A 71,295-nucleotide genomic window follows, 5' to 3' on the forward strand; every position below is an offset into this window, starting at 1 on the left:
TGCACTCTGAGTTGATGGTAGCTGGATCTCACATCGATCTTTGAGTAGTAACGAGAACCTTATAGCTAGTTGAACAGGTCATCGATCCTTAGGAGTGGATATCAGTTCTTGATGGCAAGTTTGTTCAACTCTCAATAGTCGATGCATATCCTAAACAATCCATCATTCTTTTTGACAAACAATACTGGAGCTCCTCATGGACAGAAGCTTGGATGGATAAAGCCTTTGTCAATAAGTTCTTGGAGTTGATTGGATAGTTCTTATTTCCGGCGGAACCAAACAATAAGGAGATCTTGCTACTGGTGCTGCACCTGGGACTATGTCGATTCAGAATTCAACATATTTGAATGGAGGTATTACAGGTAGATCTTTTGGAAATACATCTGGTTAGTCGCTCACTTGCGGTATGTCTTTGAGTTCCTTACCCTTGTCTTGCATATCCGCCACGTGGGCCAAGAAAGCAAAGTATCTCTTCTGCAAACACCTTCTTGCCTTCATGCAATAGATGATTCTTAGATTCTTTCCTGATATATCTCCGTAACTCACGAGAGCTTCATTGTTGGGTAAAGGTAGTCAGATGACTTTTTCGTAACATAAAATCTTTGTTGGATGAAGTGATAACCAATCCATTTCAATGATCACATCGAAACTTCCAATGGTCATAGATATTAGGTTGACATGAAAGACATGGTTATACAAAGTGAAAAGGTAATTAGTGAGTATTTCTGAGGTGCTTTCTAACTGGTTGTTTGCTACTTCTACCTTGTAAATTTTTTTAAGTTTGCATGATTTATGGTTGATCATGCTTCTAAACTTATGGTGAATAAAGCTTCTATCGGCACCAATATCAAATAATACAAAAGCATAACTATTGTTGATAGGAAGCGTACCAGTAACCACAGTTGGTTTCTGACGAGTATCTCCAGTGCATATCACAATGATCTTCCTTGGTCACCCTGATTCGTCATTTTTGGTGAGTCCTTCTTGAAATTCCCTGATTGATTGCATTCAAAGCAACTTCGGCTTCCTCCTACAACAGTGGTTGAGGTAGTGTTGTTAAGGGCCTTTATGCAAAACTTAGAGGTGTAACCTCTTAAGTTACAGATGTTGCAGACCATACAATTTCCGACATGGTGGAAATTGCACTTGGTATAGTGAGGTAAAGTCCTAGAGTATGGATTTGATTGAGTAGGAGTGTTTGTGATTGCAGCGTACACATCCATAGGTTTTGGATTGGGTTTGCGATGTTTGAAGTTTCCCTTTGACTTGTCATGGAACTTCTTTTTTTTTGTATTCCCATCCTGGTTCTTTTCAATTTGTAGGGTCATGGTACCTTGAAGGTTATATTGCTCAATTGATATGTCAATTGCTTAGCACTATCACAGATAATGGGTCTGGATGCAGTAACCCGACCTTGAACTAGTGAAGCTAATCCCCAGATGTACCTTTCGGTATTCTTGTAATCCAGTTTCACCATTCATGGGTAAATATTTGCGAGGCCGTTATATCGGGAGGTGTAACCAGTCATCTCCAATCCCTCATGGTAAGGTTTCAAATTATAGAGAGTGATCGGTTCTAGAAATCCTATAGATTTCCAAATTTTAAATAGAGAATTGAAATCCTACCGATTTCAAATGATAGAGAGAGAAGTTTGGATACTACTGAATGATCGATTGGGAACTATGGTTTTCTCTGCTACCATAGTAGTGGAGCTATTGGTTCCTTGTTCTACTTCAAGTTTAGGCTAACTAGGAAAATATGAACGTTATCCTAGATTTTAAAGTATTTTTAAAATGTATATGTTGTTTTTGGGTTGATATAAGGTTTCTAAGGTAATAGGTTTCTGTAGCGAACTTTGAGAACAACCTTCAATCTCTAAAACTTTCAACCATTGTAGTCTGTCAAACTCCTTGCTCAAGGTTGTTTGTGCACTGGCCTGGCCATAAATAACATAGGCATACGTTCTAGGTTTATTTATGGTATGGCTTATGTACGATACTAACCTTAGTTGAAGCGTTTGACCTAAAGGGTTGAGTCGGTAGTTTTAGTTGGAGGTATGTTAGAATTTTATTAAGTGTTCTCATCGCGGCTTAGAGTATATATAACTCTTATATATTATTGTTGGTGGGGTTTGCAGTATTATTAAAAAAAAAATTCACTCCAAGACTACCAAGTACGGACGAGGGCCAGACAAGAAACATCGGAGGGCAAGACCATTTTAGCAATTAATCCATTCTAAAATCCAACAATCCTATGCAACCCTTCATACCAAATTTCCTATATACCGTAAGTAGCCAAGAAATAGTGTAATTAATAATAATACTTTTATTTGGAATCTAGTTGCTATAGTTGTATTCCCCTTTCGAGGATACGAGTTCTCTATAGCCAACTTAGCTCTGATACCAATTTGTCACACCCACGGTCGAGGCGGCGAAACACGCTGGTTTGTGCGAATAAGTTCATGGATCATAGGTAAACTGAATATATAGCACAAGTACAACAATAAACAAAATAGCATTTGTGTTCCATCTTGATATTTCAATACAAGGTTTTTACAAATAATAATAGTACATGACTTGCCATAACAGATAGGCATATAATACAACAACAAGTAAACTAGGATACCTATTGTAACACTAAATTTTAAAATAAAATTTTAATTTTTAAAACCACACAAAACACAATCTCACATTTCTCAAAACCCAAATGTATAAGTTGTTCAAAACACAAAGACAACAAAACGTTCGACATTATCCCAGAATCCTCAAAACATAATCTCAAGCTAGTTTGTACAATCAAGTCGACACCTTCCCGCGATCCTGAGAGGTACCTAAAACACATTTCAAACAACACTGTAAGCACAAAGCTTAGTGAGTTCCCCAAAATTGTTGGATTAGTGTCTAAGTCCATAACTATTTTGGTATGTACTTGACCCGATTATGAGCATGGTCCTTTTGGGTTGCCTTCACCATAGCAATATGTATGATGAATTAAGGTGAGAAAGGTTTAATTATGATTTATTAATATATTATGAGAATAATATACTAAAGGAGAAATCATATTGTTTAATTAATATTAGTCAAGAATTAATTTTGTGGCTAAAAGAGATTAATTAAACTTAGGGGACTGGAATTGTAATTATAAGATAATTGCAATTAGGCTATGGATCACCTTGGAATAATAGGTTGGACGAATTCTATGGAGAAGACCATTAGAAATCGTCCAAGGCATGCTCCAAAAGGGGTCCATGGGCTGCTTAGGGCTTAAGCAGTAAAATTATGGTTTCCTTGTTAGATAACCCTAATTGCCTACCTATTTAAGGAGCCCCTAAGCCCTAAAAACGGGGTAACTGATTCCCTTAGGGTTTCAGGACGATTTTTGGTGCTCCTCTCTCTTCTTTCTTCATCCGAGTTGCTTAGTGGTGTTTGTGACTCTATTAGAGGTGCAACACTTAAGGCACTAAGCTTTCTGAAGCCAAGGATTAGATTGTTATTGCTATATAACAATCAAAGGTTAGATCTAAACCCTATTTTATGTTAATATGATTAATTGTATGCTAGATCTAGGGTTTATAGCTTTGGATATTCAATTGCATGTTCATTAGACAAACTAGATCCAAAAGCTATTAGAGTTTGCATGTACACCATAGGAATGATGTATGCACATAATCCATTAGTGGTATCAGAGCCTAGGTCATTTTTCTAGTTGAATAGATGCAAAAGTGAACTGCCAAAGGATCAAAAAGTCGAAATTTTTGCTCTCTGCGCCGCCGACTTAGCGAGTCCATCAGTGGACTCGACGAGTAGGCTGAACTCGGTGAGTCCAGGGTGCTGTTGACGGGATTTTCGATTTTTTTGAGCAGATTTTGTGAAGGATAATTACCAAAACTCGTTTTTATTGCCTAAAATCGATTTTTTATGTTTGGAATGTTTATCCTTATCAAAATTAATGGATTTGGTTAAATATGGATAATATAGGATTATTATTAGATAAATATTTGACCTAGTAAGTTTGAAAAGTTTCAATTTGCACTCTTTAGGTTTTATAGTTTAAATTTGAACTTGAAAGTTTTGTTTTTGAAATTTAAATAGGTAAACCCTAATGTTTTGAAAAGTTTCAAAACTTGCCCTTAAGTTTTGGAATTTAAAAGGTTGATTAAAAGTTTAATTTTGAAATGTTAAATTCTAAAACCCTAGTATTAAAGTTCAAATTACACCCTCATGGTTTTGTTAAGTTAATTAAAAGTTTGATTAAAAGAGAAAGTTAATAAAACCACCTAGTATTTTAAAAGTGTAAAATACACCTTATACTATATATATATATATATATATATATATATATATATATATATATATATATATATATATATATATGTAACATTAAAAGTCTAGTATTATTTAAAAGTCTAGTATTATATATATATATATATATATATATATATATATATATATATATATATATGAGTAAAGAGTCAGTCTTACCATTATTAGGTCTCATTCACGAAGCTGGTCTATAAGGGGTGTTTAAGGAAATTGCCTATAAAATGGCGATTGAATGGGTATCCACTCTTACCCACCGCACTCTTGACTAGTGGAGGATCGTTAGCCAAATGGGTAGGATATGACAGAAACATTCCATTATAAGTATAATGAAGTACAAAGTAACTAAGTGCTTTTACAAATTCCCAAATCATAGTTACTTTAGGAAAAATGTGATATTGTATGCTAATCCATGGAATTACACTTCATACCCTTGTCAAACGTTAGTGGAGCGTGTGTGGTTAACCGGCACACTAATTTGGGGATGACATTGGTAGCGAAGGGTGACTCGATGTTTTACATAGATCAATGGAGCGTGTGTGGTTAACCGACACATTGATTAGGTGATAGTAACATTGGGTGCACCACGTACATTCGCATGGTTATCCATACCTTATTTGTGATCCTCGGCATCCTAGTCATAAATGAAGGGCATAATCGAGATTTAAACATGCAATTGAAAAGTTCAATGAATCTAAAAAGATCTAGGAGTTTCAATTCATTTAAAACTTAAACTTATTTTTTCGTTTTTCATGGTGGAAATTGGTAAATCATCATTTACCTACCTTCAAATGTTCTACAACTAGATTACGACATCCCTCTTCTAGGTTGTAGAGTATTGTGTTGGACCCTAGCCTCGATGTTTCATTTGGGTGTTACATCAAGGATTCTAATCAACTTAACTTGATTTTTCTCCCGTTTTGTAGATGTCTAGTTTTGACAATCATGGTCTTCCCAAATCCCATGGAACAAGCTTTCCAAACAAAGATGATATTCCACGATATGATCGAGGAACAAGAAATCATGCTTCACTTCCTCCACCTCCTCCAATTGTTCTCCCTAACCCGCAAGTTCGATGGCTTGAAAAGTTCAAGCTCACTCAAACCCTTTTGGCAAGTAAACACGAAGATGGGAAACCTGTGTGTGCACACATCTTAGAGATAAAGTCACACATTTATAGGTTAAGGATATTGGGTATCGAGATTTCAAGTGAGTTGGCTGTTGACTGGGTTCTTCAGTCACTTCCTGAATCATATAGTGAGTTCGTTAGAGAGTACTATATGATGGACCACGATGTGACCCTCGTTGATCTAACCTATTTGCTTATAGCTGCTGAATCAACAATGATTTGGCGTGTTGGTCAAGAAAATTTGTCTGGTGAATCAAACTCCCAAACTTCAATGGACATTGAAAATAGTGACATTGGAGATCTAGAAAAGGTAAACTTTGAGATAGTTCCTTGTGCCATTCCAAAAGAGTCCATTTGCTTTTATTGCCAAGAGAAGGGGCATTGGACTATTGGAGATGAAGCTGCCCTATTTACCTGAGAGATCTAAGAGATGGGAGAGTCAAGACGTATGGATTTACTTCAGGTAAAATCCATTAACTAACTCTTTTAAGTTCATATTCTAGATTCTTAATACATGATGTGATAAGATTACATTTTGATGTTTTGTAGGATCGAAGAAAAGAGAGGAAGCTTAAGGGAAGAAGTGAGCTGAATCTAATCGTGAAAAATGGATTTCGATCGCATTGCTTGAAAATTGGATTCTTGAGCTACTACTTGGAGTTAGAATAGATTGCTAAGAAATATGTAATAACGTAGTTTTTCAATTGAATTGCATTGTAAGGACAAATTTTTCTACAATAAAATGAATTTTGATTTTATCTTATTTATTTATCCTTGCAATGGCATGTATAAAAAATTGATGTTTGAAGGTTTCTATTATTAGCAATAAAGTATTTGATTCTAATTATGTTTTTTGTGGAAATGTCGAGAATTTACCAAATAGAGAGAGTTTCTCATCGTCCAAGTTTCAATTGGACAGAAACTTGGAATCATACAACTTGGTTGCGTGATGAATGAGAGACTTCATATTTTGAAATTAGACCAATTCTTTGACAAAGTGTCAAGTGAAGGACTAGGAGATCGAGTACAGTAGGTTGTGTGTTGATCAAGTCCACCACAAGAGTGACAAAGATATTCGTCATGATTTACTAAAGTTTAGTAAATATGATTATACTTATAAGATTAAGTATAATTCTGAGTTGATTGAAAAGGTTTCAATGAATAGCAGAACGAATAAGAAGAATCGAGTAGGCAGAAAGATAAAAGTTTTTCTATTCTAAGAAGAAGGGAGAGTACCTTTTATTGTGTTTTATGATAAATCTTAATGATTAAAAACCATATCTCAGTTGATCCTCTAAGTGAGTCTTAGTGCATTTGTATGTCTAAGAAGAGGAATCAAGAATTGTGGAAATGGTTAAATCAAGAAGTCAATCATACTTCATTCCAATATCAAGTGTTAGAGTTATACTCCAAGATTGTGAATTGAGTGACAAGTCTTAAGAAGGTTTATAACACTCAACAAATGTGGAATTTGGAAAAGTTTTCTTATTCTTGCACATTTGAAATTGGTAAGTTGTGCTGTCTTGGATAAGACAAAGACCAACTAGGACCTATTATGTGAAATGTTTGGTCTTAATAATAACTACACTAACTCTTGAATATTTGTTTGTCAATAAATGTTTCTTGACAAGAGAACCTTATATGTCAAGGAATCAGTGGGAGTTTTAATGATCTTGAAAAAGGTTTCAAGAACAAATCAAGAATAAACCTTATCATCACTAGCACACGACTGGAGGTTTACAACCTATCGTGTTGACATTATTTTGTTTCTTTGTCATTCCAATTGAGTTAATTATGCATGTGAGTTCTATGAGTTCTCATTTGAATGCATAAAGACAAAGCACCTTGATCAATGGAAAGTACATTGATATGAAAGGGTGAGTTGCTTGGAAGACATGGTGGGCATTCATGTTACCATGAGGCAAGAAATCGAGATTGAGCACGTTCGGTTTATATGAGTTTGGATTCGTCGCAAACTTTGGTTTTGGTAAATTCACATGGATAGGAACACATACACTTTAAAATCTAAGTGTCATTAGGTTTCCCTCCTTCATGAAAATGATTGTAAGGAAATGCTTTCATTAAGAGAGATTTTAAGAAGATTGCAATTGTGAAAATTGTATTCTCAAATTCGATTATGATTACGGCATCCCTCTTCATAGTTCGAATTGTGAGATTTGGAAATTAGTTTGAACATTTGGGACTTAGTAACATAAGTTCTGAATTTCTTTAGACACACATGTGAGCTTTCTAAAGCAAAGGTGTATGAGGTTAAGAAGCTTAGATAAATGCTTATCAAAGCATCAGGTATTTAGAAATATGAACTTAAGGAAATCAATAAACATTGTTTTCTGGAAGTTCAAATGTTTTCTGAATATATGTCAAAGCTAGTGGGAGCATAAGTGTTATGCTTGTATGGTAATAATCACCGTGTTATTGGGAGCATCATTATTATTTCATGTATTGCAAGTTAGCAATATTAATTATAGAAAAACAAAGATTCACTTTGCCAAGTTGCAGGGGTTGAAAAGTTGTTTTGCTATAATTAAGGGAGATAATATTATACTTCATTTCAAATCTAAAAGGCTTAGATTGTGGAATTTTAATCAAATTTAGTCAAATATATATGAATGTTATGTTGGAATGGTTCAACATGAGGAAATTTTATACATGGAAAGGATAATTGCATTCTCAAAATTTGGTTATGATTACGGCATCCACTTTCATAATCAAAATTGTGAGAACATGACAATTAAAAATATTATAGCAAAAGACTGGTAAAGTATCACGTCTTTATGTAAGACAATATGAATCGTGTCCCACACGCTTCGGGTATATGATCGATTGCATATGCTATAATGTTTGATCATTCTAAAATTTCCAAATGCTTAGCGCATTAAGAGGGAAAAAAGACTAGAACGGTTTTGGCTAAAAACCATTTTACCCCTACTATCTTTATATACTGAAAATAGTGAAATATAACAGTTAATATTCCCTATTTTCCCACTGATTTGTAATTATTTTACCCCTAATGTCAAGGAAAATTGAAATTTTTTGTCTCATCTTACCTTTGCTATCTTCAATGGGCTGTATCCTTATCTTATTTGTTGTATTTCACTGTTTTTCCCCAGATTTTTAATCAGGAGAAAAGAGTTATTTGAATATGGTAAAAAAAGTATTAATGGTTTAATTTATAATAATTTGGTGGCTAAATTGATAGCAATGGTGATATTACAAGTAGAAGCACTTACAGATCTTTTAAGGCCAATGAAGATTAGTCAATCGTTTTTCTTAAAAGTTACTCAATAATGTTTAGCCATTGGGAACCCTTTTCGGTTTGTGCACACACTCACCATCATTGCTGTTAACGGCCAAAGACATATATAATTGTCTTTTTTTTAATACATTAATATTAATTTTCTACTAATAATATTATTATAAAATGGCGAAAGATAAACCATATTTAAGAAACTAAAAGTAGTTAATAATATGTAAAATGTTTATCTGGTTATTTTACACGTATAAGCAAAATTTGTCACACTGAAATCAATTTATCAACTTATTGCATTTTACTATTGGATTAGTTAGTCTAAACATTTTCCATAAAACTCTGTTTTGATAGCGGTTAAATTAATATACATTTATATAATACAAAACATAAGTTGTAAATCTGAAACACTTAAAAAATGTTGATTAATTATGCCTAATTTTATGTTCTCATTTGTTTTATTTCTATTTGAAGTAATGAGCCGGGTTTTTTAGGCCCGATATTTTTGGGAATGGTCTCAGTTTTTTTTTTGGCTCAGTCGTGCAGTCGTTTTCTATGTCTTTTTTTGTTCGGTTCCGGGTTTTTTCGATTTGTTTTGATTTTTTTTTTCGATTTTTGGATTTATGTTTCATTAACACCAAAATGATATATTAAGATTTATTAAAAATGATATACTTGAGTTTAGCAAAAGAAAAAAGGAAAGAAATTAGACGATGTATGATTAAAAATTGTGTAATTACTATAAAAATGATATTTTTATAAACTTACTTTAGTTACCGGCCTTCTTTGAGCCCAATCTCGGACCGGTCTTCTTTCGGTTTCGGAACGATCCGGTTTTTTTTGGACCGGTTTCGACCGGGTCTTTTTGAAAACCGATCCTTTTACGGTTCAGTCTCATTTAGAATGGTTCGGTCTCAATCTTTTTTCAGGTCCGGTTCAAAACCAATTTTTTTATGCTGCTCTAAACGACGCACATCGAACGTCGAACAGGGCCCCTCCTTAGCAGATTGCAGTCATTGCACCAAAAGCTATAATTTCATAAAACTGGGCTTCAACCCATTGTAAAACAGCCATACAAAGTTACAAACTTTCAAAGCTTTTCCAAGCTTTCATATTGCGCAATTAAATCTCTAATTCCAATATCAATTAATTTTGAGTAGCACTATTACTAATGTGAGTAGGAAAAAAAACATAAATTAAGCTTCTTTAAAATTCAAGAAAATAGCAAAAAAAAAAAATTAAAATTAAAATTTCTAAGGAAACTGAAGGGTCTGTAGTTTTTCGTTCATTGATAAATAAGAATAAAATACTTTTTATCATAAATAAATTCCAGATTTCCAGTTTATATTAAACTATATTACCATACGACATTTATGCACCAGTTAAAAGTAAATCATAAATTAAATTTTTGAGAATCATAAAAAATGATGACACAATATATGTAGAATGACAACATCATTTTCATGGATTAATGTTTCGAATTATCGTCAAGATTGACTTATTAACAAAGAATTAATCAATGTTTATATTTTTATAATAATATAAAATGTGTAAGGGTTTTCTTTAATTAAAATCTTATGCTACAAAAATATACCTTATTATTTGATAAAAAAAAAGAATACTATTTTAAATTAGTAATAAAGAGTTGTTAGCATTTATAAATAAACAATCATATCCATTAATTAAGTCTCTTTATTTTATTCAAACTACTAAAAAAAAAGAGAGAGGGAATAGGATTGACAAGTGCATATTACATTTGGAAGCTATATATTATGGTTTTTTTTAATAAAATAACAAAGATTATAAATAAATAAATAACATGTTGTTCAAAACAAATAAATAAATAAATAACATGTTCTGCTTATTTAAAATTAAAAAATCGTTTTTATAAAATAGCTCATCCATTTAATTATGATTATTAACATAAAATTTTCAATTTTTATTTTTGAAAAGTAAGAAAATCTATTTTACATGGGGGATTTTAATTTATTTTTATAAGTAAAAAATATGTTCGTTCAATTTTCTGTTAAAAGGAGATAATTATAGTTGTCTCCCCCTCTCTTTCTCCCTTGCTACATCCCAATCCCTAATAATCTCCATACTTTGAATCGATAAATTCGTGTTAATCAATCCTTCCTCTATCCTTACATCCAACTGAAAAACCTAATTCTGCAGATGCTTTCTATTTCTGGATCTCTCTCTTTTCGGATCTCTTATTCCTTCAATCTAATCAACAAGGTACAATCTTTCTCTTTTTGATATTCGGTTTCTCTTCTTTTAACTGATTCTTATTCCAAACTGGATAATTCCTTAACTTATACTCCTTTTTCTTTTCCTAAATCGGTAAGGGTTTCAATTGGTTGATCGATTGCTACAACGAGCCTGTATAGATAATTACATATACATATGGGTGTAGATGCATAAACCGTGATGAAGTAGAAGTTTACACAGGGAATACGATTGAAAGAGAGTTTGATTCTTCGGATTAGGCTGTGGGAAATCGGTAAGTATGTTTAAGATCATTAAAGGGATGAAAAAGGGTTCCAAACCCGAAGTGATTGAACCACCTCCAGGACCTAATGCTCCATCTGATGTGACTGTAAACCATGCTTCACGTTCGGCCATACCCCCTGCTCAGCTCACCAACACCAAGTCACAGGCTATCAGTCGAAACCCTGCACCTCAGACTGGTGTGATCGAGGTAACACCTTTGTTGAAAGACGTCCCAATATCTGAACGACATGTGTTATTTATCAGAAAGGTGAATATGTGTTCTGCTTCTTTTGATTTCTCTGATCCATTGAAGAAAGTTAAAGAGAAAGAGATCAAAAGGCAAAACCTACAAGAACTTGTTGAGTTAGTCCAGTCAGGTTCAAGTAAGATGAACGAGATCATGCAGGAGGAGATGATTAACATGATTTCAGTGAATATCTTTCGTGCTTTACCTCCTCAAGCATTTGAAAACACCGGAGCCATTGATGGTGACCCTGAAGAAGATGATATGTACTTAGAACCTTCATGGTCTCACCTGCAACTTGTCTATGAGTTGCTTTTAAGATACGTGGTGTCACCCGATACAGATACTAAAGTAGCTAAACGATTTATCGATCATTCATTTGTTTTAAACTTGCTTGATATGTTTGATTCAGAAGATCCAAGGGAAAGAGAGTATTTAAAGACCATACTCCATCGTGTATATGGCAAATTCATGATTCATCGCCCTTTTATAAGAAAGGCAATAAATAATATCTTTTATAGGTTTATATTTGAAACAGAAAGGCATCCTGGACTTGGTGAATTATTGGAGATTCTTGGAAGTATAATAAATGGATTTGCTGTTCCAATGAAAGAAGAGCATAAGTTGTTCCTTGTGAGGGCACTTATTCCACTTCATAAAGCCAAATTCATTAATTACTATCATCAACAGTTATCTTACTGTATAATTCAGTTTGTTGAAAAAGATTATAAATTGGCTGATGTTGTGATTAGAGGGTTACTGAAATACTGGCCTGTTATTAACTGTGGTAAAGAGATTCTGTTTCTTGGTGAATTGGAAGAAATTCTTGATGCAACACAACCTGCAGAGTTTCAACAATGCATGATTCCTCTTTTTAGACAAATTGGACGATGCATTAATAGCCCTAATTTTCAGGTTTGTTATTACTTATTTATTACTCATAATAATCTTTTTATATCAGAAAAGTTTGTTAATTTCAAGATGACTTGTAGGTTGCAGAAAGGGTGCTTTTCTTGTGGAACAATGAACATATAGTGGACTTGATTGCACAGAATCGAGACATCATTTTACCTATCCTCTTTGAACCCTTGGAGAAGAACATCAAAGGTCACTGGAACACTGCTATCAATGGATTAACTGGAAATGTAAGAAAAATGTTCATTGAAATGGATTCAGACCTTTTTGAAGAATGCAGTAATCAGTTCTTGGAAAAAGAAGCCATGGCCAATAAAATGCTTGAGAAACGTGAGTTGACTTGGAAGAAACTTGAAGCAATTGCATCAGAAGGTGGAGGTGATGATATGGTTATGGTTAATTAAATTACATTTTTTTCCCCGTTTTTACCCTTTCTCCCACCTGGAGTTCTTGCTACTTTCTAACATCCAAAAGGGCAGAGGTATGAGTCATTTTCTCCTACAGCCTGACAGAGCACAACGGTTTGCTCTATTTTTTTTTTTTTTCTTTTTTCCATGTTTGCCCTTTTAGAGTAATTGCTATTTTTGTTGAAATAGAGTTATTGGGTTGATAATAAGTAAAGGTGGTCATGATGTTAACATCATCATAGGGATGTTTTCAAATTCTATAACTTTCTCTTATTGTGGTCAAATGAACCACATGTCATATTTTTTTGTGAATACAAATTCCTATCAATGGTTATACCGTTAAATCTCAATTATCTACACATAATTTGCCATATCATTTAATACTCACTAGTGAAAACTAACAATACACTGGAGTCATTGTCATGAACAGTGATAATACAACTAGTGAAGACAAAAAAATGGTGGTTGGTATTGATGAGCGTGCTCCACCTGAAATCCTTCTACTGCCAGGACCACCACAAAAAGGTATTGTCCCGGGACCACTACCTTGTAGGACGCCAACTGCAGGTGGTGGTGATCCTGGTATAAACCCATACCCAGCTCCTGGGTTTATACCAGGATCACCACCCCCACTACCACCTCCTTGTATGTTGCTGGGAACACAACCGGCACCATAAGGTGGTAGGATTCCCGGAGAGAATCCGGCACCATAAGGTGGTAGGGTTCCTGACGGTGGATTCTCGCCACTTGGTTGACCCACAACAGGTGGAGTGATCACCGGAGGATCACCGCCATGTGGTGTGATCCCACTCGGAGGAACTTCACCTACACTACTGCAAAACAAATAGTAACATATCAAATAAGAAAAAGAAAAGGATAAAGTAAATAAATTTGACACGTAAATTTAAAACATATACCTTGGGGTGCCTACAAGAACACCAGCATGCCTAGTTAGTTGGTTTATAAGGTAAGCCGACATTGGTGGAACACTCGAGGCCTTGGCATACTGAACCTCGAGCCCTGCACCCGAAGGGACAAAAAATGCACCATTTACCATCAAATCCCCTTCCGACCTCCAATTCCACCCCTTCCATTCGTCACCTTTCGCATTCATTCGCTTTGTCACCTGTTAAATAAAGTTGCACACAAACACGGTCTAAAAAACAAAAACAAAGACAAACTGGTCCGTTGTATATTGTACTAAATAGTACACAAAGCAATTATGTACCTCTCTGCGATCATTAGCCATGGCAACAAAGCGGTTGCCCTGGCTGTTAATGGTGGGAGCAGCACTCCCACCAATGGCATACAATTTCCATTCGGTATAATCGTTGTTCACAACATGGAAATACCCATGTCGGCATCTTGGCATTCTCTCCACTAGCCCTTCTCCGAAATGATTGAATGCAACTGTCACCTATTCATGCAGTTACTATATATATAAGTCTTGTTATCTTTATAGAGTATATGAAATATGATAATTACGATAACAGTGATAACAACTTACTTGCATTCCAGCATCGGCTAGATAATCATCGGAGTGACCTAACAACATGACCTTATCATGATCTGTAAAATAGTTGTTTGTTATAGTCACAGCGGTGGACCCCTCTGTGACATCAACTAATCCATCTGTACACCTGGCAAAAGAACAATGGTCAATCCACAAATTCCTCACCCCCTTGATCGTCAATCCATCACCGTCCGTTTTCCCACGGCCCACAACATCCGATGGACTCACCCGTATCTTAGCATTCCCTGAGGGCTCACAGTCGTGAACATAAATCCCATGAATGATAATATTCCCAACATTCTCAATCACAATACACCCTTTCCCGGTAATATGGACAATGGCCCCACGTCCATCGATGGTCTTTGAACTGCTGACAATGAGCTCGTTTTGAAGATTTATGTGCATGTCTTTTGCAAATGTGATCCAAAGAGGCTCGGTTTGTATGACCGCATGTCGGAGTGTCCCCGGAGGTGGTTTTTCAGGGTCATCGGAAGAATCGGTGACAATGTAAAAGCGGCCTCCTTTGCCGCCCATTGCTCCTTGACCAAATCCGATAGCACAGTCAGCGAGACGTTGGCGATTGTTGACCCAGTTTGGGTCACATCGCCAGCAGTCGTCGACTGGGTTGCCAGTTTGGCAAAGAGTTTGATCTTTTGATTGAGTGAATAATGGGTTTGTATCGAGCAATCTTCTTCTTGAGGTTATTGAAGCGTTTAGTTTTCTGTACAAGGGTCAAGAAACATAAAAAAGTTAACTTTTTTGTGAAATATATAAAATAAAGAAAGAAACCCAGATTATATAATATGACATTAAGCAAAACCCAGATGGGAATTTTCTTGAATCATACATTTAGATGGGTTAGTTATGGTGGAGCTTGCTGAGCATACCTTTGAAGTTGCAGAACAATGGCTTCTGGGTCAGGGTGTTGATGAGGGAGGTGTGCCCATGTTTTAATGAAAGTTGAAGTTAGAAAAGTTAAAAGCAAGTAGATGAAGAGATTAGTAGGAGCCATTTCTTGATGAAGATATGCTCCTCCTTTTGAAATTTCGTATGATATTAAGGTACCAAGGCATCTTGTCTTGTTTATATAACTATGAGAAAATCAAATATTTTAATTGAGTTATTCGGGAGATTTTTGATCATTAATTGAATTACAAGTAAAGAAAAAGATTTCGGTGTTAATTAAGTGATAATTTTCTCTCTCCCATGCATATCTCCTTCAAATGTATTAACATTCTTATCTTGTTAATAAATTATCCTTCGTATATGGAGTGGGACGAAAATTATGACAAATGGGAACAGAATCGAGGTAAATCGATTTTACATTTTGGTAATAATTTAGCGTATAACGTATCCTTGAAATGTACCTTAGCTTCCATATAAATGCACATACACACATATATACATATAATATACACATCTTTAAGCAATATAAAATATATACATTTCGAATGCAATCATGATTTGTATCTTTACCAACTTTGATCTTTTTCATGTCATGTTTTTCTTAAGTAATTGGACAGATTTAAATAATCTACCGAGTGGATCTCGTGTATTGTATGTCATTGAGGTTTCATTGTTTCAATTGCAAATTATATATGTATAATATACCATATAAAGCTAAATAAGTAATGTTCTATCAGAATATATCGTCATACATACATGATTACATGTATGGTGATACGTATTTGATCTGCAAAGATTTAAATATAAAAATATAAAATATTTAAAATGTAAATATGAATTGGGATTTGGTTTTCGTTTTCGTTTCTAATTGGTGGAATTTGGCGGCTGTGGATCAAAGATTCTTTGCGGGAAACGAAGTATGTTTCTTGATTCAAATATTCCCATTTGTTATTATAATTTATACTCTTTTGTAATGGAGGGAAATTTATAAAAGGAAAAAAGAAAGGTAATTTTGAGGATACCAAGTAGATACCAACTTTTGACAAATCTAATTGTGACATTGCCCCTAAATTATGGCCGTTTGAAGGGAGACGTTATTTTTGACTTTTATGTTATCTTTGTTTGTTAATTTTAATTTTATTCTATACTTTTTTTAGATAAAACGGAATATATATTATAACAGCCCATTATATCTTCAAATTTTGAAAATGTGTATTCAATGTTTCGTGTTGAAAACAAGTAGTTCGTTAGTTTATTTAACATTTATAACAAGGGATAATTTACATTCAACATGTTTCATGTCAATGGCAAAGTTTAGTTTCTACAGACTTTTGAGCCTAAATTATGGATAATGATGGTTTTGCATTTGGTCTTTATGTACATTATGTTTTTTGTAAATAAATAAATAAATAAATAAATAAATAAAGGTGTTGGTCATAACAATATAAGTAATGTTATATGCTTTTATCTCGATTGTTAACTTTTTCCGTACACAATAAGACTGATGTTTTTAATTTTTTTTTTTAAATAGACTCAACAAGGAGATGAGTCGGATGACTTAATTGACACAAAAACTAAAGGAAGAATAACAAAAGTATTTAAAAGAGAAGTGTTTATTGAAGAGATAATGACTTGATAGGGTAAGATACTTTTTGAAATGAATACATTTAGTCTTTTTTTTTGTAAAATAAACCCTTATACTTTATTAATATGTACACATTAAGTCATTTTCACCGGATTCTACAGGTTTTGCTGACGTGGAAGGGTTTATTTTACAAAAAAAAATAAGGACTAAATGTGTACATTTCAAAAAGTATCTTACCCCTATCAAGTCATTTTCCCTTTCTTTTATTTTGTTGAAATGAAATACCCAGGTGACATCCACATATCCACAATGAGATTTTTCCAACTTTTATTCATCATGAAAAAGAGGGAGAACCCCGATCTCCGGCGACTCCTTTGTGTGTTCCTACACATCACTGGTAGCAAGGAGGAATGATGGCAAAAACAACAAGGTCGAAGGGGGAGGCAGGAGGAAGTAGAGACGGTAGTTGGCGGCGATGAGCTGCTCTGGTAGCCCCCTCGTCGATTCTTTCTTCTTTTTCTGGCAACATATCTCAAAGATGGAGGCAAAGAGAGACAAATCAGAGAAACACAACAGGTAAAGGGTGTTTGGTTGTTGTTGTTCGACCGAAAGGAAGAGAGACGAGAAAGAGAAGGGTCGTCGCCCATTTCTTGTTGCTGGAGGATCACCCACCTCCGGTGACTAAGTTAATTAATTGCTATTTAGTGCCACTTGTGCTTCCACATCAGCAAAATCTGTAGAATCCGGTGAAAATGACCTAATGTGTACATATTAATAAAGTATAAGGGTTTATTTTACAAAAAAAAAGAATAAGGACCAAATGTGTACAATTCAAAAAATATCTTACCCTGTCAAGTCATTTTCCCTAAAAGAAAATTCGTAGATGACCGGTATACCGAATACACAAGGATTGCATTGTTACAAAAAATAAAGTATAAGAGTTTATTTTTACAAAACAAAATAATGACTAAATGTGTACATTTCAAAAAAGTATTTTATCCTATCAAATCATCTCCCATTTATTGAATTTCAATAAGACTAAAAGAGCTCATATATGTACATTTGTTCATTTTATTCTTCTAATTGATAGAAAAGTAGTTTTCCTTTTATACCCTTTCCTTAAATCAATAAAATATAAGAAAAAAATAGTTTTTAATTACCAAACATATAAAGAGAAAAAAACGGGTGTTTGTTTCTTTTTCTTTTTTTCATTTCCTTTTTTTGTTTTCTTAATTTGTCAATTGCTTTTTTATTTCTTTTTGTTAAAAAAAATCATTTTTTCTTTAGTTATCACTTTATAACGTCAATTGTCTATACATCGTCACGTAAACTTCAAATATTTATGTTTTTAGAACCCTACTATGTTATGTAAAATTAGGTGTGAGACTTATGTATTACATGAGTTTATTTGAAATAAAAATTAAATATAAAATTCTAAACATTTAAGAAGTTTGAATCTATAAGAAAAATGAAAAAAAAATATTGAATTATAAAAATTCAAGTGTTTTTTTTTCTCTTTTAAATTTATAGAAATAATTTAGATAAATAATTAAAAGAAATTAACAAAACTTTAACTTTGTAATTTTGAAATTAGAAGGAAAGTTCATAAATGAAATTAATATGCATTTATTATTACATTTAATATTATGTGGAATTTAATAAAATGGAAAAACAATAAAATGACATGTGGAATAAAAATTAATTTAAAATTACCACAAAATTACATGTGGCAAAATAAATGAGAATGTGACATGTGGCAAAAAGATCTTTATTTATTATAGTAGATTCAAATAAATCATATTAATTTTTAACTTTGAATTCGGTGTCAATAATTATCACTCACTCCTTATCATTTTTTGTTGTAGAATTGATTTATATACAAAATAATTAAAGAGAAAAATCACGAAATAACCAAAATGGAGGGGGTGTTTTGAGCATTTAACCATGAAAATTTGAGTTTTTGGAAAATGACCACTAGATCCTCAGAGAGGTTCTGCGGATCGCTTTAAACATCTGAGGAACCATGAATATAATCGAGGAAATGACGTGGCATTACTAAATGACAAAAAACATCGTGGGTATAATGATTCCGCTGAGGTGGCTCTGCGGATCCATTTAACACCTCTGCGGAAGTTTAATATGACTGAGGACGTAGTTAACAGATCTACAGACCCATCTTTATGGATCAATGTTACACCTCTGTTGAATTCTTGATTTCTCTGTGGAAATGGTAGTTATAGTCTTGTTTAAGCATTAATTGATGATTATATATGTTTTTTTTCAAGTTATTATCGTTTTTTTTATGACTTTTAGTGACCAGAAACGATTTTTTTTTTCACTTTTGTGAATGCTTTAATCACTAGAAGTCGTTTTTTCATTGTCTTTATGGAGAGTGTTTTGTAAATATGAGTTTTATTATTCTGTGTACGGGAAGGTTGTGGCAGTTAATTAATGGAAATGAGGTTTACATTAGAAATAATGTGAAAAACTATGGTTTAAATTTTCTTCTCAACTTTGACCATCAGATGTTATTACAAATGGTTAGAATAAGGTTGGTGTGTTCAATAGTTATATATCTTTGTCTTTTAAGCACCCAGAGTGTAGGTATGTCATGGAGCTTGCAGATGAATCAGATGTAGTTCACCTGAGACATGTAATCTCTAAAACAAAGCAGACAGTGCATTTGTATTTATCGGTGGTAGGTGAAGAAGTTGAAGAACAGCAAGTGGTGAACATTCATTTTATTGGAGCCAAAAGTAGTAGAGGTCGGGGAGAAAGACAATATGGTGGAAACCAGTCTAGAGGACGAGGAAATGAGTGAGAGTAGGTTATGAAAAGAAAGCTTCACTTGGTGATAAGTTTGTATCAGATAGTGATAATTTTTTATCAGATAATGATAATGAACCAAATTTGCAAATGACAGAATTATAACAACAAATTTTATTTGAGTTTGGAGAAGTACTTGATTTTGATGATCAATTATATGATGAAAAATCAAATGAAGGTTGGTCGGAAGATGAGTACACGCAACGAAATTTGTTTTTAATCCTTGGTATTGTATTCCTTCTATTTCTGATTGTCCATAACATATTCTTGAACCTGGACCATTTCACAATTTAGTTCCGAATGATAAAATATTTTTGAATCAGACCTATAACACCAAAAAAGACCTAACAATTTCTGTTAAATTCAAAGTGGTTAAAGAAAAGTTTCAGATTAAGGTTCAAAAATCAAGCAAATCTTGGTACGAGGTTGTTTGTTTGCAAGAAAACTGTCATTGGCATTTATATATAGTTGTCATTAAAGGAACTAAAATGTTTGAAATTAAGATTTTTAATGAGGAGCACACTTGTTCTTCATTACGTATACACTTAAATCATAGGCAAGCAACTAGTGAAGTTGTGGGAACCATAATACATGACATTATGGGTCAAGGTAGTTTGAGAGTTTAGAGGCCTAAAGATATTATTAGAGATATGTATGTGTTACTGGAAATTAATTTGAATTATTCACAAGCATGGCATGCTAGAGAATTTGCTATGGATTGATAACAGAGACCCCCGAAGAAAGTTTCTCCAAACTTCCAGTTTATTTTCACAGCTTGAAGAAACATAATCTTGGGCCTGTGGCGTACATACAAACTGATTTGGAGGATCGCTTATTGGTTGTGCTGTAAATAAATAAATTAAATTTAAAACTTTGTAAATATATAGTGTTTATAAACAAAATAAAATTTTAATATATTCATGCTTTTTACAAAAATTGTTGCAGATACGTGCTTTCAAAGGGTTTTGTAGAAAAATTATTATTATGGATGGTGCCCATCTGAAGGGAAGGTACAAAGGCACCATATTGCATGTAGTAGCCATGGATGGCAACAATCGAATATTGACAATTGGGTATGGAATTTTCCCAAAAGAGACTATGAATTCTTGGACATGGGTTCTTGAACAACTACATGAATGCATTGGTAATTTGGAAGGTCTGACATTGGTAATGGATATGGATGCATCAATTGTCGTAAGTTTTCAAAATGTTTTTCCAAATGCTCAACATGGCTTGTGTGGTTTTCATCTAATAGGAAACATAGTGCACACCTTTGGACAAAAAGAAAACAACAATTTTGTTTTGGAAGCTTGTAAGAGCTTACAAGACCACTGAGTTTGAACAGTATTAAGGGAGACTTTATACTCTTAGACCAGATGTAGCGATGTACCTTAGTCAAATTCCACGTGATAAATGGAATAAATCGCATTGCCCTACCATGAGTCCATGAGGTACGATTACTTGACCTCAAATAGTGCAGAGTGTATGAATGTTGTATCAAAACATGTAAAGAAGTTACCTATATTACCACTTCTTGAGTTCTTCCGCACGCTTATGCAGAAATGGTTTTACCAACGTCGAGTGGCTGCAGGTATGACTAAAATTTTGTCATATTGTAAGATAAATGTCATATATAATGATATATCATTGTTTTAACAAAAAAAAGTACAACAATAATTACGAAGTGGGCCGAAGCTATGGTTAAAAAAAATAAAGACGGGATAACAGATTGGTTGGTATCTGGTGTTGACAATGCAACATATCAAGTCCATGACTTCAAAAGTGGCGGCATAATTGATTTGAGGCAAACGACTTATTCTTTCAATTATTGGCAACTAATTGGTTTGCCTTGTGGTCATGTGATAATGGTTTTAACGCACTTGAAAAATGAAAATTGTGGGCATATGGCTATAGATGCTTATAAAATTGAAACGAATTGAATAACGTATGAGGAGGCTGTCTACCCCCCACCAGAACGTGGTGGTTGAGAGGTTCCTAATGACCTTATGGTTGTTAACCCTCCTGTAATGGAAATGCGTCAAGCGGGTAGACCGAAAAACATCAACCAGTGAGGAACTGAAAATAAGAAGATGTAGTAGATGCCATAATATAACACATAATGCAAGGATGTGTAAGGAAATTGTACCAAAGAATAAAAATAAAAGTAGAAAACGTAGTGGGGCTTCAAGAAGTGGGACAAAAGCAGCAGAAGACGAAAGGACGCAAGCAACAGAAAACCAATGGAAGTAGGAGGCATAAATCTAAGGGACGCACGAGAAAAAAAACTAGGGATACAAGCAATAGAAAACCAAGGGATGCAAGACTCATAAAACCAATAGATGAAATACGAAGACGGAGCATACTTTTCGTGGTTCGATTTGAATGAGTGAAGTTTATTATGAAGTTTGTCTAAGACAAAAAAAAAATTAGTATTCCAACAAACTTTTTCATTATTGTTTCATCAAATTCGCAGCAAAGTGGTGTTAATTTCGCAGTGTTGTTTCATCTACTCTGTATCAAATAGTGTTAGTTCCGCAGTAATAATATTTTATTATATTAAAATTACGGTTTCATCAGTAAGGAATTTACTATAAAATGACTTTAGAATGCGTATTATTTCATCTACTCCGTACCCTTTCTTCGATTTCATTTTTCTGAAAAAATACCCCTTATATTTTCACTCACAATGGGTTCTAGACCATGGAGCGATGAGGAGAACCTACGTCTAACTGGTGCATATATTAATGTGTACGAGAGCATCAATGTGAATGATCTAAGTTTTTGCACTCCTGGTGTTGTCTTGTATGTTTTGGAGAATATGAGGGAACGATTTTTTTGGGGTATGGAGGAGGGTAAAAAACGTATCCATTGGGTTAAGTGGAACTTGGCTCTAAACTCTCTTGATTAGGGTGGCTTGGGTATCAGTAGTTTATATGCTTTTAATTTGGGTCTCCTCTATAAAGGGAAATGGAGATTTTTTAATGAGTTGGAGGTTCTATGGGTGAAAGTGTTAAAGTTTTTACATGGAGATGGGGGAGGTTTTTCAAGAGGGGGATTCAAACGTTATGTCTATTAATCACCTCCATGCGAGTGGTTTGGTGCCTTTAAATGTTATGTCTAGAGTGATCGGGAATGGAGCTACTATTCGGTTTTGGCATAATGTTTGGTGCTTGGTGATAACATTGTCATATGATTATATCAAAGAGAAATTACAAGGGTTCTCAGAGAAAAACATAAAGACTACAAGGAATAAAGCGGATATAAATACTAGCTAGACAGAAACCCTAATGGGCTAAAGACAAAAAGGGCCCATAAACAAGCGGGCTAATAATATAGATTAACATCCCCCCTCAAACTCACAATGCCGCAACAATAAGCATTGAGAGTTTGTCACATAAGAACCGAAACCGAGAAGCCGATAAAGCCTTCGTAAAAATATCCGCAAGCTAAAAAGTTGATGAAACAAATGGAAGCGAAATGGTCCCAAACTGCAGATGATGACGAGTAAAATGACAATCAATCTCAATGTGCTTCATCCGCTCATGAAAAACAGAATTCTTCGCAATTTGTATCGCACTTTTATTATCACAATTCAAGGGAGTAGGTGAAGAAATGTAAACTCCCATATCCGCAAGCAGCTATCGTAACCAGATAATCTCGCATGTAGTTACAGCCATAGCACGATATTCAGCCTCCGTGGAAGATCTAGAGACAACATCTTGTTTCTTGCTCTTCCAAGAAATAAGAGACTCTCCAAGAAATACACAAAATCCAGTGGTAGACTTACGATCATGACGATCACCATCCCAATCAACATCACCATAGGCACGTAACTCGAGAGAAAATGTCAAGGAAAACAAGAGAGTCTGAAGCTGAGTGCCACGAAGATATCTCAGAATACGAAGAACAGCTCCCCAATGAACAGAAGTAGGTGCAGTAACAAACTGACTGACAATATGAACAACATGAGCAATATTTGGACGAGTGACTGTGAGATAAACCAAACTTCCCACCACAGTACGATAAAGATTCGGATCAGACAAAGGAACACCATCAGTAGGAGAGTATCGAGCATTGGTTTCAAGAGGGGTATCAACAGTCCGATTGTCAGAAAGTCTCGACCATGTAAACAAGTCAGATATATATATTTAGTCTGGGAAAGAAGGTACCCTTTCTTAGACTAAGCGACCTCAATATCCAAGAAATAACGCAACAAGCCCAAATCCTTCATAGCAAATCGACGAGCTAGATCATGCTTCAAAGACTTAATACCACCATGGTCATCACCTGTAATAATCATGTCATCCACATATAAGGACAGAAGAATCCGTCCTGCACTCGAGCATCTAAAAAACAGAGCAGAATCGCGATTACTCTGGACAAATCCAAGAGAGGTAATCACTGTGGAGAATTTCTCAAACCAAGCACGAGGGGCTTGCTTGATCCCATACAAAGTTTTGCGAAGCCGACAAACCTCGCCTGGTCGATGCTAAATTCCTGGAGGAGGGGTCATATAAACCTCTTCATGAAGGTCACCATTCAAAAAGGCATTCTTGACATCCATTTGAAAGATCTTCCATTGTCGAACAGATGCAATTGCAATCATAGTATGAACTGTCGTCATCTTTGCAACTGGGGCAAATGTCTCCTCGTAGTCAAAACCATACTGTTGGGAATACCCTTTTGCTACAAGTCTAGCCTTATATCGTTCAACAGAGCCATCAACTTTTGTTTTTATCTTGTACACCCAATGAAAACCTATCGTATGTTTCCCAGGAGGAAGAGAAACCAAATCCCATGTATGAGTCTGATGAAGAGCAGTGAGTTCTTCAGCCATAGCATTCTGCCAAAGAGGATCTGAAACAGCTTCTTTATATGATTCAGGTTCAGACAGATGATGGATGCTTGCTATAAATGAAGCAAACGGTCCTGAATATGTAGAGTAAGAAAAATATGGTAGCTTGGTGGACTTGAGATGACGAGAAGATCTCCTGAGGGGTGGTGGTGGGGGAGGATCCTCAACTTCAATAATCGGAGGATCAGGCTCAGGAACAGGTGGAGTCGAGGCACCCTCTGAAGAAGTGGGTGTGTCATGTGCCGAGGGATCATGTGGCATAGATGAGTCTTGAGCCTCTATATCTTCATTAAAAGGATCAATACGCAGAAGATCAGACTTTGTTACACTGTGGGCTATAGCAGGAATCGAGTAGAAATGAATATGTTCCAAAAAAGTAACGTGCCGAGAAACATATAACTTCTGACTCACATGATCATAACAACGGTATCCTTTCTGACCAATCCGATACCCCAAAAATACACAAATAGCAGATTTCGGCCCCAGCTTGTTCCTTTCAACATGAGGACAAAGAACAAAACAAGTACATCCAAAAACTCGTAAGGAAGAGTAGTCTGGTGGATGACCATATAACTTCTCAAAAGGAGATATTCCTGAATTCAATGGAGTAGGGATACGATTAATCACATACACAACAGTTAGGAGTGTTTCTCCCCAAAGGGCACTAGGGACCTGCGCAGACAGAAGCAAAGAGCGGGCAGTCTCAACAATATGACGATGTTTTCGTTCTGCCACCGTTTTGCTGAGGTGTGTCAGTACACAAAGACTGGTGTATGGTACCATCAGAAGCAAGTAACTGAGTGAAATCATTAGAGGTATATTCTCCCCCTAAGTCACACCTGAAGCACTTAATCACAACCGAATGTTGAGTTTTAACAAGAGCTCTAAAATTGCTGTAAATACCAAAGAAATCAGATCTGCGTTTCATAAGATAAACCCATGTATATCGAGTATAATCATCTATAAAAGATACATAATAGGTTGACCCACCCTTTATGGATACTGGTGCAGGACCCCACACATCAGAATGAATAATATCAAAAGGAGCAGTAGAACAAGACATACTTTTATTGAAGGGTAAAGCAGAAAATTTTGCTAGTTTGCAACCACTACAATCAGAAATATCACAAGAGTTTAATGACCCAAAACACCACTAGATGCTAAGAAATTCAACCGTGATACAGACACATGTCCCAAACGAGAATGCCAAAGATAAAACTCAGACGACAAAGGACTCAAACGAAAAGAAGATAAATCAATGCTGGAAGCAACAACTGCAGATACTTTGAGGACCTCCAAGACATATAGTTCCCCCACCCTACGGCCGATCCTAATCACCTTCTGGGTGTGTTGATCCTATATAACACAAACATAATCAGAAAAGAACACCCAGTTACCAGACTTGCATAACTGACTGACTGATGCAAGGTTCAAAGTAAGTTTGGGAATGTAATAAACATCATGAAGAGTTATATGAGAGACAGAGACAGACCCAACACCCTCAACTAGCATAGATGTATCACTAGCAGACTTAACAGAAATGGATGACCCTTGTAACAAAGAAGTAAATGATGACAAATGAGGAGTCATATGATGGGTTGCACCAGAATCTAAAATCCACAAAGATGAGGGAATACCTGAAGTGTCAGATGAAGAAGGACCAGAGTGAGACATAGATGCAGACATGGCAATGGGATTAAAAGCCAAATACTGTCTAAAGCTCTCAAACACCTTGGGATCCAATGTAGATGGTGACATATGTCCAACAGATTCTGTGTCAACTGGTGGAACAGCAGCAACAGCAGCAAAGTGTGGAGGATGAGGGGTCCATGGAGGAGTACCAGAAGAACGAGACCGATGCTTCTGTTGACCAGACCTATTTTGTTGCCCTGACTGAGATTGACCAGATTTACCCTTGTTGACTAACAATGGACACTGAGCTTTCCAATGATTCTTCTGTTTGCAGAATGCATACTCATCATAATCGACTCTTGAAGGTTATCGAGATTGACTGGAGGAGACAGCAAGCACATCAGGAGCGGGAGTAGGAGTAGAGGTTGCTTTAAACCCTTTATCTTCATGGGACTTGATACGAGTCTCTTCTGCAATTAACTCATGGACAACTGAATCAACTGAAGGAAGAGGAGAGCGATGAAGAATTTTTCCACGAAGACCTTCAAAATCAGAACGCAAGGCCATCAAGAACTAAACCAAGCGTTGTTCTTCCCTCCTAGAAATGTAAGGCTCAAAATCTTTTAACTCTTTAGATTCAGTAAGAGCCAATTGATCACAGAGATCAGACATAGTAGCATAGAAATCTTGAATGCTCTGGTCATTCTGTTGAAGGGCACGAATATCATATTCCAATTGGTATTGTTTAGCAAAATTGGACTGCGTATACAGTCTCTCCAAGTGATTCAAAACTTCCTTTGATGTATCATACTTAGCCAACTGCATACCAATGGACTGAGTAACAGAGTTATTGATCCAAGTAATAACCTTGGAGTTATCAGTATCCCAAGCATCAAGCAACATATCAAAATTCTCAGTTTGAGGCACTGAGGGTTTGGCTTTAGTCCCAGTGACATAGCCCCAAATATTCTTCCCACGAAGGAAGTTCTTCATAACGTAACTCCAATTCGTATAATTCTTTCCATCCAAACGAGTACTAATTGACTGAAGGGAATCATCCTTTCCAGTCATGTTGATAGTGAATGAATAACCACAATGACAATATAATAATCTGAGAATGAAAGGAGTAACAAACCAGTGGAAGCAATCGAAGCAATTATGAACCAACAACAGCAACGAACCAACAGTAGCAACGAATGGACAGTAGCAACGAACCAACAACAACAACGAATCAACAACAAGAACAAATCAACAGTAGCAACGAATCAACATATCAAAAAAGACGAATACCAGTGATAATGAACGAAAACGGCATGATACAGTAACAACGTATCAAACCTCATCTTTGATACCATGATAACATTGTCATATGATTATATCAAAGAGAAATTACAAGGGTTCTCAGAGAAAAGCATAAAGACTACAAGGAATAAAGCGGATATAAATACTAGCTAGACAGAAACCCTAATGGGCTAAAGACAAAAAGGGCCCATAAACAAGTGGGCTAATAATATAGACTAACACTTGGATCTTCCTATTATGGTACAATTTTGTAGACTGTTTACTCTAGCTTCTAATCAGAATTCTTTGGTTAGGGAGTATTGGTCTTCGTTGGGCTGGGTTTTTACTTGGCGTTGGGATATTAGAGGAGGGGTTGAGCAGGAACAACTTGCGGGTTTGATGATTTTGTTGGAAGGTGTTCGGCTTGGCGTAGAGTCAGACAGATGGGTGTGGGCCCTTAATAATTCGAGGTGCTTTTCGGTTAAATCGACTAGGTAGTGGATTGATGATTTGAGACTTCCATTGGGTAACTTTCCCACTCGATGGAACCGCCTAATTCCTATTAAAATTAATGTGTTTCTTTGGTGTGCGTTGTTGGATAGGCTCCCTGTTAGGTCGAAGCTGATGGAGAGATGGGTGGAGGTTGAGTTGGTGTTGTGTCCTTTGTGTCACAATGCTCTAGAAGATGTGTTAGATTTGTTTATTCAATGCATAATTACGACTCAAGTTGGAGACGGGTTAGTCTTTGGCTTGATTTGGATATCCCTGTTTTCCCCTCTATGAGAGACTTGATGGACTGGATTGATGCGAGGCCAAATGTTAGACGACAATGGGCGATTGTAGACTCGATGATTTCTGTGGTGATTTGGGTGCTTTGGACGTTCCGTAACAGTAGTGTTTTTTTAGTAGCAATAAGCCTAGGAAAGATAGGATCTTTGATTCTATTGTCAATATTTCTTTTGGTTGGTTTTCATGTCGTAATTCTAAGGCTAGGACAAATTGGAGTTTGTGGCTTCAAAATCCTATTCAGCCTTAATGTTTTGTATTTCTAGCTTCTTGCTAGCTTTGGTTTTTTAATATATGTTTTGTTTTCGTTAAAAAAAAATAACAACACCTCGCCTTAATAATTCATTTATATATTATTAAGACAAAATTGCAAGAATGGTCTCTTTGGTATGTCAAAACTTGCATGTTTGGGCCAAAAAAGTTTGGACTGGCACCACTGGTCCAAAAGTTTTATTTTCTTGCAAGTTTAATCCAATTTGGTTGTTTTTTGCAAAGACGATATTGCCCTTATTATTTAATTTTTCAATTTTGTTTTATTACCAACAATTAAAAATAAAATACCACCCCCCCCCCCCCAATTTCATCATCTAAAGAAAGAAATGCAACTTCCCCTTAAATTGTTCTTTTCTTCCCCTTCATCTGCAATGGTCCGAGCTTTCCAAATTTCTTCTCCTTCACCAGCGTCCTTCCATCGCCATCAGAGAAGACAACTTACCATCATCGGCGACAAACGCTAGGGTTCATATGTGTTTCCCACCATATGCAAACCCATGACTACACAACCCATGTATTTCTCTCTTGCAAAAAATGATTCCAACATCATCACCGTGATACACACTACCATCACCGCCATTTCAGTTTAAGAGCCCTAAACCACTACCATTGCCATCACTCTAAATTGGACATCCAAGATCAAACTGAACACGTTTCTTTTTCTTTCTATTAGGTTTTGTAGAGTTGCCATCGCTACTAGGGTTTGGGATGATAATCGAGGGTGAGAGAAAGATGAGATTGGAAATGAGTATGTGTTTGTGTGGGTTTAATTAGAAATAAAAAACGAGTGTGTGTTTGTGGGGATGATTAAACAACGATCCCTTTTGACCCCCTTTACGTAGATCTGGTTTCAACGATGGTTATGAGAGTGCGAATGGGACAGTTGAGGTTAGAGATGGTGATGTAATGGTTGGTTAAGGGATAAGAGAGTGGTGACGGTGGTTTGTGGAGGATGTTAGGGCTTTCCAGCGACAAGTTAGGGATGTGAGGTTTCTGATCAAAGAGAGAGAGGCGAGAAGAGGTAGAGGCGACATGGATGAGAAGAGAGGGATAGTGGAGGTGTACCCATTCCGATAACGGTGAGTCGTGGTTCGACGGGTTGAACAAAAAATATTGGTTGGTGTTTGCATTTAAGTGAGAGGGGAGTGAGATAGAGAGAGAGAGAGAGAGAGGATATTTTATTTTTAATTGTTGGTAATAAAACAAAAATGGAAAATTAAATAATAAATGCAAAATCGTCTTTACAAAAATGTTCAAACCAAATTGGACAAAACTAGCAAGAAAATGAAACCTTTGGACCATTGGTGCTAGTCCAAACTTTTTTAGCCTACATGAGAGTTTTGACATAACATAGGGACCATATAGTACATAAATAAATAATAGAAGGAATAATTAAAATGGTAATATATTTTTTGATATATATATATATATATATATATATATATATATATATATATATATATATATATATATTTGGTCACTGAGTTTTTTTTCGTCCATATTACCATTCAACTTGTTAAACCGCATACATTCAGTTCTTATGACTGACTACTCCATGTAAACCGGTAAAATGACTTAAAATGGTAAAAATATATTTCTCACTTTGTACTCATTTAGTCCTTAATATTTTTTTTACACATTTAGTCCTTGATATTTTTTGCTGCAAAATAAGTCCTTGTTGTTTTTGTTCATATTTAATAGTTATATACTTATAACTGATTTCTTTAGGTTTTTTTCATATCATCCTACATGAGACAATCATTAATGTGATGTTTGGGTTGTTGATGCTTATGTCCATCGTGACCTCGACTGCTTGGTTTCTTGGGTCTTGTGGTTTGACATATGTCTTGTGTTCTGAACGTCGTAATTTCTTATGATCTCAGATTTTAGCGATCATCATATCTACATGTTCATATTTGAGTCTACTACAACTTTCGTTAAGATTACCGTCGTTAAAAAAATAATATATTTTTGCTTACAATTTTATAAAAAGAATATTCATACATACATTCATAAAGAATGCATGGAGATAAAGATTGTAAGTTAAAATATACTCCTATTTTTTATAAAAAAAACATTTATATCCATGTGTTCTTTGTGAATTTATGATTTTTTTTTTTTTTTTTTTTTTTTTTTTTTTTTTTTTTTTTTGTAAAATTGTAAGTAAAAATATACTATTACTTTTTGAATGAGAGTAACCTTAACGAAAGTTGTAGTAGAATAAAATACAAAACGTGTGGATATAAAGATCGTTAAAATCTGAGATCGTATAAAGAATTTGCAGCGTTCACAAGACCTAAGTCAAACAACAAGACCCAAGCAACCAAGCAACCCATGTTGTGATAGACATAAGCATCAACAGCCCCAACACCTCATTAATGATTATACCACGTAGGATGAGGTGAGAAAAACCTAAAGATATCAGTTATAGGTATTGAATGTGTACAAAAACGACTTATTTTGCAATAAAAATATTAATTACTAAATATGCAAACAAATATTAAGGACTAAATGTATACAAAGTGAGAAATATATTACCCTTTAAGTCATTTTTACCGACTTAACTGGAGTAGCCGGTCGTAAGTATTGAATGTGTACAATTTAACAAGTTGAAGGGGGTAAATATGAACGAAAAAAAACTCAATGACCAAATATGTATAGATCGAAAAATATATTACCCTTTTAAATCATTATCATATATAAAAAACACTTAGCAACCAAAGAAATAAATAAACCGATCCATTGATATTTTTTCGGATTCGATGAGAGACTCTTCCTTTTATGGTGCAGGTCTAGTCTAATGGATTATTAAAAAATTAAGGTGACAACAATGGACCCAAGTGGTGCACAAACCGGTTCGGTTCACTACCTAGGCAAGCAAAACCGGTTCAGCCTCAAACCGTTTCACTCAAAAAATTAGTCGAACCTATCTAAACCGGTTACACCGATTCTAAACCGGTTCATACGATATAAACAGGTTCTAAACCGGTTTCAATGACTAAAATCTCGAACGGATGTAAACCGGTGGTTCAGTTCTCAAACCAGTTCAGTTCACTTTGGATCGGTTCAACGTAAATCGGTTGACCGGCTTTTTGACTGGTTCGGATCTTGAACCGGTTTTTATGTGCACCATTACAAGTGAGATATCAATTAACTTGGGCCGTGCTATGTGTACAATAGAGTGATAGACCATTAATTCTTATTGAAACTAAGGCACCAACTAGTCAACCACACCACATTTTAGAATAAATTTTGTATTATTGACTAGAACTCACAAAACATAATATAAATGTATAAAGTTAAACTCTTATTGAGGTTTACTCTAAAAAAACATATTATAAATAAAAATAAGCTTTGAACAGTTTTTTAGTTTAAAGCCCAATAGGCCCGATATTCAAAACTTGCCGCAATTTCCCTCCTCAGTGCTGCACTCTAATTCGATTAGTAAGAATGTCTGAAAGAATGGGGGATAGAATAATCATTTGATTGTTAAAGCTTAGGGTTTATGCAGGTATTGAAGATCATGGAAGATATATTTGTCGATGATTCGAAGAGTAATGTGTCCGTCGGGTGTACTGGTTAGTTCCTTTGCTCTAACTCTCTCCATTTTTAAATTGATTACTTAATTCACTTTTCATCATTAAAAAAAGACGATACGCACTTGGAATATTGAGCATTCGATCGATGAAGAATTACGATTTCAGCGACTTTTCTATTCTTCTAATTAAGGATAATTTCCATGTCAACGTTCTTCAAATTAAATCAGAAGATCACATACATCGGATTAAAAACAAACATTTTCCTAGTATTCATAGTTTCATACTATGCAAATGACTCATGGCCTGAGTATTGGTATCCTTAGTTTTATAATGGAAGCTTGAATTTTAAGTCGTGTCTATTTATCTATTAAAATTTAGGTTTTTGTTAGGTCTGTTGTGATTCCTTCAGTTATCAATTTTATTTGGGGATAGATAAGCTCAAGGTAGAAGAAGGACAACTATATACTTGGTGTGCGATCCATTATTTTTCACTGAATCTTAGCAGAGAAGATATAGAGCCTAAGGTTTTACTATTGTGCTATTGACAATGTCTTCTACTGAAACAGATAAGCCAAAAGTAGCAGAAATGGCAAAGGGCAATATGCGAAGCTCAGGGAGAAGAACACTTGCTGACATCAGCAACATTCCACAGCAACCTAGCACTTCAAACCTATCTAACAATCCACATCGAAGCTCTAATACTATAAGAGAGCACAACAAGCAGCTCCAAAAGGTACTTTTTTTTTTTTTTTTTGCTATGGTGGTTTTGTTAATGTGATTCAAGAATTATCAGTAATCTGTTTATAACTTTATGTATATGTTCAACCAGTGATTGAACTTACTCTTTTATGTTATCCAGGAAAAAGCAGCATTAATGAGACTCTTATCAGAGAAAAAGTATCCAATAATTTTCTTTTTCCATTTCATGTCACCATGGTTATCCCCAAACCTTTCTTTCTGTTATCCCCCTTAACAATTTTTGCAGTAAAATCATTGAAGAAAATAGAGTTGAGGGACACAAATTAAGGGTTACTTTGCAGAAGATCCAGGAGCAGAATTTGAAACTTGCTCAATCAAACACACAGATGCTAATGGTCTGTTTTCTTGACATAATTTCTTTAACTTTTTTTTTTTTTTTTAACATTTTCTTGTGATACATGTAAACATGTTATGATAATATTAATATTGCTCTATTTTGTAGGAACTAAATTCAGTCAAGGAGAGAGTAAGTACTGTTAGGTAATTCCATCTTATATTTGACTTACATCCATAGTTACATTCATGCCCCTTTGTTTTGTTTGGTTTTAGAACAAAGCTCTGAATCATGAGCTTGGATGCAAAAATGGTTTGATTAGTGTAATGAAGTTGGAGTTGGAAAACAGAACTTGTCAAACAAATGATGCTGATGTAAGTACATGTACAATAATCCTATTTTTTTTTTCTTTAATAATATGCTCCAAATTGTGTCTCATATCATCAATATAAGGTGAACATTTATGTATTCACTTGTAGAACAATAAGGCCACTGAAGTGAAGGAGACTGAAACTGAAGACAAACATTATATTACCAGCAAAAGGCAGAAATCTAAAAGTCAGTGTCAATTTTTTTTTTTTTTTAGTTTCATATCCTTATATATAAACACCAATTAAATTACTAAGGGTTGTGTCCACATTTGGTCACTCCAGATTATTTTGTACATCTTAGGTCCCTAAACTTCTTTAATCGGTACAACAAAATGAGTTTAGGGACCTTTATTGGACAAATGAATTTAGAGTGACCAATTGTGTACAATGAATAGTTGTTTTTATTAATCTATACTTCTTTTTGTATACTCTCATAATTATATATATGATTTTTGTCTATCAGAGTAAGATCAACTACAACAAGACCAATAATATAGTTTACTTATTTGTTTATGCACAATTCTTAAAATGGGTATCTTATTCGATTGTTGATGTTAGGTTTAGTTCCATCTGTTGAAAAGGTTCAAGATGATGAAGTGCGTAAAAATAGAAGGTTTGTGCATTATTTAATACTCATATTTTTATTGAGTTTTTTTACTTTCTTTTATTGATGATATATTTTTTTTTTGACAGACTTCAAACTAGAAGACAATCTGCAATGTTTAAGGTTGATGAACCAAAACCCACCAAAGACACTATTGAGATAGAAAATGTTGATGATGATGATGATGATAAAGTGAAAGTAAATGATTTAATAAATTCATTTCCTTCATCATCTAAAGAAGAAGGTGATGATATTCATGACTACAAACCTCAAGAAAATAGAAAAACATTTCTTTCAAGGCCCTTACGTGAAGCTGCAAAGAAAGTTCAGTCTTACAAGGAAATAAAAGTGAATATGAAGATGCGAAGAGACAAGTGACTGTTTTTTTTTCATGCTTATATAAAGTATACACCATTTGTTTGACCTACAGCAATATATCTTAAAACTCATTAGATGCAAGTCTAAAAATTATATGTGGTATTAATGTGTATATAGGAACATGATATGAAGATGGTTAATATTTTGATGGTTTCTTTTGTTGTAGTTACACTGAATGAAAGCTAGTATGCGTGTGTATGAAACGGGGTTGTATGTGTCATATTAGGCTTCTGTTTTGGGTTTGAATATATACTCGTTTATAAGGTGAAATTTTGGGGAAGTATTATGTTTAAAAGTTGACAAAAGTTTTATTGGCAATACTTTATCATATATACAACTCATCATGGCTCTCTCTAAAACACATCTCTAAGGCTGTAAGGTGTGGTAACCTTTTTGCTGCCGGTATGCTGATTTGGCTACTTCACCGACAGTAAACACTGACCCGCAACATTTTTTTTGCCAGCGGTATTATGCCGACGATAAGTTCCACCGATGGCAAAATTTAAACGTTTGAGGGTTTGTGACTGTTGGCAGAACCATTGCTGCTACCCATTCACTTAAACTATACCCATCTTTATATACATTTCTTTCCTACCTTTTTTAAAAATCCTCTAAAAAAAGGTAAATCCATTGCAAACTTGCAAAAAGTTGTTAACCGTGTGTCAATCTGTTGCGAAATCATGGGAAGCAATTCTAGAAACGATACAAAAAGAAGAAAAAGAAGTCGAACCTTTACAATCTAGGACGTGGAAGATGCTACTCAGAGATCGTTGGGATGCAAACAATCGTTGATTTTGAATGGCAAAACATGTATTTCCCTGTATAGTAAGTGATGTTACTAACAGTTCTGATTTATCAGACAATGCCGGGATGCAAGAGGTGCAGACTTCGGAAATACAGAAATACGCAGTTACAGTTCGGTAATTAGCCTACTTTTTCTATGCATGTGACGAATATTTTCAAATGTCTGAGCGGGTAGCAAAGGAAAGCTTGGGTGAGTTTTGCAAATGCATTGTCACTCTTTACGGTCCAAAGTATTTTTATAAGCATATTTTTCCTGACCTTCAATCATTATATGCTCATCATGCAAGTGTTCATGGCTTTCCTAGGATGTTTCGAAGTTTGGATTGTCTTCATTGGACATTGGATAGTTGTCCTAATGCATGAAAAATGCAATTTACATGGGGTGATAAAAGTCACCCCACAATCGTACTTGAAACTGTTGCGTCACGAGATCTTTGAATTTGGCATTCATTTTTGGTCCTCCCGGCTCAAACAACGATATTAATGTTTTAGACATCACATATATTCAATGACTTTTATGATGGGTCCACACCTCACTGTCCATTTCAAGTAATGCAACGACGTACAATTATGGATATTATCTTGTTGATGGTATATACCTTGAATTTGTTGTGTTCGTGAAAACACTAACATGTCCAAGTGATCCAAAACACATAAAGTATAAAACATTTCAAAAAAATGATAGAAAAGATGTTGAACGAGCATTTGAAATCCTCAAGAAGCGTTGACGCATAACATCCGGCACGTCCTTGAACGGTGGAAATGTTTGGTTGTATTATGTTTGTGTGTATCACTATATATAATATGATTTTAGAAGACGAGGGCAAAATGATTTGTTAGTATCAAGAAAATGATAATGCATCCTCAAGTGTGCCAATATCGGCTAGTTCCCTCTTATGGCATGCAAGAAGAAGGGCGTATGTGACAATAAAAAACATCACGAGCTTCGCAACGATTTAACGGAATATATATATATATATATATATATATATATATATATATATATATATATAATAATAATAATAATAATAATGAAATTGATTTGAATGAGCCACGATGATATAGTTATTTTAATAAAATTAACAAAATGATTCAAAACATTATAATTGTTTCAAATGTATGATAAGATAGACATATTAAAATCGCATCATCAAAACGACCCATTCTCGTTGATTGTGCATTAACAAAATTAATAATTTTTATTTTGTATTTATTTTTAATTAATTAATTTTAAAATAACTTATTTGCTAAATTTTAAAATATCAATCATGATTATTATTTGTAATATCAACTATTGTCTCAAGATAACATAATATACTTTTTTATTTTATGTCATTTTTAATAATTATTATTATTGTTATTTAAGTAAAAAACTTCTTTGGATAATTTTAATTATGTTTGACATTCTAATTTAGGGTTTGTATTGAACAATAATATGTACATTATACTAATAGTTTTAAAGTTGTAGAACTAAAAAAACGTTTTACATTATCTCGTATTCATAAACCAATTTGGAAGGAAAAATATAAATTTAAAGACAAGTTATTTGCTAAAAGATGTTTTAATTATGATTATTATTTGTAATATCAACCAATGTTTCAAGTTTAAATTTTAATGATGACTATGGAGAATTCTTACTCTCACTTGACAAAGAGTCAGATCGTCTATATAGACCTCAAGCTTAAAAAGACAAGAATGAATTTGAAAAATCATGAAGGTTTCAAATTAATTTGATGCTAGTAAGGTTACCTCACTTATATAGTATATATAGATTGTTTTTGTAGGATTGTATTTCATATTACATTTTTTGAAGGATTGTATTTCATATGACATATGTCATCTATGTAACCTCTGATGCAGAATAATTGTCTACATCTAACTTCTTTCATGTGAGAATTGGGTACTAATGTTGATGGGTTGCACATGATATCCCACTATCAACAATAAAAAGATTATTAGAATTTTAGATGTACATTAAAGTTATTACATGATCATTATGAGTACATAAATCAATTAATTTACATGATGAAGTAGCCATAGGATTTGACATTTTGATTCTCTTTCTTGGATTTGTTTGTTGTTTATGTTTACCAAAAGCACCCATATCAGTCAAACCTTTAAACAAACATAGATACGGAAAAGGAAAGGAAAGCACTATTCAAATACATGCCAAAATGCCAAATCAATAAAGTGTTGAAAAGTGACCCGATGTATAGTTTCTAGGGCGTTATTCATTTATTATTATTCACTATATGATAATGTAATTTCATGACCCGATGTCTAAGTTAATAATGTTTATACGCTATTAGCATAAACATCATTGTATTTTTGCACCAAAATGATTATTGGTATTTTGGTAACAATATTGTTTTTTATAAAAACATTGTTTTTTTTGTAACATATTAATTTGTGGATATTTTGAAAAAAAGAAACAATTGAAAGGGAATAAATCGGAGCATCAACTGTTTCAAAAATTTTCTTTTCTTTTTGTTGTTTTCATCATTTTGATTATCATCTAGTAATAAATATATAGAATTAGTTGTTCTTTAGTTGATCATGAAGCAGCTTTAATAGTCACTGGTTGAATATTAGATATTATATTATCCTTGAGGCCATCTTGTACTATAAACAAATCTTTTGAGACCCTATTGATTGAATAAGGGTAATTCTATGTTACCCCCCGAATTGCTTTGTGTACCCATTGTAAGTGTAATAGTGTGTAGCCCCATTATTTGATAATTTATGTGTATATATAGTAGCGCCTTAAAATAACATCTTTTATAAAAAAAATATGATATTCTACCAATAAGACTACATAAGACTATAGTAGCTATAGAAAGATTTCAAAAGTCACATCTATTATGATCACAAATATACTATGATCTTTATTTAACTTGCTTTTGGCTTTTAGTTTAGCTTTAGGTATCCCAATCTCATGCCCCCTATTGACAATACCCAAAAAAGAGTTTAAATGCTATAAAAGAAAGCAGTTGGTTTATAATCAAACCCGTCATCACAATAGGAAAAACACAATTTCATATACACATACCTTCTCTCTTTGGTGTGATAACATGGAGGATGCATATATTGCTTTGAATCCGGAGTGCTACTACCAAGAAGAGGCACTTAACATTTTCTTATCACAATCTCATTTAAAAATCGTTCGCATCTTGGTTTTGAGTTTTCATTTTACCCTTATATTATAATTTTATTTATACATGTTGTAGGTCTTATACTTGGTGCAATTGAGATATAATTGTCAGCATCTACCTTTCTTACCCCAATTTAAAGAGATTTCTGAGATTTGTTGTTGTTGATGTTGCTATTGATATTACCCTTAGATAATATATGTTAGACAAAAACAAATGATATTTTGATTAGCTCTCATATTTTTTTTTGTTTATTTTCTTTATGTATAACCTTTCTTTATTGTGATTTTTTTATTGTTATCAGGCACTTGACACCACAGGTTTGAAGCTTTCTCTGTTATACTCAAAACTAGAGATGGAAACAATAATTGCTTGTGCGAACGAAGAGATTGCTAGAAAAATAGATGAAGCATTGTATCTCAAAAGCCTATTGACAAAAACCATTAAGGAAAGAGATGAATTTCGATTCAAATGCCAAATACTAGTTTCAAAAAATCTCGTTCTTCAACAAGAAATTCAAAAACTCGAAGCCAATCTTTCTTCTTTTGTAAGAGTTGCTCGCACTAGTTACATAGAAGATGACCCTATTGCACAAGTTGTTTCTTCTTTGGCCTCTAATGAAAATTCTACTAAAACCCAATTAACCGATCAAATTCCGTTACTGTCACTACCACCACCACCATCACAATCATTAACAGATGTCATTGATAATGTAGTACTAACAAAAAGGTTACCAGAGAAAGGCAAGTTCTTGCACGCCATGATGAAATCAGGCCCTCTACTTCAAAACCTTCTTCTTGTAGGTCATCTTCCACAGTGGCGAAACCCACCACCAAAACTTAATTCAATCAAGATCCCACAAGTAACCATTCCATCACCATTTATGAGAGTGCATGGCTTTGATTTTCCTCAATCACCAACACCAAGAATCAAAAAGACGTTCACGGATCACCATTGAGAATCTTGTGACTGATGTTTTAATTCCATCCCAAACATTTGTAAGCACAAAAATATGTCATTTCTATCACATTTACTACTTTTTGAACATGGAAAAGTAAACTAGGATGAAAGTGATGGCTCTTGGCACCTTTATTTGACCTCTGTGTACTAATTACACCTATCTTAGAATAATAGAATCTAAGTAACTTAAGATATATTAGCATAGGGAAGAAGGCACAATCAAAGCCTTTGAGGGTTTATATTTCATTAAAGGCTTTCATCTTTTCTACTTGCCTTTTTATTTTAATTTATTTTGTAGTCATCTTTTGTACTTGTTTTTCTATTTTAATTTATTTCTGTAGTCGTATCATTATTTGTAACAAGATGAATTTTTATATTATAAAACAGTTATCCAGAGTAATGTTGCACACAAACTTTCTTTTATTTAGTACACACCGCCTCAAATTACGAAATGGTGAACATAAACTTATTTTCAAATATTAATTAAACAGTAAAAACAATAATTACATATTAAGCCAATTATGTTATCTCGTAATTCTATTAATGAAAACATAAAAATCACAAATATATTGGGATTTTAGAGGAAAACATATACAAGTTTGAATCCAACAATAACATGTGACTATTGAAACTGAGTTACCCCATGTTGATTTTATGAATGGAACATGCCATTGAATATATAAGTTACCCATCACATAATACTCCTTAGGATTAAGGTCATACAACTTGATTCCGGTCATTGAAATTTAAGTTTTCGGTTTTTTGAAATGAAAATTTATGGACCAAAATCAACACCACCACTTATATCTCAAAGCTAATGAATAAGGTAAATTCGTACCTAAATTATTGTATTTATTTTGGTAGAGAAGAAGTACTATTTTAGATTATAGCGGGGCCTAAGGAAAGAAACACCATAATCCAAGGGTTTAACTGCAATATTTCAACCTTTTCGGGTCGATTCGGGTCTTACCCGTATTATAAGACGAAACCAATGAAACGCCGTATCTTTCACGTCAATGAGCTTGTGCAGCAAAATTATATACTCGTCATAAGATTTGGGTCTAGGGTTAGGTCCCGATTCGCGAACACAAAAACTCTAAAAGAACCCTGAAAATCAAATCGCCCGTTCTGCGATTCTGTTTCTCAGAAAGCAGCTCATATTGTAATCACCAAATCACTATTACCATCTCAACGAAAAGGTATTATTGCTCTTTATTTGGGTTCCCTAGGGTTTCCAATCGGTTTTTTTAATCGTCTTAATTAGTTCTGCGTCTTTATTTCTACGAAAGCTACTTCTCTTAATCTTTAAAATGATGTGCAATCTGTCATCAGTTAGAGTAAACTTCCCAATATAATAGCATGTTGAGCGTATAGATTATTGCGAGTTGCAATCCTGGAACTTTTATTACGGATAATATGTTTCGCGAAGATGCTTCTAATGCTAAAGTGGAAGAGAACCTTAAATTAATTAAAATTGTGGATGTTGAAGTAAATCCTATACTAACCTTGCTATATTTTTTAACAATTTATAGAAGATATTAAGAACCCATGATTGCGATAATTACTTCTTTTATCATTTTGCTAATTGGTTTTCTTTTTCTTTTAACTGTTAGGAATGAAAGCTGTCTTGTTCTAAGTGAAGTATAAAGGAAAGAAACAGCTGATTTCAGACATCCTTACAAGGGGTATCTGTGTGGTTTAAGTTATGGAGATACCAATTAAGCCGATTGATCAACTGTTGGAGAGGGTTCTTTGCATGAATATCCTTTCATCGGATTATTTTAAAGAACTTTATCGTTTCAAAACTTATCATGAAGTGATTGATGAGATATACAACCAAGTGGATCATGTGGAGCCATGGATGACTGGGAATTGTCGTGGTCCTTCCACTGCATTTTGCCTTCTCTACAAGTTCTTCACCATGAAGCTTACTGTGAAACAAATGCATGGCCTGTTGAAGCACCCAGATTCTCCGTACATTAGAGCGGTAAGTTGTGATTTTTTTTGTTTGTTCTTTAATTAACAATTCATAGTTTCTTATATGCTAGAAAATGTTCTTTGAAGCTTTCTGAACAATTAATATCTCATTTGGTATACAGGTTGGATTTCTATACTTGAGATATGCTGCAGATCCAAAAACTTTGTGGGGTTGGTTTGAACCATATGTCAAGGATGACGAGGTACTTTCTTTATTGCATTCTTTTCCTATTTTTTTGTCACAGGTTTTGTTGTGACTTGTGAAGACACTTGTTTATAACTTATAAGCTTGTTAAGATCAAATATCATGTTTACACTTTTGACATGTCATATGTGTCTGAATGTAAATATTTCTATATAGGAGTATAGAACATTAGCAATAAAAAACAAAACCATTGAACATTTTTCTTATTCGATTTGCTGCATTTGTTGTTTTATGGGCACTTTGTATAGGAAAAAAGTTGAAAGGTGGAAACTTTTATGCTTTGTATCATGCAGGGCATACTTTAGTCTTTTCATGTTTATACATGGGGTTGTTCTGTTGTCTAGATACTAGTAAATTAGATAAAAAGGAGGAATTATGAATACAGAAATGTTATTTTCGAGGTTTATGACTGAAGTAAATCTTACATAGAGAAATGGATTACATAGATTCATTTCTGATAGCTGCCAGTTGATTCTTGGTGGACACTTTTGTTTTTTCATTTTCATTATGGCTGTCTTTATAAACAAATCATGGCTGGAGTAATTTGTTTGAGGAGCATATAAATTGAGGTTTAATTGCTTAAACATCTCAAAGTAAAGCAGCAATCACAAAAACAAGATTAAAAGTCTTAAGTTAATGCCAAAGATATGTGGAATTATCATGATCTATGTCATCTTCATCCCCATCAACTGTGCTTTTTTCCATGTCACATTTTTCTGCTCAAATGTTGTAAGATCAACCTTTTTTTTGCATAATAAGTAGAAAATGGGGTTCAACTTAACCTGTTTTTCTACCTTAGTTTCAGTAAAATCAAGAAGAATTTACTATGTGCTCTCTTTTGTATACGTATGATAGGTTTTTTTTTAATCTTTTTCTATAAAGTTATTAAATAAGAAAATTTGGATGATTTAACCATTTGTTTTCTTGTGTAATCAATCAATGGTTCAAGATTTGGGGGCAGTAAAAGGAAGGCTGTGGTGCTACCAGAAGTTTTTCACTCTTTCTCACCCTACATAGGTCAACATAATCAATCATAGATGCCTTTTATTGTGCCTCATATTAACAACCTTTTTTTTTTTTCTATCATTTACATACTATAAAATTCCAAAACATTTTTATTTATTTATTTATTTCCATATCTGATTTCTTCAATTTTCTTTTTTCAGGAGTTCTCACCTGGATCCAATGGTAGAATGACAACAATGGGGGTATACGTGCGGGACCTACTTCTTGGACAGGTCAGGTGCCAACTCATCATCTTATGATATCTCATCTCACCCTTGTTTCATTCATGATCTCTATAATTCTTATTTTTTGTTTTTGCAGTATTACTTTGATACACTGTTCCCTCGTATCCCTGTCCCTGTAATGCGGTCCATCACAGCAAACCTCGAAAAACTAAAACTCCCCACCAAACATTGCGGGGTGACCGGCGAGTCAACCCGTGGGTCTGATGACATGGCACGTCGACCGCCATCTGTCAAAGCAGCACTTTCGGTTTCTTTCGGTCAGCGGGCCCCACATCGCGCGTCCACACGCGACTCCTCCCCTGTCCGCCGCACCCTCCCACCTCTCCCTTCGTACGACGATTCTTCCCGCCGATCCCCTGCCCGACATCGTTCCCAAAGCCGTGATTTGCCTGACCGAGATTATCTTGACCGAGATCGGGAAAGAGAAAGAGAAAGAGGGAGGGATAGGGATAGATATAGGGAAAGGGAAAGGGAGAGGGACAGGAGGCATGAGTATGATCGAAGGTCCAGGGAGAGTAGCAGAAGGGATTACCACAGGGAATCGAGTTCCAGGAGGAGTAGAAGCAGGAGTAGGAGTAGGAGCAGAAGTGAGAGTGTGAGTATTCATCATGGGGGGAAGGCTGCGGTGAGTCCAAATGGTAGGGAAGAAGTGAAGGATAGGACGTCTGCATCTAGTAATTTGGCAAAGCTTAAAGATATGTATGGTGATTTGAGTAGTGACAAGGCTGATGTGGGGAATGGTAGGGTTTCTGCTAGGGATAGTGGTGCTGAAGAGGTTATTCGCCTTGGTGGTTCGTCATGGAGGTAACCATGTCCACCACCCTTTTCATCTGCCATGAATGAAACTATGTTGTGCGGAAAGAAATGGTGGCATGGCTTGTATTATTATTTTACTATGAGATGAGATGAGATTGATTGATATGTGTTGGTTCAGAGGCTGTAATACGATGTATGCTGTAATCCTGCTTAGATCGATCATCAAACTCTTTTTTTTTCTTTTTAACTTTTATTTTACAGCATCATTTGGTTTTTAGCATTTCTTGTGTTTTTGTCATCTTAAGGAATTGTGGGACAAAGTTATACTCGTTTAATATGGTGGTGAGAATCCATTACACTGGTTTCAGGTTCAAGTCTTTCTTTTCTTGCTCTCGTCTCACAAGTAGGTCCGACCCTCGTATTTTGAAGCTTTTGTCTGAAAATCAAAGTGATGCCCACTAAAAATTGTTTAAATATTATTAAGTAAATTTACTATCGTTAAATTCAAAATTCAAACTTAACAAAAATCTCATAGATTCATTACCACCACATCTGTTTTAACTGTTTAAATGTTTCAGTTCCTAGGATCATAGTGTTTACTAGAATATTTTTGAGTGATCACCCTTACCATTCCTATGTGTTTATATTTTCGTTTACACAAGGCATATCTTATAGCATCTTAGCACTTGCAGTTCAATTTCTTTCTCTAGGTTCTTCCACATCATAAACTTCATTCCTCGGTTTTCTACATCTTTATGAACTTCATCCATGTTTTTTGGCATGTGCAATTCAACGTCTTTTTTTGTTTTTTATTTATTTATTTATTTTTTAATTTTTGTTTTTATTTATTTTCATATTTTCTTCCAACTAATTTTTCATTATGATGATATTATGATATTATGTTCTTCCAACTAATTTTTCATGTGTTCTTTTTGTTTTCTTTTAGGTTTAGAACAACCCAAGTCAAATTTTGTAGTTAGAGACATCTTTTTTATCTAAAGGAATCAATGTTAATAACTTAAATATAAAGTATAATGATAGCATGATAAACACAATTCATAAGACATTACATTATACAGAAGAACAAACAAAGAACATTGTTTTTGACTTTCTCTACATCATTATTAATAAACTTCGGTTTGAATTCATAAATTTCAAATGAAAAGGAGCATTTAGCTTGGGAGAGAAAGCAGTTAATCACAGTTGCGACTTCGGAAGTTTAAAAAGATAAGATATATTACCTTGTAGTATTATTCATTAACTGTAGTTTGAATTCATAAATTTCAAATGAAAGGAGCATTTAGCCCGGGAGAGAAAGCAGCTAATCATAGTTGGGACTTCAGAAGTTTAAAGAGATAAAATATATTAACTTGTAGTCGGGGAGTCAGGTAGAAGACTTAGAGGAGGGCAACACAACTACAAATGACTCAGCGAGATATCAATATTCAAGACAACAAAACGACAATTTTCAGCGAGAGAGACGAGCAACACTGACCTATTGGAACCGTTATTAGGTTTGTTAGGATTTGATCTTTTTGGTGACTTTTATAAAAATTTATAACGCTTTCTTGAACTTATATTAGATACATATACATATTTCTTTTTATATAGATATTTTTCTTAAATTTTTGATAAATTATAGAATTTATGATAAGATTTTGATTTATTTTTATTTTTTTGATTTTCGTTGATTGTAACCAAATGTCATTTTATATATATATATATATATATATATATATATATATATATATATATATATATATATATATATATATATATATATATATATATATATATATATATATATAGCTAATTGTTAATTTTCTTTAATAATAACACATAAAAATGTATTTTATGAAAATACGAACACGATTACTATATATTCCATATAAACTTGGTGGCCACTTAGATGGTCCCTTGCAATCACACCACTAGCACACCCTAGGCCCTAGGGCTGCCACTGCCCGCAAGCAAGAAGGAAGAGTGAAGTTTGTACATTGCATAATTTCAGGTTAAATTAGAATAATAGGGCTATTGTCATAAAAATCATCAAAATTTTACATACTATCTGATAAAAGCATCCATTTCTCTAAACATAAAGGGAAAAATCATGTGATCTTTTTGGTGTTTGAGATTTTAGCCGTTCGCATGTATACACCAAAAATATTATATTTTCTATTTAGTAACGATGAAGCCGTGTCTTTATACTTTTTGAAGGAAAATAACAAAGAAAACTTGTAAATGTTTATAGAAAATGACAAAATTAGTAATCGTTTACATTTGAGAATTTAACAGGTAATCTTGAATATAGCTGATAATCTTTAGAAAAGTCAATATATTTTGAGGGGAAAACTGCAATAAAGTCCCTACATAATTGCCTCATAATCGATTTAGTCCTTATGTATTTTTTTATCCAATTAAGTCCTAAATACCGATAATCGTATTCAATTTAACCCTTTGACCCGGTCAACAGGTCATCTAACTTTCAAAAAATACATTTTTGGCCCAGATTTCAAAATTTATTACAAATTTGGTCCAAAATTTACACTTTTGGCCCAGATTTTAATTTTTTTTACAAATTTGGTCCAAAATTTACCCTTTTTGCCCAAATTTTAGAATTTTATTATGAATTCATCCTAACTTTAGTTTTTTTTTTTACAACTTTTTTTCTCAAAAATTTGTTTCTAATATGTTTTTTCTTTATAAACTCATATTTATACAAAAAAAAAAAAAGATATTTTCACATAAAAATCTTATTTTTTCTACATAAAAACTTTTTTTAAAAGGTTTTTTGTATATAAAATATCTAGTTATAAAAATAGGTTTCGACTATTTGTGTGATATCTCTTAAAAAATCAATTAAGAAACTAAAAGTAACCCTAAATTATAAAAACAGGTTTGGATTATTTGTTCTTTAATCACATTTATATGAAAGGTTAAACTAGTTACATTATATATGAAAGTTTAAAATGTATATAATATAATAATATTATATTTTATTCGTAAATTTTTTTTAAGAAAAAAGTTAAAATCATAACTTTGATATATTTTTTTATAACTTTTTAATAAATATATTATCTAAATAAAACATATCCATTCATGGCACGTGTCCGGTCTAGGTTTTGATTTTTTATTGCCAATCAACCTTTTCATATTTGGATTATTTATAATCTTGTATTTCCTTTATTATTTAATGTATGTTATATGAAATATCAGTTGCAATTTATTATTGATAAACATGTTTTTAGGGGAGTGAGAAATGACCAAAAATACAATAGCAACATAAATATATAAAATATTATAATTATCAATAACACAATATAATACTTTAACTAAAGTTCTAAAAAATTTACACATGAGTTTGGTTAAAAAAAAATTACTCAAAGACCTGAAAAATGCTTGAGTTGAGCTTCATAAGGAATTTTTTTAACCAAACTCATGTGTAAATTCTCTAGAACTTTAGTTAAAGTATTCTATTGTGTTATTGATAGTTATAATATTTTATATATTTATGTTGCTATTGTATTTTTGGTCATTTCTCACTCCCCTAAAAACATATTTATCGATAATAATTTGCAACTGATATTCCATATTATAGACATTAAAAAAGAAAGGAAATACAAGATTATAAATAATCCAAGTAAGAAGAGGTTGATTGGCAATAAAAAATCACAACCTAGATCGGACACGTGTCGTGAATGGATATGTTTTATTTAGATAATATATTTATTAAAAAGTTATAAAAAATATATCAAAGTTATGATTTTAACTTTTTTCCTAAAAAAATTCTTACAAATAAAATATAATATTATTATATTATATATATTAAACTTTCATATATAATGTAACTAGTTTAAACTTTCATATAAATGTGATTAAAGAACAAATAATCCAAACTTGTTTTTATAATTTAGGGTTATTTTTAATTTCTTAATTGATTTTTTAAGAGATATCACACAAATAATCCAAACTTATTTTTATAACTAGATATTTTATATATAAAAAACATTTTAAAAAAAGTTTTTATATAGAAAAAATAAGATTTTTATGTGAAAATATGTTTTTTCTTGTACAAATATGAGTTTATAAAGAAAAAACATATTAGAAACAATTTTTTGAGAAAAAAAGCTGTAAAAAAAACTAAAGTTAGGATGAATTCATAATAAAATTTTAAAATTTGGGCAAAAAGGGTATATTTTGGACCAAATTTATAAAAAAATTTAAAATCTGGGCCAAAAGTGTAAATTTTGGACCAACTTTGTAATAAAATTTGAAATTTTTGCCAAAAATGTAATTTTTGAAAGTTGGATGACCTGTTGACCAGGTCAAAGGGTTAAATTGAATACGATTACCGGTATTTGGGACTTAATTGAATAAAAAAAATATATAAGGACTAAATCGATTATAAGACCAATATGTAGGGGCTTTATTGCAGTTTTCCTTATTTTGAGCTTATTAATGGTAAAATCATTACTTCTTTTGAACAATAAAGTTCTCTCTCTCTCTCTCTCTCTCTCTCTATATATATATATATATATATATATATATATATATATATATATATATATATATATATATATATATATAACATAAGGTATCATCTTACTGTAACTTTATGATATTTCACATAGAATATTATCTCACCTTAGTTATATACTGTTTCTGTCTAACATAGATATTGTCTTAGTGTATTATATTTTTAATGTATTATCTTTGTCTAATGGAGGGTTGTGTCTTATTACAATCTTAGGAAAAATGATACAAAAACCCTACAATATTTTAAAGTTGGTCAATTCAGTCTCTAAAGTTATTTTCTAGCTTTATGGGGGTATAAGGTAGGTTACAACCTGTTCTTTTAGTCCCTTCAACCTCTAATATCAGGTACATCATGCGACATGTGACCATTTAGATCTGACGAAACTCACCTTATGACCTCGTAAAGGCAAAAAAATAAGTTTGAGGATTATTTACACCAAAACTCAAAAACACACATTAAAAACACAGTCGTCACACTTGAGTTCGGCGTCGCATTGAAAGCTTTTCTGATGGTTGTGAACTTTCAATAACATCTTATTTGTAACTGTACTTATTGGAAAACAATTTGACTAGTCGGAGATGGCAGATTTGAGCTGGGAGACAATATCCAGAAACAATGCGCGACAATCCTCTAGAGTTCGGATCTCGAGAACAATGAGATGAGGGAGCTTCTGGCGAATGTTGGTGACATTGAAGTCAGTGGAGCATATGTCAGAGATAGTCTTGTTGGAGATTGTGTGTGTTTTTAGTGCGTGTTTTTGAGTTTTGATTTAAATGATCCCCAAACTTATTTTTTTTGGCTTTATGGGTTCATTAAGTGAATTTTGCCGGGTCTAAATGAGCACATGTCACATGGTGTAGCTATTATTAGAGGTTGATTGGACTAAAAAAATAGGTCGTAACCTACCTTATACCCCCATAAAACCAGAAAATAAATTTAGGGATTGAATCGACCAACTTTGAAAACATTGTAGGGCTTTTGTATCATTTCCCTACAATTTTATAGTATTCACTATGTATGAAAACAAAAGGTTTTATATTACTGTAATGTATTATATTTGTCTGACAATGAGTATTATCTCATTAAAACGACCACAAAAACTTGTGAAGTTGCATATCAAGAACAATAATAAAGATATCTACTTTATAATGATGTTGATTGTTGAAGTAGGTATTTTGTTTTCGGTTCCTTGCATAAGTTCCCACCATTTCCACTTTTTAAATTGCATACTTTTCACAAAAAGAATATACCTCGTCTAGAAGATCTTCAAACCCATCATCTCAAAAAGTTAATTTTTTTTGTCATCTCTACCAATGAAATGACTTCAAGTATGTCTTAATCTTTTTTTAAAGAGCTTGAGACATCATATTTTTAAGCTCTAAAATGCATATCATCAAATGCAAATCAAGCATAAAATTAAATGTTTTGAAATACAAAGCAACACCATGTGCTTGGTTCTAGCTAAATCCATTTTTACCTTCATTTTCAACATATTCAAAGACTTAAAAACCTCGGAAATAAAGAGACCATATTTGATAATTTTATAATGAGAACCCCAACGTTTATCTTTGACTCGTATTAATGAACACTCTTGGTTTAACCATTGTCGGTTTCAATCTTACTGGTACCAATTGCTTCTTACACTCTTTTTATAACATTCTTGAATCATCTTTGCGTCGGCAAGAAGCACAAACCACATTCATAACAAAGGAAAAGTTTTCAAAAAAGTTTCCAACAATATTATGGTCTCTTGCAAACTCCACAACCGCTAATTATAGTTGGTGAGCAAAACAAGTATATAAAAACGAACTATTATTCTTTAAAATTAGAGTAGTCTTAATGCATAAGCTTCCATGCCTAATCACTTAACCCATTAAGACATGTTTTATATATTAAGTGAAAAACCTATCACATATGTCTTTATCTATTATAAGTTGTGCTATACTATGTCCACCGAATACAAACATATTGAAAGAGTAGCTGTAAACGAATGGCTCCAACATCCCATGCACATAATCCATTGATTAATTTTTATAGGCATTTTACAAGTGTCACGAATTGGCTTTTCATAAATCATGCATGCCACCTTTCACTTAATTTGTAGAACAAACAAAAATGCCATTATTGAAATTTGAACCCACACATCATTTTCATCGACATAGTAGCCTGCATGATACTAAATTTATTTCTTGAACAAGATCTAGAGTACCTAAAAGGAATTATTCGACCTCATTTCCCCATTTGCTAAATGTGCTTACAAAGGACGATATTGGGCTAATACTAGTCGGTTGGCTAAATGTGCCATCATAACTTTTAAACACAACAGGGAATATAGCATCGGTACGACCAATGTATCCATTAATACCGTCGGCATCTCTAATAACGCCGACGTTAAAGCAAGTATGATCAGTTCCTGGTGAACCACATTTAAACGGGCAATGCTGAATCTGGTAGCTCTGCAATCCTTCCATAATATCACCTTCCACGATCTGAAAGCAACTTTCCGGCGTGTTGAACTCCCCACCGGTAGTCACTATTTGAACAGGAACAACTCCCTTATCATCATCATCTTTCTTCTCATCGTCATCATCATCATCATCATCATCATCTTTCTTCTTCTTCTTCTTGTTATCATCATCATCTTTCTTCTTTTTAGCTTTATTAGTCGTCAGTGGTTCATCTTCGTCGTTCTTGGCTACTGCCGCCGTCGACGTCGTCACCTTCCATATGTTCGATCCATGGCAAGGGTTTACGACATAAGCTGAAATCGAAATGGGATAAGCAACTGGGATGATTTCTTCGTCTTGGACTATGGGGCTGAAGGTGAACGGACCTCCATTGTTGACCTCGAAGGACTCTTGAGTGACGTTGAGTGGACATGCGTCTTTGGTGCTCCGAGAAAGAGTGAGTCCGCCACCGGAGCGACGGAGGAGGGGGAGAATGTAGTAGGGGTTGCCCCTCAGAAGCTCGGTGCCGGCAGAGTCGTAGATTACATCAGAAGAGGCGGAGAGAAGTAAGAGTGTAGTGGTGAAGATGAAGAGATTGAAGACAAGGAATGACATCTTTTTTCTTGATTAAAGATTATGAAAATGTGTGTTTCATACTTTGATGAATGGGTATATATAGGCGAATGAAAGAGTGAAATACTATTGTTATTGTATTTTTTTTATTAAATTTCTGGTAAATTACACTTTTAGTCATGATCGTGGTATATATTCACTACTATGCACGTTGGGTAATATATAGTTTTATTGGGTAATATATAGTTTTAGATAGATTTTTTTTTGGAAATCAACAATAATAAAGTCTTTAAATTTTGGTTTGACAAAATTGTAAAAATGGTCCCTATGGTATGCATTTTTTTGAGGTTTTAGTCCAAACCATCCCTTTTTTGGATTGATGGTCATTTTGACCTAGTTTCGTTGTATTTTTAGTCCCTTCGAATAGTGAAATGACTGTAATACCATTGGAGTATTTATTTTTCATTTTTATTTTATTTTTTTTTTAAATCTAATACTATTTTGTTAAAATTTAAAAAAATAAGAAGCCCCCCCCCTTCTCTCTCTCTCTGTGTGTGTGTGTGTGTGTGTATACTGTATGAAAAATATTTCCCCATTTTTTCATCTTCTTGATTCCAGTCATCCACCAATATTGAGTGAATGGCTACTCAAGCTTCCCTCTTTGCACTCGTAATCCCCAATCAAACCTCCCCATGGAAACAATCACAACCCATCTCCTTCAACAACGTCAAACAATCCAAACCCACCACCCGTTTCACCACCATTAAGGTTGCGGCGACAGTGGAGGTCCCCACCAAAGAAGCTCCGATGAGATTCATCCTACCTGAACTCGATCCCAACACCTCATCTCCAATCTTTGTCGGAATACCCCATCGAAGCACCTCCCTCTGCCACTCCCAGCTGCCATGGTAAAAACCCACTACCACCATGTTTATTTTGTCGAGTATAGAAGACCTAAACACCCCCGACCCTTACTCCTTCCTTCCCTCGTATCTTACGTATCGATTTCTTCCCCTTTATCGGCCACCGGAGCAGCTCCCTACAATAGCCCCTCTCGATTTTCCCCTTTATCGACTCACCCCTTTCTCTTTTTTTTTCCTTCTTTTACGATTCCTTAGTCTTTCATTTATGTGTATTACCAATGAAATAGGTGTTTGTGTATAACCTGTATGTAGATGATGTTTCTAGATTGGTTGTCATTTAAATCAGGTGATATCATGGGTAAAACCCTGAGCAATCAAATTGATTGTTGCTTATCGTCTCCTCTAACATCACTAATGTTTCTTTTCATCATCGATTTTGATAGTGTAGCACTTGGTTCCTGGTATGTATTTTAATCTAAGTATTTTTGCATTTTTAGCTGGAACTCGGCGAGTTGTATGCCTGACTCGCCGAGTAAGGGCGAGATATCCAACACGTTTAAGTTGGCGACTCGACGAGTCCATATCCTGGACTCGGCGAGTCTACCGTTCTGGAAGAAACCCTAACTTCAAGGGTTTGTACCCTATTTAAACCCCCTTATGCGCCCTAAGCTCGCTCAATTCACTCTCAGAGCTTCCTTTACCAAACCCTAGCCCTCCCCTTTATGATTTGAGTGTTTGTGTGCTTTTCCTTGAAGTTTAAAGAAGAGAAGGAATAAAGGACCAAGGAGAAGGAGAAGAGCAAGGATCTAGAACTCAATCCAGAGTTCATTGAGGTATATTTCAGATCTTTTCTGTTGCCATGATGATTTTCTATTAGAAACCCCATTTAAGCCATCTTTATCCACTTCCTAGCTTGATTGTAATATAGAGATCATATTGAGTGGAATGGCCTTTGAATCTAGCTAGGTTTTAGCTTCAAGAGCTCAAATCTACTGCCTTTATGGAGCCATATTGCATGAAAACCCTAGATCTACTCTTTTAGTGTATTTTGAGCCTTAAAATCCTTCATTGGTGTTTATCTACACGTAAAGTTGGAAACTTTACGTGTTAATCGAGCCCTAAGATATGGATGGAATGCTCTGGATTCAAGCAGAATCTAGTATATAGTGATTGCATGCATTCGACTCGGTGATTCGTTCTTCAAACTCAACGAGTCGAGTCGCGAGTTCCCGATTTTCCCCTTTTGAGTTATGCCGAGTGGGATCAGGGAGCTATAGGTGGACTCAGTGAGTCGGAAGCCAGACTCAGTAATGGAGGGACTCGGCGAGTCAATGCCCTGACTCGACGAGTCCAAGGCAATCTTCTTGCCTCAAGAACATACTCGACGAGTTGTTCATACAACTCGGCGAGTCACAGACCAGAGTGTTCATCGGATGAAGATGAACTCGACGAGTTGTTCATACAAATCGGCGAGTCGGATGAATGACCATTGGATATCTGTATAGAAGGAGAACTCGTTGAATCAATGCCTAACTCGACGAGTAGGGACGGGAGTGAGGACAATCGACTGGATAGGGACTCGACAGGTTGGCGAGCCAACTCGACGAGTCGGTTCAACTGGAAGTTTGACTTTGGCTTTGACTTTTCACTTGTTCGGGGGTAAAATGGTCATTTTACCCTAAGGACAATTAGCAGTGTTTGATTGAGTGTTACAGTCGTAGGATTTCCGGAGCAGCAGCAGTAGACAGACAGTTCCCGCGCAGATCAACAGCTACTTCAAGGTGACTTACCTTCCAGTAGCGGTGGGTCTACGGCCACAATGCCGGCCCACCAGTAGGAGTTGTGTGTTAGATGATTGTCTTTGTGATATCATGTAGGTTTGTTACTACCTGATATGTTATATGCTAGCTTGATGTGTTATAGTAGTGGAGTTCGGTTGTTAGGACCGAAGGGTAGTCAGACACCCCAGATACGTCTGAAAGTATGTGATGTTATGATTATATGCTAGCATGATTTGTTATATGTGTTAGGGGTAGTAGGAGGGGAACAGTCCCCGAGTTCGGTTGTTAGGACCGAAGGGTAGTCAGACACCCCAGATACGTCTGATAGTATGTCATGTTATGATATGTGTTAGTAGTAGTGGTAGGGGGTGAAATAGTCCTCAAGGTTTGGTTTTTAGGACCGAAGGGTGGTCGGCACCCCAGAATGGCCGAACGGGTAGGACGGCACCCCAGAATGGCCGCACGGGTAGGCCGGCACCCCAGAATGGCCATACCAGGTAGGTCGGGCACCCTAGAAATGCCTGACAAGTATTGTATGTTATATGATTGTATGGTATGTGGTACGATGGGGCAACTCACTAAGCTTTGTACTTACAGTTTTCAGTTTTGGTTTCAGGTACCTCTTCATCGAAGGGGAAAGAGCTGGCACGGTAGCGGCACATCATACACATCCACGGTTCTCCGCCTTACGAGATTGTTCTGGGATTTGTACTCTGACATTTAGTTGATTTCATATTTTGGTTTTGAAATACAATATATGATTGTGAAATGATTTGATCAGACGATGTTTTATTTACAAATGTTTTCCAAAGTGTTGATTTAAAAATGAAATTTTGGACGTGAAAATTGGGTTGTTACAAGTTGGTATCAGAGCCCTGGTTTGAGGGATTCGGACACACCTTCGGGGGTGTTTGTACTCAAACCTAGGGATTAAAAGATTTTTACAAAGAAAGACTTTCTAAAAGCTAAGATAAAAGCGTTTTGAGAAGGAACAAGTGTGTGATGTGCGTAACCGGCCGAGCTCAAGTAAGTATTCCCCAAAGTACCCATATAAGTTTATGTTACGTTTAATAGTTCCAGTAAAACAACATGCTAGTATAGGACTAAGGATCTAGGAGTGATGCTTTATGTGTCTGCTTTATGTGCTTCAGCTTAGGAGAATTGCATGCTAGAATTGAGTAGACAGCAGTAGGATAGCCTGTTTAGGTTGTGCCTGATAGTATGAGCTTAGTATTGTATGCTAATGCAGTTCCTGTTATGAGAATATAGTTGCTAGAGAATTGTTCCCTTTTGTTCGAATGCTGCTTGCTTTGTGCTTTGTGGGACTCTGAGCAATGAGAGTTAGCCATTAGGTGAATATATCACGTCACATGTGATCAGGGTTGAATAATCTCAGTGTGCTGGATTTGGCCCTATTGTGCAGCTCTCCTTTGAGTCTAACCGTTGTAGGGATGAGTCTTTTACTCAAATGATTATCTAAGCCTCATCACATGTGATGGTAGTCAGGTAATGGCTAATTGGCATTGCAAGGAGGCCTTCAGAAGCTGAGGACCGGATTGGGTGGAGCTAGAGATTTTCCCTAGGGTAAGCCTAGGATGAGGATAACTGTGATCAACAGTGGTAAAAGGGATCTGGTGGAGTCAAGGCAGACCTTGAAGAAGGTACGGATAGATGTGGAAGGTAGTATGGGCCCGTACTACTGAAAGCAGAGGACCCGTACCCGAACTGAGGAAGGATGAGACAAGACTAAGGAACTTGTAGTAGATGTGATCCCTCAAGAGGTATCAGTATCACTAACGGTTGTTATTATGTATTGCAGAATGGTGGTACTACGACCGAGACTAACAGTTGGCAACTCAGGAGAGGGATCGAGTTCGGGATTAGGTTCCGAGCCAGTAGATGAGAGGCTATGCGAGTTCATCATGTCAGAGATCACCAGAGGCATCCTTGAGTCGACCCCCATCATCTTCGGGTCGATCAAGGAAAGGATAGTTGAGCTGATAAAGGACCGCCCCAGGGCGTTCCGGAGTGACCTGACATCTGGCCAGTCAGGATCCTGCACACTGTCCTTCAAGGACTTCAGGGGCAGTGGTGCGCCAGATTTCCATGGGGTAAATGACCCTATTGCTGCTAGACGATGGATTGCAGACATTGAGTCTGCGCAGTTGACTAGCTTCTGCCCCGAGGGGTTGAAGGTGAGGTTTGCAGCAGGGTGTTTTAGAGACAGAGCTAGAGACTGGTGGGAGTCTGTTGATGACTCATTGGGAGCCTCGGTTGTTGAAGCTATGACATGGCCGAACTTTGTGACCTGGTTCAGAGCGGAGTTCGCACCTGCGGTGGAGCTCCAGCAGTTAGCTAGAGAGTTCTTGGACATGAGACAGACGACGAAGACTGTGGCGGAAATCACCGCCAAGTTCCAAGAAAGGGTGTTACTGGTGCCCCAGTATGCGGGAGATGAGGATATGAAGAGGACCCGCTACCACGACATGCTACGGGCCGACATTTGGGAGCATGTCAGTTTTTCAGCTTGCCCTACCTTGGACTTTATGATTGCCAGGGCGAGGGAGAGGGAGATAGATCTGGAGCACATCCGGAAGAGGAAGTCAGAGGAGGGACAGACAGGAGGGGCTTCGGGGAAGAAGCCCAAGGGATCAGATGGTAGGCCGAAAGGCCAATCAGGACCGGGTCGCTGCAAGAAATGCAGCAGGCCACATGAGGGAGCATGTAGAGTGGGATCGCCGAGCTGCTATAAGTGCGGCAAGATGGAGCACTTCAGCAGGGATTGTACCGCCCGTGCACCTATGTTACAGACGTCAGAGTTGCTGTGTTTCCACTACAACCAGAGGGGCCACGAGAAGGCCAATTGCCCCTAGTTGACAGCAGCAACGCCAGTGAAGGCGCTAGCTCCAGCGACCCTGCGGATTACTGATGGCCGACAGGGCAAGGCAGAGGCTCCAGTGGTGAGGAGCCGGGCTTTTCAGTTGACTACCGAGGAGGCACGCGCCACACCCGATGTGGCGACGGGTATGATTCTTTCCCTCTGATTTATTTATTTGATGTTATGATGTTGATACGTGCTCTATATATATGCGTTTAGGATCGTTCCATGTGAACGGGATCCCAGTACATGTGTTTTTTGACTCGGGTGCCACCCGATCGTTTGTCTCTCTTGCACTTAGCAAAAAGTTCACTGAGTCTTCGTGCATGTTGGATTGCCCTTTAGAGGTAGAGATTGCCGATGATTGATCGGTGCGAGCATCAGCAGTGTTCAGAGATTGCGTTCTGAGGCTATTTGAGGAGCGATACTTGGTAGACTTGGTTCCCATTCCGTTGCGTGGGAACAAGGTAATTATAGGTATGGATTGGCTCGGCCCCAATGGGGCGGTGATAGATTGCGCTCAGCAGCTGGTGCGGATCAGGACCCCAAGTGGGGGAGATTGGTAGTTCAGGGTGAGAGGCCACAACGAGGACTAGCGGTATGTTCAACAGCAAGAGCTAGGCGTTACCTTCAGCAGGGTTGCGCAGGATATGTCGCATATGTTATGAACACCCGTGAGGCGGGTAAGGCGACGGTAAGCGAGGTTCCGGTGGTGCGAGATTACGCAGATGTGTTCCCAGAGGAGCTTCCTGGGGTACCTCCGGAGCGACAGGTGGAGTTTAGGATCGACCTAGTCCCTGGTGCGGATCCTATAGCCAAGGCACCGTATCGGTTGGCTCCTCCTGAGATGCAGGAGTTGTCTACACAGCTGCAGGAGCTGTTAGACAAAGGATTCATTAGACCGACCAGTTCACTCTGGGGAGCCCCGATTCTGTTTGTGAAGAAGAAGGACGGGTGGTATCAAATGTGTATAGATTATTGGGAGCTGAACAAGGTAACGGTGAAGAACCGTTACCCACTCCCGAGGATTGATGACCTCTTTGACCAGCTTCAGGGAGCATCTTGGTTCTCCAAGATTGATCTGCGTTCCGGATATCATCAGATGAGAGTCAGAGAGGAGGATGTGCAGAAGACCGCATTTCGGACTCGTTATGGTCATTACGAGTTTGTGGTGATGCCCTTCAGGCTCACCAATGCTCCTGCCGCGTTTATGGATCTCATGAACCGCATGTGTAGACCGATATTAGACCGGTCTGTAATAGTGTTTATTGATGACATCTTGGTTTACTCCAAGACCCAGGAGGAGCACGAGGAGCATCTGCGAGAAGTTCTGGAGACTTTGAGGAGGGAGAACTTGTATGCTAAATTCTCCAAGTGTGAGTTCTGGTTGCGCGAGGTGCAGTTCCTCGGACATCTCGTCAACCAGAACGGGATCTTAGTGGACCCGGCCAAAGTAGAGGCCGTGATGAGATGGGAAGTTCCGAAGTCTCCATCTGAGATTTGAATTTTCCTGGGATTAGCGGGCTACTATCGGAGATTCATTCAGGATTTCTCCAAGATAGCCGTACCCCTGACGCGGCTGCCGAAGAAAGTCGTGGTCTTTCGTTGGGAGCCTGAGTAGCAAGTCGCGTTCGAGACTCTTAGACAGAGATTGTGCGAGGCGCCAATCTTAGCCCTGCCATAGGGCATGGAGGATTTTGTTGTATACTGCGATGCGTACATCTCAGGTTTGGGCGCAGTATTGATGCAGAGAGGGCATGTCATTGCATACGCTTCGAGGTAGCTAAAGCCTCACAAGGCGAACTACCCGACGCACGATTTAGAGTTGGGGGCGGTTGTCTTCGCCCTCAAGATTTGGCGGCATTACCTCTATGGAGTCCGGTGTACCATTTACACGGACCACAAGAGTTTGAGATACCTCATGGACCAGCCGAATCTGAACATGAGGCAGCGACAGTGGTTGGATGTGGTAAAGGATTATGACTGTGAGATCCTTTATCACCCAGGGAAGGCCAACGTGGTGGCTGATGCGCTTAGTTGCAAGGCAGCGCCGATCAGAGATATGTGTATGAGGATGACGGTGGTGACTCCACTATTAGAACATATACGGGAGGCTCAGCAGGAGGCTATGAAGGAAGAACATCTGAAGAGCGAGCGTATTGTGGGTCAGGTTTCCTCCTTCGATTATGATAGCCGCGGATTATTGACACTACACCGTAGGATGTGGGTACCGTATCACAGGGGTGTGCACCGGGTTCTGCTGGGGGAGGCGCACAAATCCCGATTCTCCATTCATCCCGAGGTGACGAAGATGTATAGGGATCTTCGTCTGGATTATTGGTGGCCTTGCATGAAGCGGGATGTGGCATGGTACGTAGAGCGATGCTTGACCTGCAGTAAGGTCAAGGCCGAGCATCAGAGACCACATGGCAAGATGCAGTCGTTGGATATCCCGCTTTGGAAATGGGAAGATATCACGATGAATTTTATCACCAAACTTCCCAGGACCGCGCGGGGAGTGGATTCTATATGGGTCATCGTGGATCGTTGACCAAGAGCGCCCATTTCATACCGATCCAGGAGAGTATCTCGGTAGAGAAGTTGGCCGATACCTACATCCGAGAGGTGGTGGCGCGGCACGGAGTGCCAGTCTCTGTGATTTCAGATATAGACGTATAGTTTACTTCCATGTTTTGGAAGAAGTTCCATGACGAGCTGGGTACTCGTCTGCATTTTAGCACCGTTTTTCACCCGCAGACAAATGGTCAGAGTGAGCGGACCATCCAGACTCTGGAAGATATGTTGCGGGCGTGCGTGTTAGACTTCAGTGGTAGCTGGGATACTTATCTTCCTTTGGCTGAGTTCTCATACAACAACAGCTACCACGCGAGTATTGACCGTCCTCCCTTCGAGATGTTGTACGGGAGAAGGTGCAGGACCCCGATATGTTGGGGCGAAGTTGGCCAGAGGGTCATGGGGAGCACCGAAGTGGTGCTCAAGACGACCGAGAGGATTCAGCAGGTGCGGAGTAGGCTTCAGATTGCTCAGAGTCGGCAGAAAAGCTATGCCGACAAGCGCCGATCAGACCTGGAGTTCCAGGTCAGAGATATGGTCCTCCAGAAGGTGTCGCCATGGAAGGGCGTCATCTGATTAAGGAAGCAGGGAAAGTTGGGCCCCAGGTACATTGGACCCTTCAGGGTTCTAGCCCGGGTGGGCAAGATGACGTATCGACTGGATCTGTCAGTCGAACTCAGTCAGATCCACAGCACCATCCACGTGTCGCAGTTGTGGAAATTCCTAGTGGACGACTCAACGGTGGTTCCTTTAGAGGATATTCAGGTTGATGACAGCTTGAATTACATTGAGCGGCCAATAGCAATCCTCGACCGGAAGTCGAGGGATCTGAGGAACAAGAGGATAGAGCTAGTGATAGTGCAGTGGCAGCACCGGAAGGGTTCGGAGTGGACTTGGGAACCGGTAGAAGAGATGAGGGAGCATTATCCCGAGCTTTTCCAGGAGCGAGCGGCAGACTTCGAGGACGAAGTCTAAAATAAGTGGGGGAGATTTGTAGCACCTGGTTCTTGGTATGTAGTTTAATCTAAGTATTTTTGCATTTTTAGCTGGAACTCGGCGAGTTGTATTCCTGAATCGACGAGTAGGGGCGAGATATCAAGCACGTTTAAGTTGGCGACTCGACGAGTCCATATCCTGGACTCGGTGAGTCCGCCGTTCTGGAAGAAACTCTAACTTCAAGGGTTTGCACCCTATTTAAACCCCCTTATGCGCCCTAAGCTCGCCCACTTCACTCTCAGAGCATCCTTTACCAAACCCTAACCCTCCCCTTTGTGATTTGAGTGTTTGTGTGCTTTTCCTTGAAGTTTGAAGAAGAGAAGGAAGGAAGGACCAAGGAGAAGGAGAAGAGCAAGGATATAGAACTCAATCCAGAGTTCATTGAGCTATATTTCAGATCTTTTCTGTTGCCATGATGATTTTCTATTAGAAACCCTATTTAAGCCATCTTTATCCACTTCCTAGCTTGATTGTAATATAGAGATCATATTGAGTGGAATGGCCTTTGAATCTAGCTAGGTTTGAGCTTCAAGAGCTCAAATCTACTGCCTTTATGGAGCCATATTGCATGAAAACCCTAGATCTACTCTTTTAGTGTATTTTGTGCCTTAAAATCCTTCATTGGTGTTTATCTACACGTAAAGTTGGAAACTTTACGTGTTAATCGAGCCCTAAGAACCCATATCTATGGATGGAATGCTCTGGATTCAAGCAGAATCTAGTATATAGTGATTGCATGCATTCGACTCGGTGATTCGTTCTTCAGACTCGACGAGTCGATTCGCGAGTTCCCGATTTTCCTCTTTTGAGTTATGCCGAGTGGGATCAGGGAGCTATAGGTGGACTCAGTGAGTCGGAAGCCAGACTCAGTAATGGAGGGACTCGGCGAGTCAATGCCCTGACTCGACGAGTCCAAGACAATCTTCTTGCCTCAAGAACATACTCGACGAGTTGTTCATACAACTCGGCGAGTCACAGACCAGAGTGTTCATCGGATGAAGATGAACTCGACGAGTTGTTCATACAAATCGGCGAGTCGGATGAATGACCATTGGATATCTGTATAGAAGGAGAACTCGTCGAATCAATGCCTAACTCGCCGAGTAGGGACGGGAGTGAGGACAATCGACTGGATAGGGACTCGACAGGTTGGCGAGCCAACTCGACGAGTCGGTTCAACTGGAAGTTTGACTTTGGCTTTGAATTTTCACTTGTTTGGGGGTAAAATGGTCATTTTACCCTAAGGACAATTAGCAGTGTTTGATTGAGTGTTACAGTCGTAGGATTTCCGGAGCAGCAGCAGCAGACAAACAGTTCCTGCGCAGATCAGCAGCTACTTCATCTAGGTTGGCTACTACCTGATATGTTATATGCTAGCTTGATGTGTTATAGTAGTGGAGTTTGGTTGTTAGGACTGAAGGGTAGTCAGACACCCCAGATACGTCTGACAGTATGTGATGTTATGATTATATGCTAGCATGATTTGTTATATGTGTTAGGGGTAGTAGGAGGGGAACAATCCCCAAGTTCGGTTGTTAGGACCGAAGGGTAGTCAAACACCCCAGATACGTTTGATAATATGTCATGTTATGATATGTGTTAGTAGTAGTGGTAGGGGGTGAAATAGTCCCCGAGGTTCGGTTGTTAGGACCGAAGGGTGGTCGGCACCCCAGAATGGCCGCACGGGTAGGACGACACCCCAGAATGGCCGTACCGGGTAGGTCGGGCACCCCATAAATGCCTGACAAGTATTGTATGTTATATGATTGTATGGTATGTGGTACGATGGGGGAACTCACTAAGCTTTGTGCTTACAGTTTTCAGTTTTGGTTTCAGTACCTCTTCATCGGAGGGGAAAGAGCTGGCACGGTAGCGGCACATCATACACATCCACGGTTCTCCGCCTTACGAGATTGTTCTGGGATTTGTACTCTGACATTTAGTTGATTTCATATTTTGGTTTTCAAATACGATATATGATTGTGAAATGATTTGATCAGACGATGTTTTATTTACAAATGTTTTCCAAAGTATTGATTTAAAAATGAAATTTTGGACGTGAAAATTGGGTTGTTACAGATAGCCACTGAACTGAGTCTTCTCAACATCCGTAGGAAATCAGTAGACCTCAACCCACTATCACCGGACCTGCACTCTGCTACTGAATCGATGTCGAATATATATACTTTGATCTTGTGTGTGTGTGTTTGTTCATAGTGAAAGTGGGCGAAGATCTATAAGTTTGTGGGTTAATCTAAGTTGCAGGAAAAAAGTGAGAATCAATTGCTTGAGAATTGAGGAATCGGAGAAATCGATTATTTGCAAGAAAAAATTGGAATCTCTGATGTTCGAATTTGATGTTCAAATGGATTATGAACGAGGTTTGGATCGGCGGTAGGTTTACACAGGAAAGAGAGAGAGAGAGAGAGAGAGAGAGAGAGAGAGAGAGAGATGTGGGCCCCAAATTAGTTAATTATTTTATTTTTCATTTAAATTAAATAGAAAAAGTATAAAAATATATCAGAAGGGTATAATAGTCTTTTCAGTTTACTGAGGGACCAAAAACGCAACGAAACTAGGTCAAAAGGACCACCAATCCGAAAAAGTTGTGGTTTGGACTAAAATCCCAAAAAAATAAATACAACAAGGACCATTTTTGCAATTTTGTTTTGGATTTTTTAGTCCAAATTAATTTTTTTAATGAAAAATCCTTGAAATCGGTTAACATTTTCAGTTTAACTTATTATTATTATTTATATTTTCAACATTTAACTGTTGAGGTGGTTGCTGGAAGCCTCGTTGGAGCACCACCAAGGTACGTCGTTGTTCATCGAACAATGACATTTTTTTTGCCGAAACCACCGTAAATCGAACCCCCACAAAGTATGATCAAAATCCCACCCACAAACCACTTTATTTCCCACCAATATCCGATGTGCGTTGCCACTCAAAAGTCGTCGAAAATTGCCTCCACCACTTCTGTCCATGGCTCGAATACATGGAAGGTGACGAGACTGCCATCTTTCGACTCCCTTCAGCCTCGGTCAAAAACCCCGAGAAGATCTAGGCCAATCCGTCAGCATATTTACCTCCTACAACCACATCTCTTCGACGTATGTCGCCACCCTTTGACCCACCTCCAACCACCTATTTCCAAAGTAGTCACCACTACCATGACCACTGAGGGATGCACAACAAACCCTCGTAAAGCAAGCTCCAGTAGCATCTCGTAGGAGGTCTCTATCGTCGTATGCCACTACAACCACCGAAAAGTTCAACCACTTGCCAGAAGCTTAAGATTCACTAGAGAACCCACACCCTTGTACCAACGGTGGTCCGGAACTCGTATTTGGTTCATATCAGAGGTCAAAAACCGATGGTCGATGGTGATTTGACAAAGTAAGCTATGGGGATGGTGGGGTTATCTGCTGATGTAAGGGTAATTTGGAACAAATGGTCATAATGAAACATTTATCCTGTTTCTAGGATTTTTTTTTTGTTGTAAAAAAAAATATTTTATACTATTTCGTAATCTAACCTAAAATATTGAGACTTTCTACATAATACCTGAAAAAATAATATAGCCAATTCTTGTTGTTTTAAGATCCTATAAGTTTGGTTTTTTTTTTTTTTTTTTTTTTTTTTTTTTTTTTTTTTTTTTTTTCTTTTTTTTTGGCTATTTAGTAAATAATTCATTGAACTTTATAGATTTAAAATCCTATAAATTGGTTCTTTTGGTTGTTAGTCTACAAGCCATTGAACTCTATAAAGTTTAAAGACTGACACGATATTGCCAAAACCATCCATTCAATATCTATATATTTTTACTTTTACAACCCACAACTCATTAAATAAATATATACAACTTTATTTTTACCATCCACAACTCATTAAACGCAACCCATTCAGCTCCACTCCATATTAATTATCATCCCACTCCACTTAACTTATATATTTTATCCTAACAAAGACTTATTAAACTCGTATACAACATGCATTGTGGATACTTGTTACCCTCAGTGGATTATCATTAACCATATCTAAAATGCCAAAGTTATGCGAATCCATGCAAGTAAATTAAACTTGTACCACGTCAGAAAAACACACGGATTCAACAACGGGGTGTTACTCCTGAAGGAGTAACTTTTGTTTACAACTACGAAATGTTTCTATTTAATTGTATTAAAATTAATTTTTAATTTCAACATTGTTGACTGTTGATAAAGTATAAGACTATAAGATATCTTGTCACTATCTCCTTATAATAGTTGGTAATAAATAGAAGATAAATCTCTTTTATAAGAGAACGTCATGTTTTTCCAAAATATTTTGAAAGAGTAGTTGTAAACAAATGGCTCCAATCTTTATTGGTCCTACGTAATCCACATGTTGATTTTATTTTATCCATTAACAAGTGTCATGAATCGGGCATTTCATTCATGACACCTTTCATTTGGCTTGTAAAATCTAACAAAAATGTCACCGTCGAAGGTATTTCGTACCCACAAGTTATTTAAATCAACGTAGAAAACTAAACAAGCTTTAATGAAAACTTGCTATTGAGAGTTACATGCTTTTATTAATTAGATTTATATAAAATTGGCATTCTAACAAGCATAATTCTATAATAGTCACTAACTTTATTTCTTCATCAACAACAACGAGGGTAACTAAAAGAATTATTCGGACCTCATTAATTTCCCCGGTTGACTAGATGTGCTGACTTTGACCGATAATTGGCTAGACGAGCGTAAAGAATTTGTAAACACGACAGGGAAGATAGCATCCGTCCGACCAAGATATCCCTTGCCATCGGAATCTCTAACAACGCCGACGTTATAGCAAGTAAGATCAGTACTCGTCGTACCACATTTAAACGGGCAATGCTGAATCTGGTAGCTCTGCAATCCCGGCATCACATCATCTTCCACGACCTGAAAACAACTTTCCGGCTTGTTAAACTCCCCGCCGGTGGTCACTATTTGAACAGAAACAACTTTATCACCATCTTTCTTCTTCTTATGTTTAATATTCGTCAGAAGATCGTCGTCGTCGTCCTTGGCCGCTGTCGCCGTCGTCACCTTCCATATGTTCGATCCATGGCAAGGGTTTACGACATCAGCTTCGATAGAAACGGGGTAAGCTCCACGGATGATTTCTTCGTCGAGAATTATGGGGTTGAAGGTGAATGGAGCTCCATTGTTGACCTCGAAAGACTCTTGCGTGACGTTGAGTGGACAAGCATCTTTGGTGTTCTGAGAAAGCGTGAGTCCGCCGCCGGAGCCACGGAGGAGGGGGAGTATGTAGTACGGGATGCCCCTTAGAAGCTTGTTGCCGGTGGAGTCGTAGATTATGCTGGAAGCAGCGGAGAGAAGTGAGAGAGTGGTGATGAAGATGAAGAGATTGACGAAAATGAATGAAATAATTAGCTTCATGATTATAAATAAGTAAATGGGTGTGTTTCATGAATGGTATTTATAGATGAAAGAAATAAACTTTGTTATTGTATTTTTGTTTTATTTTAAGAATTAATGTAAATAAAATTATTTAAAAAACGTATATGTTGAAGTAAAACGAAACCGATTGGAAGAAGATTCTTCAAAATCGACAATAAGTTTATTGGACCCGCACATGTAAGAAATATTGGGAAGGATGGGAGTAGATATGCAATAGATGTTTGAGATCGGTTATTTAAAACTATTTTTTTTTTAAAGTATTTAGACTATGTTTAACGTATTAGGTGATATCTGAAAAAATAGTTGTTAAATAAAAGTTAGTTGGTAGCTAAAAAATTAACTGATAAAAAATAATGTTTAGTAAACTAACTGAAAAACTAGTTGAAAGATATAAAATGACATTTAGAAAATATGTTTCTATAATTATTTAAAGGGTATATTTAGAATATTAAAAAAAAGCTCCTAAAATGTTAGTCTAAGGCTGTGTTTGAGACATATTTTTCGAGTTTTTCTATGTTGTCATGTTTAACAAGCCAAAAAGTAGCTTATAAGCTAGTTTTTTGAAAAGCTATTTAAACTAGTTTTTTTAGGAACTTTTTAAAATTTTTTCAAATATACCCTTTAATTAATTATAGAAACAAATACTCTTAAATGTCATTTTATATATTTCAGCTAGCTTTTCAGCTAGTTTTATCAAACGTCATTTTTTATCAGTTAATTTTTCAGCTATCAGCGAACTTTTTATTTAACAGCTCTTAGCTAGCTTTTTAACTCCCAGCTAGCTTTTCAGCTATCAGCTAACTTTTCAGCTAACAACTATCTTTTCAGCTAGTACGCCAAACATAGCCTAAGTAGTTTTTTAAAAAAAAACTAGCTTATAAGCTACTATTTGGCTTCCCAAACATGACAATTTAAAAAACTTCGAAAAATAAGCTAGTATATCAGCTAGCTGTGGTGCGCCAAACACAACCTTAAAAGTTTAGCTGATGTCCAAATGAAATTAACACAAATATTTAAACACTACAAGAATTTATCCCTGTGGCGACAACAAAAGTCATCGCTAAAAATACAACTACATCGACGACATGTCGTCGCTATAGCTTTTACCAACTTTGACCAGGAAATCTATGCCAACGACATGGCTTTGGCGGAAACAAATATCTTTTACGCGGTTTCCTGGAACCCTATGCCGACGACAAGTCGCCGGTATATGTTGTGTAAATTATAATTTCCTTTTAATTTTATTCCACGTTCTAGAGAAAAGAATTGTCGTCGTTTTTGCGAAAAAGTGCTATGCAACGACTTGTTGTCGGCATATATATGTGGCGATTCGCGTGAAAATGTGTTTCGATGACATGTTGTTGGTACAAATAATTATTTTTAATTTTTTTATTTGTGTGAAACTCAATACGACATCGTTTTTGTAAACCCTATGCCGACGGCATGTCATCGGGATAGGGTGCTAAAGTCTTAAATACCCTAAACCCCTGTCATTCATAGTCACGCGCAGGGAGAACTCCCAAATCTCTCTCTCTCTCTCTCTCTCTCTCTCGACTGGCGACTACTTTTCTGACGCTCATTAATCGCATTTCACTGTATAAACTTCACCATTATGCTTTTCGTGATTTCACATATTTTGGGTCCGATTTTGACTTTTTTTGGTTGAATTTCTATAAATTCGGCCACCACCACCCGTCTCCGACCACCATAGTCCGACAACACACCACTGATGCGATTTAACTGAAGGTTCACCGGTATTTTGCTTCTTTCGTTTTACTTTTGCTGATTTCATAGATTTTAGTCACAACTTTGAGTTTGTTGTGTTTCAATTTGTAGAAATCTGGACACTAGTCTCTGACGACTCTACCATTTGTCTCCGGACACCACTAAAGGGCAATAGGTAAACCGACAATGTCCCTCTTTCTCATGTTTTAATTTGGTTTCAGTTTTTAGTGTCTGCATTTTTTTGTTTCGTTTTCTAATTTGGTGTTATTTTTTGTTGAGTAAACCACCATGACATTTCACAACGACGTGGTTTTCTGGTTTTGGGGGTTCTTTCCTGTTTTTCTAATTTCTCTGAAATAGGCAAAGGTATGCTTCTTGATTTTGTAATTGAATGTATAAAATGCATTTTGTTATTTGTTGCTTTTTTTAGGAGTACATATAAGATGTTTGGAATATATAATATGCATGATTTTGTTATTTCTTTAGGTTTACTAGTTTAAGTACATATAAGATGTTTGGATTTGGATGTATAAAATGTATAATATGCATGATTTTGTTATTTGTTTAGGTTTACTAGTTTAAGTATATAAAAATGTTTCGAATTGGATGTATAAAATGTATAATATGTATGATTGTCTTAGTTGTTTAGGTTTACTATTTTGGATGTATAAAATGTATAATATGTATGATTGTCTTAGCTATTAAAAGTACGATGCCATAATAGAAAAAAAATCATATTTAAAGTATAATGCCATAATTGAAAAAAAACAAAAATAAGATGCTATAAATACTGTAAATATGAAAAAGAAGTGAACAAATAGAATGCTTTAATAAACAAACTAATAAAAATACGTTGTTATTAAAGAAAACCTAACTACAAAGGTTATTAACAACAACGTACATTTATTAGTTTGTTCTAGTGATGATTCTGATTACTTATAATATTTGTTTATTAGTTTTGTTGAAAGTATGTTTATAATATATTTTGAATGTTTATAATATTTTTAAATAGATGGCAGCACATGTCGCGAGGGAACATGGAGGAGATGACGGGGAAAGACCTCCACATGGGGGCACACACAAGATAGTAGCGGGTTGCGAATCTTATAAGTTACATGAAATTCTTAAGTATTGGATATATTTTTAAAGTTCTAAATTTCTAAATTTCCAATTATATGCGTCAATGTAGCAAACCCGAAGAGAGTTTGTGGCAAAGGAAGAAATTTGAATATGTATACAACGTATAAGGTCAATGATGACAATCCTTTACCTATGCGAATTGATAGTGACGGGGAGACCTATGGATTCCTAGGGAAAATTGGCAAAATATTAAAGAGGTTGATCTCAAATTTGGTCACATAAAATGTACCACTCCATTATAGGTATTGGCAGTGTGTCCCTTTCGAATACAATGAATCTATGTAGTCTGAGTCAGAACTAAGTACACTAATACTTTTTATATGCAAAAAATTTATACTTTTTAAATATTTCTTTTATTAATTATTTTTTTTAATTACATACATATAAAGAACACATTGCGAAATGTCATTTCGAAGAAGTCGGTGGATATGAAGTTGTGGAAACTGCAAGAAAATATTCACCGAAAGAAATTGACGCCATAACTTGGAATGATTGGATTGATCAGCTTTTTTGGAGGAGGGTTTTATGAACCAGTCGGTAAAAGATAAAAAATATAGGGCCAAACTTCCACATACAAGTGCTCATGGTTGTAGATCATATGTTGAAAGACGTCATATGGAGGTAATAAAGTTTAATTGTATTATATGAAAATTTTATTAATACTTATATAAATATATTAGTTGTTTTTAGCTTATTATAGGTTGAACAAGGACTATGCCCGCAACATATTGAGGGTTGGAGGCAGATGAGCTTCAAGGAAGGTCAAGGTTGGTGTACACCGCAAGCAAGAGAAGATTAGGTAAGTAATAAATGAAGTTAATACGTTGTTAAACATATTGTTGTTGTTGTTGTTGTTGTTATTATTATTATTATTAGTATTATGTTTTTTTAAGGTTTATTATTATTATTGTTCTAGTGTTTAAATATAGTCATTTGTTTTAATTAATGTATGTTTATTTTTTTCTTTATTTTAGGAAATGATTCAAGTGGAGTATTCGAAGATGCACAAAGAGGTCAGGGAGGGCGGACATGTAACTGAGTTTCATTGTCTTAGTCGTGCCCTCGGTGAGAGACACGGATATACTCACAGAGTTGGAAGAAAACCAAGACTCAACAATCATTTAATTCCAAATCAACCTCCTTGCAAAACTTCCAAATCTCAATATCAAAATATGGATAATACCCGATTTGTTGCATTAACCCAACAAATGCAACAATATATGCAATAAATGCATCAAATGTATAATAACTCATTGGTGGCCATAATTCATAACTTACAACCACCACCAATGCCACAATTTCAATATAATCCCAATATGTTTCCACAAAATACCTCCGAACCAACAAACGAGACCGAGGAGACGGATGACGATTGATGTTTTATGTTATTTTGAACAAAGTTTGTTAAAGACTTGTTTTTTTTTGGAATGTAGTAGACTTTAAGTCTTGAATTTGAACTATGATGGTTTGTTATGCTTATTTAGTGTTTGACATTATGTTGTACATTTTCTGGATTTGTTTTAAAAAACATGTTTTGTGTATATAATAGAATCTATGAAAAATATTTTTAAAAAAGGTTATACCGAAGACATGTCGTCGGCATAAGTCCTAACTGTAAAAAGCGGTTGTGACCTATATCGACCAAGAAGTCATCGCTAAAATTCAAAAGGAAAAACTATTACCCACTTTTTCCGACGACATGTCGTCGCAATAGGTTAATGTGTTCTGACGACATGTAGTCGTTATAAATTACCTCTATACCGACGACAAGTCGTATGTATAGGTAAATAATAAAACTCTTTTTTTCTTCGAAAAACACATCCGACGATCATTTGCTGACGACTCGTCGTCTGTATAGGGCCCTATCCCGACGACTTTTTCAACTTCCACCGACGAGACTGTACCTACGACTTTCTATCGATGACTTGTCCTCTGTATAGGCTTTCCCGACGACATGTCGTTGACATATGAGTGGATTTTTGTAGTGAAATTAGCTTATAAGCTAATTGCTAACTTATTTTATTTTATTTTTGATAAAGTATATATATATATATATATATATATATATATATATATATATATATATATATATATATATAGGGCTAGGTTATAATGTAGATGAATAACTATTGTGCGGACGTGTGGACAGTGATATTCTATGAGAATTACTAAAAAATAAGTAATGGGATGTCAAGTCCACCAAGCAAATTACACACTTTGTTTGCAAATAAAACGTAATATAATGGTAAAAAGGGGTATCGATCCTCGGGGAAATGGTTATATTCAATCACCAATGCAATTCAATAGAACTAGTGAAATCAAACTAACTAACTACAATTAAACTAAAAGGGGGGGGGGGGGGTGTGAGATGCTCAAAGGTTGAGAATAATTGGTTAACTAAGGCAATTCAACACAATGAACATTTGTGTGTTTATCATTAGGATCTAATACAAAACTTATCTTTCATCCCAAATTGGTTATAGCAATCATGAAGCATGATATGCCAAGATTCCTCATAGGTAGTATGGAGGTTGGGGAAGCCCACAACACACCTTCGTGTGTCAGAATGCACAGATCTGGACCACCAGATGAATAGAATCAACAATCATTATCTGAGGGTCTATGATATTACAATAGGGTAGCATGTATCCTATAATCACACAAATTTAAGCAAAAGGGTATTTAGGTCAATTAACCTATTTTAAAAAAGGAAATTTTCAGATTTTAAGGGATCATTAATTCCCTTATTTTTAAAAATCTAAATTTTTTAAATTAATTCTAATTCAAATTTTAATATTACTTTTAATAATAACTGATTTTATTCTGTCAGAATGACAAAAAAGTCAACAATAAACTAATTAACATAT

General features: G+C 35.8%; 8 protein-coding genes across 11 annotated transcripts; 4 read left to right on the plus strand and 4 right to left on the minus strand.

Annotated features, from left to right (window-relative positions):
* Positions 1-10,750: 10,750 nt before the first annotated feature.
* On the plus strand, positions 10,751-13,119 carry LOC145069972 (serine/threonine protein phosphatase 2A 57 kDa regulatory subunit B' beta isoform-like). Its single transcript, XM_079016900.1, has 3 exons — positions 10,751-10,954; positions 11,065-12,368; positions 12,446-13,119. The coding sequence occupies exons 2-3, from the start codon at positions 11,226-11,228 to the stop codon at positions 12,770-12,772; spliced, it is 1,470 nt and encodes a 489-aa protein (XP_078873026.1). The 5' UTR covers positions 10,751-10,954; positions 11,065-11,225; the 3' UTR covers positions 12,773-13,119.
* A 47-nt stretch (positions 13,120-13,166) lies between these two features.
* Positions 13,167-15,333, minus strand: LOC145069971 (putative pectate lyase 18). Of its 2 annotated transcripts, none has more exons than XM_079016899.1 (5): positions 15,176-15,333; positions 14,283-15,009; positions 14,004-14,192; positions 13,693-13,901; positions 13,167-13,605 (listed from the first exon to the last, which is right to left on the minus strand). In XM_079016899.1, exons 1-5 carry the CDS (start codon positions 15,298-15,300, stop codon positions 13,173-13,175), a joined length of 1,683 nt encoding a protein of 560 aa, XP_078873025.1. In that variant the 5' UTR covers positions 15,301-15,333; the 3' UTR covers positions 13,167-13,172. The 2 variants fall into 2 exon arrangements, with proteins under 2 accessions (XP_078873025.1, XP_078873024.1); XM_079016898.1 differs by having other exon boundaries at positions 13,167-13,608; positions 15,176-15,332.
* Positions 15,334-26,665: 11,332 nt separating this feature from the next.
* On the minus strand, positions 26,666-27,163 carry LOC145066747 (uncharacterized). Its single transcript, XM_079014021.1, has one exon. The coding sequence runs from the start codon at positions 27,161-27,163 to the stop codon at positions 26,666-26,668; it is 498 nt and encodes a 165-aa protein (XP_078870147.1).
* Positions 27,164-31,896: 4,733 nt separating this feature from the next.
* LOC145070029 (uncharacterized) lies at positions 31,897-34,537 on the plus strand. The gene is made up of 9 exons (XM_079016948.1): positions 31,897-32,010; positions 32,538-32,704; positions 32,831-32,868; positions 32,957-33,065; positions 33,173-33,196; positions 33,280-33,378; positions 33,484-33,562; positions 33,934-33,988; positions 34,069-34,537. The coding sequence occupies exons 1-9, from the start codon at positions 31,938-31,940 to the stop codon at positions 34,355-34,357; spliced, it is 933 nt and encodes a 310-aa protein (XP_078873074.1). The 5' UTR covers positions 31,897-31,937; the 3' UTR covers positions 34,358-34,537.
* Positions 34,538-38,232: 3,695 nt separating this feature from the next.
* On the plus strand, positions 38,233-39,268 carry LOC145066748 (uncharacterized). The gene is made up of 2 exons (XM_079014022.1): positions 38,233-38,334; positions 38,615-39,268. Exons 1-2 carry the CDS (start codon positions 38,233-38,235, stop codon positions 39,266-39,268), a joined length of 756 nt encoding a protein of 251 aa, XP_078870148.1.
* Positions 39,269-40,294: 1,026 nt separating this feature from the next.
* Positions 40,295-43,738, plus strand: ATSRL1 (PRP38 family protein). Of its 3 annotated transcripts, none has more exons than XM_079013465.1 (5): positions 40,295-40,469; positions 40,884-41,257; positions 41,370-41,450; positions 42,619-42,690; positions 42,779-43,738. In XM_079013465.1, the coding sequence occupies exons 2-5, from the start codon at positions 40,976-40,978 to the stop codon at positions 43,508-43,510; spliced, it is 1,167 nt and encodes a 388-aa protein (XP_078869591.1). In that variant the 5' UTR covers positions 40,295-40,469; positions 40,884-40,975; the 3' UTR covers positions 43,511-43,738. The 3 variants fall into 3 exon arrangements, with proteins under 3 accessions (XP_078869591.1, XP_078869593.1, XP_078869592.1); XM_079013467.1 differs by having other exon boundaries at positions 42,619-42,695; positions 42,779-42,969; XM_079013466.1 differs by lacking the exons at positions 40,295-40,469; positions 40,884-41,257 and adding an exon at positions 42,402-42,469 and having other exon boundaries at positions 41,383-41,450.
* Positions 43,739-50,214: 6,476 nt separating this feature from the next.
* On the minus strand, positions 50,215-51,057 carry LOC145066749 (kunitz trypsin inhibitor 5-like). Its single transcript, XM_079014023.1, has 2 exons — positions 50,749-51,057; positions 50,215-50,568 (listed from the first exon to the last, which is right to left on the minus strand). Exons 1-2 carry the CDS (start codon positions 51,055-51,057, stop codon positions 50,215-50,217), a joined length of 663 nt encoding a protein of 220 aa, XP_078870149.1.
* A 13,729-nt stretch (positions 51,058-64,786) lies between these two features.
* On the minus strand, positions 64,787-65,542 carry LOC145066750 (miraculin-like). Its single transcript, XM_079014024.1, has one exon. The coding sequence runs from the start codon at positions 65,540-65,542 to the stop codon at positions 64,787-64,789; it is 756 nt and encodes a 251-aa protein (XP_078870150.1).
* Between the last annotated feature and the right edge of the window lie 5,753 nt (positions 65,543-71,295).

The sequence above is a fragment of the Lactuca serriola genome, chromosome 8 (genome assembly GCF_051521515.1).
Source record: "Lactuca serriola cultivar US96UC23 chromosome 8, Lser_US96UC23_V15, whole genome shotgun sequence".
In the NCBI taxonomy this organism is placed as follows: domain Eukaryota; kingdom Viridiplantae; phylum Streptophyta; class Magnoliopsida; order Asterales; family Asteraceae; genus Lactuca; species Lactuca serriola.

Excerpts from the sequence above, each read along its gene's own strand:
- LOC145066747 (XM_079014021.1), bottom strand. The coding sequence starts at position 27,163 with ATGACTGGAAAGGATGATTCCCTTCAGTCAATTAGTACTCGTTTGGAT.
- LOC145066748 (XM_079014022.1), top strand. The coding sequence starts at position 38,233 with ATGGAGGATGCATATATTGCTTTGAATCCGGAGTGCTACTACCAAGAA. Across the intron at positions 38,335-38,614 it reads TAAAAATCGTTCGCATCTTG|GCACTTGACACCACAGGTTT; the intron begins GTTTTGAGTTTT and ends TATTGTTATCAG.
- LOC145069972 (XM_079016900.1), top strand. The coding sequence starts at position 11,226 with ATGTTTAAGATCATTAAAGGGATGAAAAAGGGTTCCAAACCCGAAGTG. Across the intron at positions 12,369-12,445 it reads TTAATAGCCCTAATTTTCAG|GTTGCAGAAAGGGTGCTTTT; the intron begins GTTTGTTATTAC and ends GATGACTTGTAG.
- ATSRL1 (XM_079013465.1), top strand. The coding sequence starts at position 40,976 with ATGGAGATACCAATTAAGCCGATTGATCAACTGTTGGAGAGGGTTCTT. Across the intron at positions 41,258-41,369 it reads ATTCTCCGTACATTAGAGCG|GTTGGATTTCTATACTTGAG; the intron begins GTAAGTTGTGAT and ends TTTGGTATACAG. Across the intron at positions 42,691-42,778 it reads GGGACCTACTTCTTGGACAG|TATTACTTTGATACACTGTT; the intron begins GTCAGGTGCCAA and ends TTGTTTTTGCAG.
- LOC145066750 (XM_079014024.1), bottom strand. The coding sequence starts at position 65,542 with ATGAAGCTAATTATTTCATTCATTTTCGTCAATCTCTTCATCTTCATC.
- LOC145069971 (XM_079016898.1), bottom strand. The coding sequence starts at position 15,300 with ATGGCTCCTACTAATCTCTTCATCTACTTGCTTTTAACTTTTCTAACT. Across the intron at positions 15,010-15,175 it reads ATTGTTCTGCAACTTCAAAG|AAAACTAAACGCTTCAATAA; the intron begins GTATGCTCAGCA and ends ACCCTTGTACAG. Across the intron at positions 13,902-14,003 it reads TGGCTAATGATCGCAGAGAG|GTGACAAAGCGAATGAATGC; the intron begins GTACATAATTGC and ends TTTATTTAACAG.
- LOC145070029 (XM_079016948.1), top strand. The coding sequence starts at position 31,938 with ATGCAGGTATTGAAGATCATGGAAGATATATTTGTCGATGATTCGAAG. Across the intron at positions 32,011-32,537 it reads TGTGTCCGTCGGGTGTACTG|ATAAGCCAAAAGTAGCAGAA; the intron begins GTTAGTTCCTTT and ends CTACTGAAACAG. Across the intron at positions 32,705-32,830 it reads ACAACAAGCAGCTCCAAAAG|GAAAAAGCAGCATTAATGAG; the intron begins GTACTTTTTTTT and ends TATGTTATCCAG.
- LOC145066749 (XM_079014023.1), bottom strand. The coding sequence starts at position 51,057 with ATGTCATTCCTTGTCTTCAATCTCTTCATCTTCACCACTACACTCTTA. Across the intron at positions 50,569-50,748 it reads TTTCGATTTCAGCTTATGTC|AAAGATGATGATGATAAGGG; the intron begins GTAAACCCTTGC and ends GACGATGAGAAG.